Source organism: Perca flavescens, chromosome 16 (genome assembly GCF_004354835.1).
Source record: "Perca flavescens isolate YP-PL-M2 chromosome 16, PFLA_1.0, whole genome shotgun sequence".
In the NCBI taxonomy this organism is placed as follows: Eukaryota; Metazoa; Chordata; class Actinopteri; order Perciformes; family Percidae; genus Perca; species Perca flavescens.
This window is the reverse complement of record NC_041346.1, coordinates 16,332,183-16,404,271: the sequence shown is the minus strand read 5'-3', so window position 1 is coordinate 16,404,271 and position 72,089 is coordinate 16,332,183. Positions and strand designations below refer to the sequence as shown.

The following is a 72,089-nucleotide window of genomic DNA, read 5'->3' as shown; positions in this document are numbered from 1 at the left end:
TCACTGAATAACCCCAACAGTTCTCAGGGTTTCTTCAGGGAAAACCTTGTGTAAAGTTCTATGCAAACGATGCTGATTTTGATTTTATTTGAATGACATGAACCGTGGTTACTGATGGTAGAGTAGAAATCATCTGTGCTTTTCCACATCCAAACAGACAGCCAGGTAATTTTAGAGCCTGGGAGAACAAATTGGCCTGTTTTACCCACTCAAGTCAATCAAGAGACTAAGGGGGAAGGGAGAAAGAGACAGAAAGAGAGAGAGAGAGAGAGAGAGAGAGAGAGAGAGAGAGAGAGAGAGAGAGAGAGAGAGAGAGAGAGAGAGACTGAACAAGACATATGGGAGAGAACTGTGTTAAAGAGAAAAACTGTGGTAAGAAAAATAAAAAAGAGGAGATACAACATATGAAAAAATATATATATCCCCATCCTCCCACTGTTCCCTGTTTTGATTTAATTGCCTGGGTAGGAGTGAGTTCAGAGCAGCAGTTCAGCACTAGGCTTCTATCAGACTTTAGAAACAACAACAAATAAGAAATTAAAGAGATGAGAGAGAAAGAAAGAAAACAGACGAGTGAGTAAAGAACCAGTGAAGTAAGATGAAAAGGCACATAAAAGCTCACATTTAGAACACAAGGAGGAAGACTGAGGGCAAACAACGTGAGAGAAAGAAAGGGACAGAGGGAAAGAGGAAACAAGGAGAGCTGGTGGTCCATTTCCTTCTTTTCAGCTATATTTAATTACCCAAGTAGGAGTAAGTTCAGTAGATCAGCAGATTAGCAGTAGGAGTAGCAGGCCTTCATCAAAGCAGAAGTCACTGCTTATTAGAATATTATTACAGAACAGCAGCAGCCAGCCAGTGGGCTGATTACTGACTGGGTCCAATGGGAGGCCTCATTTGACTGGAATGTATGGAGGCTGAAATGGAGAACAGGGATAAACACAGAAATACCATTTATAGACTAGACGTTTATATATGCTTTTATAAAAACTTTGTGTCCACAGGAGCGAGACTAAAAGACCAGGCATGCTTTTCCATTATACTGCACAGTGCTTTTTCAATGGCTTTCATTGATCTCTTGAACAACATTTTCTCCACCTTTTGCTTTGCAAAGAGCTTGTGAAAAATGTCTTTAATCATATATCAGCATTTGCAAGTAATAACAGCATAAATCTGTAAATTATCTTTCCAGCAATTCAATTATTGAATAGATGAAATTCCTCAGGACAATTATGCCAATAATCAAAAGGAATATTGCGTTGTTTGTGGCATAGCTGATGGGGTCTGTACAACTGTATTCAAACAAATGAAGGTTAAATGCAGGGACAGGGTAAAAACAACAGCAATATGGTACAATTTTATTTATTAATTTACATTTATCCAACGTTTTGGAACACGCACCAAAAAAAAGCATGATTATGATGGGATAGGAGGATCGTTACAGTAGAGGGGGGATATTTCAAAATGCCTTTGCTGTTTTTATTTAAACCATCCTGCTGCCATTTAGCTTTTTTTCTCTATACACATTTAACTGATAAAGTCACGTTTGTTTGGGAAGTCAAATATTTTTAACTTTAGTTAAACATTAGAGCCTTAACACAATACAGACCCGATCTAGGAATACCAATTCTGGGATGAAACACAAGTAGAACAGCATGCTGGGTAATTAGCATTAGCAACAGGAATTCAGATCACATCTCCTCCAATCAGGACAGACACTGAACTCAGGTTGATTGGTTGGTTGACTGAGTGAAATTAGGCAAAGCCTATTATTTATCCTCAGATTTGATATGGCTGGTTGATACAGACTCCACCACACAAGGCACACGTGCACACATACACAAGTAAGCACGCAAGCCGTATCCATCTGCAACACACACAAACACATTACATCCTTCCAAACTCACGCACACACGGAAACATACACACACCTAGTGTGGTCCAACCGACGACCACCGTGACTGAATGAGACACAAACACACAAACCACAAGCATACAGTCATTCCTGACTGAGAAAATATTCATGTTAAAGTTTGATTTGGTAAAATGCATAACACAGGATTTAACACAAAGGGCAGAGTGCAAGTAAATCCACTTCTACATATTAATAATGTACACATGCACTAATGATTTTGTTTTTGTAAAATAAGATATAATGAGCATGTAGCACAAAGGCTATGTCTATTTATAATTATGCTTCAACTTTAAACTGAGATTGTCCTTTAAATCTAAAAAATGCTTCATAATGCTGGGATCAAGCCAAAATATTTATGACAAACTAACAGGAGACAAAAGGATCTATAAAAAAAAAAAAAAAAAAAAAAAAAAAAAAAAAAACTGCGGATTTTTCTTTTTTTGTTCCAGACCTTTTGGAAATTCAAGGTCTCTTCGGGCGGTTGAGTTAAACAACTGCCTTGCCGAGTTGGATATCCACTATTTGGCATGTTTGTACTAATATGACTTGGATCACAAGTTTAAATCCCATCCCTGCCAAAAACCACAATGGTGTCAGCCGGGGTGGTGTGGAGGATTTTATGGAGAATTATGTCTGGGATTTCTGGAGGACTGGCTTCTCTACAAAATAACACAATGAAGCAATATTACAACTGAACTAAATGTAGTGCTTCCAAGGAAATTAATCACGTCTATTTACTTCTCTCCTTCTTTATCCTCCACTTTCTCGTTCTTTATCTGTTTTATACAGCTACACACTGCATCAACAAGAGTACATACACCCAATATGAGGTGGCAGAGTGCGTATTTCCGTGTGTGCGTGTATGTGTACAAAATGCAGGCGTAGAGTGAGTCAAGGTTGGCCTAATTGGAGGTTGTTTGTGTGTCTGGGAGAACGTGTAAATGATGGAGGTAAGAAAATGAAGGAAAGGGAGGGAGCAGGTGGCCTCCTTCATCTGGACCACAGCTGTACGCAGCATGACTCACACACTCCTACCTTGACCAAAAGATACACACACACACGTACAACACACAAAAGTATATGCGCACATGCACGTTCAAACAAACATTTGTGACTGCATAAAAAGCCTCAAGACATATTGAATCAGACCTCAATGTCAACGACTGATGCATGCTTTGATGTTGCAGAAAACACAATAAATGAATAATTTAATTATAAAAATGAATTTTTTTTGGGCCATAATTGCTCATTATGAAGAAATGTCTTACTATGCTCAACAGTTTTATTCAGCCATTTTCTTTTCGAGCATTACCCTATGGAAGTCTTTTACATTTAATATATTCTACATTATTCCCAAAATGTTTTCTTGGGTGGAGCAACAGGTTTATACAAACTGTGTCGGTCTAGATCTGTAAGCTCTGACCATTGTTTTTGTGTACCTTAAATTATTCATGTTTATAGCTATTTATTGTGTATCTTGTTTACTATTTTTAAAGCACCTACAGTTGTGGCACTTGCAATTTCGTTGTATGGGTCTCTGTGCAATGACAATAAAGGTGATCTTATTATCCTAAACAGTGCACTTTTGCTGAGGAAATTAACAGTTTCATCCCCACTACCCTAAAGCAAGTTGAGCCTATAAAATACTTGAATCATGTCTACTCTACTACTAAGTAAAATGGCTTAACTTTTTCTGCATGGGTCATTTTGTGTCATTCACTTCTTCAGTCATGCTTTAGGGGCAGCTGGCAACTCTTTTCTCTGCTCTATCTGGAGTTCACCTATGGGCTACAGGTTAGTTTGCTGCGCGTGTGCGTGCGTCCGTCGGGGTGTGTGTGTGTGCTTACATGTGGAGGGGACAGGGGGCTGCTTGCCCTTCAGGGCGTAGTTAAGGTCCTTTGGAGCTCGAGCTTTTATCCCTTTCATTTCACTTTGATTCCTGGAACACTTAATGTCGCACATGCATGAGAACTCACTCACACAAACACACACACAGTTCACTAGAAATGAGCGCTTTACTGTCAAAAAGTTGGGCAACAGCTCAAATGCTGTGTTCAATTAAACCATCAAGTGACACTTTCCCCCCCCCTGTCTCTACGTGAACTATATGAATGTTGCTCTGATTTTAATCACATTTGGATTATAAACTCAAGAAGGCATATGAAATTCTTAATTTAAATTTAATGGTGAAATAAATGATGTGCCAAAGTTTTCTTTGATGGAAACTTGAGCTGATGATTTGCAAGTCTTGCCAGAAATGTATGTTTGTTTAAAACTGTGAAGACGCAGGCATATTTTTACTCATTTTTAATAAAACATTGGTTGGATGGGACTAAAGCATTATGTATGGGTGTCTAGGTTCACTTCCTAATAAAATAATAATTCATCATCAATCAAATGAATGTCTTTTTGCTATGATGTATGTATTATTGTACAAAAAGTCTTACTAATCTTAGGGGATGGGCTGGGGCAGAGGTGCATGTAGTGTTCTAAAAACAGGAAGTTAATGTTAGTAGTTTGGCTGCTTTAACAACACAGGCAGCAGTTTTAAGAGCAGCACAGGCTGACACACAGCTCATGGAGGCAATTAAAGTACTTTAAAATCCTTACAGTTGGATTGCCGCATTTTGCGCCATTCTCCGAGTCATAACACAAAGACATGATACATATATTTTTAGATTCAGTGCAACTTACACTTCCAGGTAATATTATCTATGTCCATTGCAAATAAATTTCTACAAATCTGCTTAGAAATAATAGAAAAAATAACTCCATACCTTGCCTGAAAATTGTCAGGTTTTTTAATGGTCTTTAATTACAAAGTAATTAGGGCTGTCCTCGATTAAAGAAATTCTTAGTCGACTAACACTTATACAATTTTGTCGACTAATTGATTAGTTGATTTAATTGACAGAGCTGTGCGCTTTGAGAGATGGTTAAGACTAGAAAAGCACAATATAAATGTAGTTAATTAACCATCTGTAAAACTGAGTTTCTCCACAATTAATCCTGCAAAAGCACCACTTTAAATATTGTGTTTACATAAATGTGCTCATAAGTTTCTTGGAACTGAGTAATTAAGCATGAATAAGCATAACAAATGACTAATCGACTAAAGAAATCTTAGTCGACTAAGACCAAAACGACCGATTAGTCGACTAATCGACTAAGAGGTGGCTGCCCTAAAAGTAATCCAGTAATAGTTGTCTGTGCATCCATGGGTACTTTGCAATCAGGAACTGCAAATAATTCTGATTTTATCTACATGGGTGGGTCTCAATCTACCTGCTGCTATCCATATTGTTTTGGGCATTACTGGGGGAAAAGTGCAGCTGTCTCAAGTTTTTCTGAAGGGCAGTGTCAGACAATGAAACCACTGGGTTGGGGTGATCATCAGGGTAATTCTCTATTGTTTTTAAGTAACATGTAAGTTACTGCAATGCTAAACCAAGTTTGGAGTTTTTAGTGTAAAACGACACAGCACCCTCCAGACCGCCTCTGAAGATTGCTTTCCTTTCTCCTTGTAGACTTTTTGTCTGCTTATTTTACAGTCTTACTTTTCGACATTCATCATGGCTTGTTGAGATTCCATGTCGTGGATTGTGGTTTCCCCCTTTTGCCATGACTGTTATTTGACGGAACCTTGGCATATTCTGAATTCTTAACATGCCCTTCTCATGGCCGGAGCATTGGAGAATGGTTGTATTTTCTATTGTTACAGCAAGCTAATGAATGCTTGTTTTGAACTTAGTTTGGCATTAAATTTGATCAAATATATGGTTATTCCCTCCCTGTTTTCCCCTGTTTTAAGAAAGGGCATAATATTAATCAAAATCTGTATTTCAGAACGTATGACTCTTGGTTTATAGCATGTAACCTCAAATAGTTTAAACTTAAAAAGGATGCTACATCTTGTTATTGATTGGCCAAGAGAAGAAAAGAGGCGATATGTCTTCTTGTTTAACCAGGAAAATGACAAAACAAACAACCCAATACAAGGCAGATAGATTAGAGTGTATGTCTAGGTTGCAAGAGAAAACTGTATGGCAACACACAGATATTAACAAGAAAGCATGTGCATAACAGCATAATACAGACTTGGTAGCCAAACACCCAATTCAAGCCTGGATATAGTCAATTATATACAGTGACATTAAGGAACACACACAGGCCAGAACAGAAACAGCACCACAAGGAATGTAAAGAACAGAGAGCCACCATTCTCCAAACGTCATGCATACTAGTCTTGATAAAAGAGAGTGCTGCTTTGCATAGACTGTTGGTATTTTCTTCCCCTTTTTAAGGTAAAAGTTTGTCTCTTCTTTTGCTGCTTACTGTGCCAGTTTGCAAACTACATACTAAATATGCTTCAATGTTTGAGTTTGGAGAAGCCATCCTAAACTTCATGAGCTAAGTTTGTTATGGGATATCATCCACTAGAAGCTGCATGAATCAGCAAACTCTAGGAAATGTTTTTTATTGACAAGGTGACTCTTAAATATGCCTTGAGTATAATTTAGCAAGTGACGAATGTAGAAGTCCCACCAACTTTCTATCTCGATGCGCCCAACCCCCAAAACAGTAGTGAATGGAAACATACATTAATTAGCATTTTCTTTTGTGGATTTTCTGGAAATTCTGTTTAAATGTGTGCTACATTTGGATGGAAACTTGACTGTTGGCAAAGTTTTTAGTTACTTTACCTTTTGAGCTAGAAACCGCTGCTTCACTGAACTCGCTGAACCCTCCCTAAAGAGGAATTGTTTAACTGATGCTTCAGCACCAGAGGTATTTTACTTTCAGTCGAATATCATGGTACTATGATAGGATGTATGGAGTGTGTAAACATGTGTGTGTGCCGAACAGCAACAGAAATAGATAACAAGGCTGTCAGCTGTGCTTTTGAAGAATTCCTCATGTAACCTGACTCCAGTACAAACATCTAAACATTCAAATGCTGGTTCCAGTAAAGTATTGCTGAAACAGTGTGCAAAACCCCCCCCCAAAAAAAACAGACTTAACTTGAAAGTAGTGAAGAAACCATTTGTTTTTGTTTAATTTAATCTCATGGCTAAATTCTACACTGACCTCTCTTTTGTTAATAGAAGTCATTGTAATCATTATAATTTAAAAGTGTAAACATCACTCCATCACCAACACTTTAATCAAGATGACACTTTGTATTGTTGTCCTGGAGATGGACTTGATTCAGGCTTGGTATTAGTTTGTGTATAAGCAGCAGTCACCTTCTTCCTGCCGTTATTCGCTTCTCAGAATAGTAAAAGGTAATCTGCCTGAAATCAGTGTAACAGACAGTTTTATCAATATTGATATAATCTCAAACTAAACACCAGTACTGAAATGGAAAGTTTTCCCCTTTCAGTCTCCTTCTATCCCTTCGCTTCTTCCATTTACTCATCTAAATGAAAACTTTGGTGAACTGCTGGGCATATTTATAAGGCAGGACTTTGAAAAATGAGACAGAATAGACTGAAAAAAATCTATTTTGTTTTAACTTTAATTTAAGGTCATTTTTTATTGGAAGCATTGCAATAAATGAATATCAGATCACACGTCTTTCCTAGGATTGGGTATTGTTTGGGTTATTTCTGATACCGGCGCTAAAACGATACTTTTAAAAACGTGCCTAAACCAAAAAAAAAAAGAAAAAGTGATATTAAAGAAAGGCTCGTTTATTGCTAAGGCCATATGGTCAAATTCATTTTTTTTTTTTTTTTTTTTTAATGTAATAACACAAAAAACAACACAGACGACACAGTGCATGCAGCTGCACCTCTTCAGACACCACGGCCTCTGCCATAGTCGGAGATGACGGAGAAACAACAGAACTAATAAATCCTCCCGCTTTCAGGAATTCACCGGTGTGGCAACATTTTGCCCTCCCCGCAAGTTATGTAAACATGGTGCGTTCAGGTGCTCCTCAAAAACTAATGGTGCATTCAGGTGCACCTCGTAATGATGTTGCAGACATAAAAGAATTATGCCATTCATTTTCACACAATGAGGCTACAGCTGATTAATTTAACACTGGTATCGGATCATTACTCTGTATCGGGACTGAAAACGTTGGATTGGTGCATCCCTCCTTTCCTCTTCTCTCTCCATCTCTATTTCAATATCTCTCCCACCCATCCTTTTCTCCATCACTCCCACAGACCCATCAGTGTTTTTCTGAGTCCAGGCTTGTATATCCATTAGACAGTGTTATCTTCATATCAACAGTTGCTCTCAAATATTTACAATAGTCCCCAGTGGGAAGACATCCAGCTAGGGGTGGGATGATTCACCCTTTGTTAACACAATCACCCCAAAGTAACTCTGTACCACTCAGAAACACATGGAAATGAGTAATAGACCCTAAGTGTCCTAAAACATGTTTGGTACACTGAAGCTTTTGACCTTTGAGAGCAGGTTTTATAATTTAAATTAAAAATGGAAGAGATCAAGCTGGAAAATAGCAGAAAAGTGATGGGCACCCATGTGTTTTTAACATGAGTCAACACACAAAACACATAGAAGAAACAATCGTAGACCCAGAGGCTCAGATTTTCATCACCAGCATGGTAACAATCATTGGTATAAAATCCATATAATACTGATGGCCAAAAAACTGTTTACCTATAGCTATAGATCCTTGTTGACTTTATAGATATGTCCAACCCATTCTCATTCCCAACTTGTAAAATACTGACCTTTGATAGGTGACTCTCAGCATCAGATACTGATGCAAAATTCACCCTTTAGGGCAGAGCAGCAGCTCGGCCACAGGGCTGTTAGATGACGTAGTTTTAACGTAGTTTCTAGACGCGAGACCCGAGAGCAATAGTCCCGACCCAGAGCGTCAAAAAATGACGCCAAGAGTCCTGACCAAGCACGTCTAAATAGGACGCTAAAGGAGACTTTTTTTCTTTCCTTTGGGGCGATATGATATCTGGATCTGGCCGAATCAACAAACTGTATTTATATTGACTAATAACTGCAACAAAACTATCTGATACTAAATGACTATAATCATTTAATTCCTATCTCCCAACTTTAGTGTCTGTTTTATTCCAGGGTTGCCCAGCCTGGAGGTCAGGAACCCCAAAGGGGTCGCGAGATAAACAATCTTATTTTAACCACAAGTCAGGTAGCAGCAGTAGCTGAAGCAAGACAACAAAACTAAACATACACTTCAAAATATATACCAGCTGTGGCAGATAGGCAAGCCCAGATTAACCACAGATATATTGACGCTTCCATTTGGGGACACCCACTGACAACATACACAAAAGGCGGGAAAATAACCAAATATCGTACATACAAATGTACACGTCTCATGCAAGCAAATGGGAGCTAGTGCTTACACACACATAAACAACTAAAAATATATTCAGAGTGAGTCACCAGTAAACTCTAATAGATAAACAAGATGTTGGAGGCAGCAAGTTTATTTGACATCTATCTCACTCCCTCTCCTCTTCGTGGTGTCTTTCTTCACCCATCTTTAAATGCAGTGTTTCCTCTATGTTGATAGCATAGTGGTGGTGCGCCACGGTAAAATATCCAGCGCCACGGTATCAGAAATAGGGCAGACGCACAATTGGGTTTCCGCTATGTACACAATCCACCACCATTCCTTCGGCTGTTTATGATAAGTCATAAAGTCGTAGAGCATTCTGCTCAACTGAACTCAAGCGAACTGTCATTCGCTCTCTCTCCCCCTAGGGTGAGCAGAGCAACTGGAACAGTGACAGGACGTCGTCACTCGCGAAGTCATGGCAACCAAATAAACAACAGGGTGAGTACTACTTCACTCAATAAGTGATAAACAGCGACGAAAGCACAACATGAAATCCGCACTCACGCGGGTCCCGTGAAATTTGACAGCTACAGTTTATTGGAAAATAGTGTTGGGCACGCTGACTTTGATAAATTTACCATTTATCAGACCCCAGATGAGACAAGAAGCTAATGTTAGCCAACGCTGCTGTGACGGTCCCTCTGCCTCTGATTCCCGTTGCAGGAGAACGCTGTATTCCTCCGACACGCTGTATTAACGTTACCGTTTTAAGCATACCGCTCAAAACCAACATGAAAAACGTAGCTAGTAATGTTCACTCAGCGTTTAGTTTTGTTAAACTGTGTGAGTAAAATGAGCGCCGCGGTGACATTAAATCACCCTACGGTACCGTCTATTTGCTGGATGGTTTCAAGGTAACGGTCGCAGCTAACATATAAACTAGCAGATAAGCCCGTACACTGACATCCAATAACAACTCTTGCTTGTAAGAGGAAGTGTAACGTCAACAGCACAGTGACCACTTTCGGCTCGCCATTAATATCATATCGCAGCAAACGCTGTCAGCGTGAAGTTTTGAAAAACTGTAACCACACTTGAAACCAACCGTGACTCAAAGTGACTTCAACAAAACTGCAGACAGTTTACTCCGTGTGCGTGTGCGTGTGTGTGTGTGTGTGTGTGTGTGTGTGTGTGTGTGTGTGTGTGTGTGTGTGTGTGTGTGTGTGTGCTCTGCTCTGTGTCAATATGCAGAGAGGACAGATAAGCTTGCGCTTACACGCTCAGACGCTTTTGGAACCGAAATTTGGCACCAAAAGATAAATATTTTTTTTCCGGTGCCATAAAAGTATCAACGTTCAGTACCCAGCCCTAACAGACATTGCTTAATTGAAGTAGGAAATGTAGTAATGCAGTGACGTTAGTAAAACACTTGAAGTGTTTTTTTCTCATAGTTTTTTTTTTTTCAGCAGTTCTGTCTCTTTATCATAAGATATTAACTCAGCAGTCAGCTGGTGCTTGAACTTGAAGTACTTGTTTTCTCGGAAACAGTAAATTCTGTCAGTCTCGTTAAGCTTTTCTGGATCTGAATCTAAAGAATCGTGGAAACACTTTTAAAGATGATCCTCTTTTGTTGGATTTTTTACAACCAAAATTATTGTTTTTGCCATCACCTAATCTGTTAGAATAATATTGTGTTCACTAAGAGATCTGGGAATATGGAGAAAAAAAGAAAGTGCTCAGATAATCCTAGGAAAGAAAAGTGGAAGGTAAAACAAAGGCTAAACTTTAAATTATTGCCCACTAGGGTTGGGTACCATTCACATTTTCGCCGGTACCTGGAATTCGGTTCCGGTACCAAACGGTACCTTTTATCAGTGGGCCTACTTTCCTTCTGTAATAACAAATAAATTATTTCAGTTGTAAAAATAATTCCAAACCTATTTATCCTATTTACTATGAACATTTTGTTATTTACAAGACTTTACACTCCACACAAAATAAAACGCCTCCCTCTGCCCTCCCAAACCTATCTCTACAACCTATTAAATCAAATAAGTATTAATTTCTTACACTGCACTGTAACTTTTATTATTGTACTTTTATCTTATTATTTTTTAGCCTGTTTTTATTTTAACTGCTCTTCAATGTTTTATGTAAAACATAACATGCAGAGAGGACACATAAGCTCTCAGGTACCGAAATTTGGCACATACATACTGTGCGGATCTATGGCTGAAGTTAGGGGCGCACATAGTTTTAGGACTATTATCAACATTGTGGATGCACTTACTTTTGTTTTTACCCCTGACTTAACTGTTGCCTTGTTGTCTGATTTTCTGACTGCTCGGGATTACCGCCCCATTTCACTTCATTGTAGCAATGTTACAATGGTACAATGTTTTTGTTACCTACTGTATTTATGAAAATAAGCTGCCCTAAAACTACGCTTTTATGTATCCAGCAGCTAGTAGTTAACGGTATTAAACTGGTTGTGATGTAAATAGATTTGTAGCACCTCCAAATTATATATTGATGATGGGTTGATGGAAAGATAGATCAACTGCTACACAATAAAGAAATGTTTTCATTACATCCAGTATAAGACATGGAAGAGAACACAGAAACAGGAGACAGATGAAAGTTAAAAGTCAGTATTTCACGGTACTGTCATCATGCAGTCATCAGTTCAATTTTGATGATGATGATGCACCTTCCTGGGTAGTCTTTCAGCCAATTCTGCACTGGTAGTTAACCTTATACATCAATAGAGTACAGTGTAATCAAGGAACACCCACACATCAGCATGCACCCACCCACCCAAAAATCAAACTTGTTCTGCCGGCCTGGTGATGAGCTGGCATGTGGAGCAATCCATGTGCAGGACAGGGTGTGAGGGGTAACGTTTCAAAAACACACTGCCAATTCTGCTTAGAAACAAAGATGACACACACACACACACACACACACACACACACACACACACACACACACACACACACACACACACACACACACACACACACACACACACACACACACACACACACACACACACACACACACACACACACAGGGGAAAAACAAATCAAATTCCAGGTGTGTGGAAAATTTGGAATAAACATCCTGAACTAATGTGAGCAGATGATGGAAAAAGGATTTGGCATCAATAAACATCTGTCTTGCCTAGTTATTAGACTTTATTGATAGTCCTAATAGTTACACATAGCTGAATATATTTTTGTAAACAAGAACACAAGTTTGGAAATATTGACACATGCATGTGAGTACAGTATGACAAATAACTCATCTTTTATTACATTTAAAGGCTTGGAGTTTGTACAATTTCAATCAGGTGATCAATTCTATGATCAAATGCTGTGTATTATATTATATTTCTGGTTGTTACACGTTCAGGACCTGTCTCTCCAAAATATTAGCAACAGAGTCATGGCTATCTTGTTTCTAGCTTTTGGAGAGACTTGCTCATTTTGACATATCTGGATTCAACTGTCCAAAATCCTAGCAGTAACACGTGTTGATTCTGTTTACAGACTCATAACCTTCTGCTTGAGTTAGTGCTGTGCGGTATGACCAAAAAATTGTATCACAGTATTTTTTAAGATTCTGCTGGTTTCACGGTATTTTCTTTTTGCTAGACTGGGTCTTTATATAGGTTTACAGTGGCTTATTTTACTGTCAGTATTCAGTACTGTCAGAATATAAAACAAAAAAAAACGTTTCAATGTCATCATGTTTACTAAAAGTTTTGATTACTAAAGGGTTTGCTTGGCTCCACAACATCATACAATAATGTTATATGAAGGAGAATGCATGAAACAGTTACAGAATCTAAACTATTTTTTTAATGTTTATTTTTAACAACAGACACGGCTCCTCTTTTTGGCACAAGTTCTTCTGTGTCATCATGTTCTACTAGTTCTGCAGCTTCGATTTTGGAACATTCAATGTCTATCCTATCCATCTTCACTGTAACGTAACACCAGAGCACTACGGTTTACCCTGACCACGCCTTGCAGTCACACCATGCGTGTTTAGAAGCGCAACATTGAAAAGGATCCCGTCGGAAACAGTGTCGCGCAGCGTAGCGTTTCGAACACTGTAATCAAATACACCGTATGGTGGTATATTAAAAATTCATATCATAACAAAAATATACACCGGTATTCAGTGTGAACCGGTATACCGCCCAGCACTAGCTTGAGTCATCAGCAGTGTTGTGACTTTTGGGGTCTGATATGCAATGCATTTACATCGCTATAGCCTACATCCATACTTGACCTCAAAATGGCTATCTGCGTCTTGTGTCAAAATGTTTCTTACTCTACATTCTTTTTTTTTACTCACTTTCCATGTAATTGTATTAACTGCTTTGTGCATTATGGGTGGTTTGCATGCAGACTCTGTTGAATGCAATCTTCACCACTTCCGCATCTGGTTTTGAAGATCCAATAGCTATTTTTTTCTCAATCTGATTTCTGTGCCTGTCAAAACTCATATTGAAAAGACAAGAGTGACTGAAACTCTGGTCTCAAGAATTATATTAAGAGTAAAAAGAATTGATTGTGGTCTCTGGGTTCAGTCTATCTCCAGGAAAGACATTGGAGAGAATTCCATGATTTAGTGCATATTTTATCAGGCACCCAGACAAACCACATTCAAAATCAAAGTCAAATGCATACCCATTGTGAAAGAACAATATTCCAAAACTTGGGAACAACTCCAAACGGCTGGGAAATAATGAATTCACATGCTTCAGTGTCAGGTTCTCTAACAATACACCAAAATACAAATGTTAAGGTTGTAATGGATTACCAAAGTCAGCAGGATTCATCTGTTGGGGACCATGTACATCTGTACAAAATGATGGCAATCCGTACAATGGTTATGTCCGTCTTGACCAAATCAGTTGACCAACCAACTGAACATAGACAGTGCGATATCTAGAGCCAGAACTGAACCAAATGTGATCTTTCTTAACCAAACCAATTTTTTGTGTGTTGTGCAAAGTTTATTAAATTAAACACTCAGATCTCAGAGCTCAGGTATGGTCCATACTAATTAGAGCCCTTAAAAATTAACTGACACACTTAATCAGTTTTTTTAACTGCTGGATTGAATCAAAAGTTATACTTGCTATTAAAGCTGGAGTAGGCAGTTTATTTTTGGCATTCTTGGGCAAAAATTCCATAATAACCTTTCAGCAGAGGAGATGATGTGAAGGGCTAGACAGAGACAAAGTGATAGGAAGAGCTGTAGGAGCAGGTCTCACTCTACTTCAAATTCTTCCCTTCTGCTTACCCCAGCTTTAAAACATTGAACCCAACCCATGGAAAAAAAAACAGTCAACTGAAGAGTATAAAGTCAGGACTATAAGAAGGCAACAACAACTACACACGTAATTAAGCATAATAAAATAAACCAGGGCTGCAAACAACGAATATTTTCATTGTCGATTAATCTGTTGATTATTTTCTCATTAATTGATTAATAATAATGTCAATCAATGTTTTCCAAAGCCCAAGATGACGTCCTCAAATGTCTTGCCCACAACTTTAAGATATTCAGCATGCTGTCATAGAGGAGTAAAGATACTAGAAAAATTGACACACCGATTATTAGATTATCAAAAGAGCTGGCGATTAATTTAATAGTTGACATGTAATCAATTATCGATTCATCTTTGCAACTCTAAAATAAAAAACAGTTTTTCTTTGTACAATTTAACTCTAGCTTTAGCTCATCTTCATCCTGACCTCCATGCTTCCACTACAGGAACATCCCAAACTCATGCGGACACACTGACACACACACTGACACACACACTGACACACACACTGACACACACACACTGACACACACACACACTGACACACACACAGGCCTCTTATTAGTATTTCCTATTCTGGTGTGTTCTCTTGGCAGACGGAGCTGTGCTGCTGCAGTGTGTGGCCTTGCTGCACAAACATATCAGAGTTTCACAAACAAAATCTCTAAATTAAGTTTTATTATCATCCCAAGCGGTGACTCATTGGACTGTCAGGCTAATGAGGGGTTCCCCTACTTCTATCCCATTTCATTTTCTTCCCTCTGTTTATTTCTGTATGCTGGTGAGTAGGCCTTTTTACTTAAAATTATTACTTAATCACAATTATTTGAGCTGACCGCGATCACTGGATTCCACAATCAAGGGAATTTAAAGCCAATGTTATGACTGTGGCAACAAATAGAAAGTGAATTAGGTGTGTATTCATCCACTGGGTAAATAAAGGGTCTACCTGAGTTCAAGGTTCCAATGTCAGGAAAAAACAAGTAAAAAGAGAGCATGGCTGTCTAGACCTTACTGCCAGACAGGTTTTTCTGTTTCAGCTCATTTGAGACCGTATTTCTTGCTTACGAAGCGAGATGGTGTCAGAGAGTTGCCGATAACTGGTCTGTTGATTCAAGGCGAGTCTCCCCGACGGGTGCAGCAGTGTTTGACAGCTCTAGGGAACGTTTTGCTGGACGTGTTGCTTCCATCCAGCTTTGCTAATGAGATAATTTAGATAAAAATGTTTGGATGGAAACATGGAGTTATAAGAGTATTGTTGGTTCCTTTCAGAAATAGCTCAGTGTAAAAAAAACAAAAAACAAGAAATAGCTCAGTGCTAGTGCAAGCGTAGCAAATGTGTGTTCTAGTGAGAATGATAGAGTGATGGTGGACTTACTTAGAGCTGCAGGAATTGGCAATTGGAGCAGAGAAGAAATAAGCAGTATAGTGAATTAAATGCACATCGGCAGGTCATCAGCGTTACTTATTTCTCATGTATGAAATGTCTATCATCACTGCACTGCATTTTTATAAAGGATGATAATCTGAAAAAAAAAGATCAAGCAGGAACGGTTACTAGCTTTGTGTTGTCTTGAACCAGGTTTTCATAAAACAGTTTTAGAACAAGCTATTTAAAATAAATCTGTGCAGCAGAGCGAGACGTGAAACATTGTTTCAGAAAACTATTTGAAGATTAATTGGCACTCCTTTGCCAACGATCACATCATTTCGATGAGCAGCCATTGAAATTAAAAACATGGATTCAGGTCTAGTTGCAAAGCCAAACACAACAGCACCACTGTGTGGCATAAAATTAACAGAAATAGACAATTAGGCCTAAATCGTTAAATCAAAATTATTTCTATGACAATCAACTTTTGAAATTTTTTTCAAACATTTTTTCATTGTCAGTCAGATTGTCAGTGGGTAGAGCAGGCGCACATATACTTGGAGGTTTATGCCTCGACGCAGAGCTCCAGGGTGACGATTTCCTGCATGTCTTCCCCCTCTCTCTTTCTCCCCCCTTTCTCACCTAGCTGTCCGGTCAAATAAAAAAAAGGTAGAAAAGCCCAAAAGATAATCTTAAAGATCTCAGAGCAGACTCCCCAGACTAATGTTCAATCTTAAAAGATTGAGCTTGGTCTGGTGATAGCCAGACTAGTGATTCACTGCAATCTTATAACATATATTATATATTATTATAATATAGCTTCTGAGACCATCTAGATTCTGTTTCACCAACACAGTAAGAACACTTAAAAATGGTTCATGAGGATAGCGGCACGTCATTGTTGTAACCTTGTTGTAACCTCCATTAAGGCAATTTCAGAAAACAAGAGGAGCATGTGTATGTCTCCTTCAGGTGAAGCAGAGAAAGGTGGCCATTAAGTGAATTGTTCAGGAGAGGAACTTGTACCAGCTATTCTAACCAGTGGATGGAATTTTAAAACCATGTTGGGTGGGCTAGGGTTTAAAAAATTATTTTGAAAACATCTGCAAGGCACAGCGTCTCTCCCATACTGTATAAGTGATTGATTTAAAATAAGTTCCTCGTCTGGCACCATGTAACCACTGTTATTTTTCTCTGCCTGTAATCTGTTCATTGTGTTAAAGTCTGTCATACTATTCTGGCAGGGCAGAGTCCTTGGCCAATCCTTGGCTTACCACCATGTAGTGAGATAATTAATGGGGGGGGGGGGAAGACACCTTCTTTAAGCACTGTGTTGTAAGCCTAGTAAGCTGTTGTGCTGTCTATATGAATGAATGAATGAATTTGTTTTGCACTCAAGGGAGCCACATTGAACATTAAGCACAGACAAAATAACAAACAATAAAAACCACACCAAACATCCAACAACATTGAAGACGTTGAAGATACAGAAAACAGAACATAAACAACAACAACAACGCAGCAATGGTGGTGATATGCAATCATCAGTCCAATAGCTAAGATGAATCAATAAATAATTCAATAAATAATCAATAGTGCACATTATAAAATGTCTATGTGCCTGACCTGTTCAGTAACTGACTGCTCCTCGGCACAAATGATGTAATGGCACGTTTGGTTATTGTTAGGGGCATTCAAAATCTACGTCCAGAGGGGAGGGGGGAAAACTCTGAGCAAAGTGGGTGGGATGGATCATCCAGTATCCTCAGGGCCAGATTGAGCGTATACTGTTCTGTGAGGTTGGAGATGCTTTTAACATCGGATCCAGTAATTTTCCTGCCCATTTTAGTCACCTTGTCCAGCATGTTCCTGTTCTGCACTGGATGGCGAAAGTCACCACACTCTGAATGAAATAAAACAATGGCAGAGTTGTTGTGTCTGCATTAAAACTATGCAGTTTCCTTAAAAAATAGAGCCGTTGCTGTTCTTTCGAGTATCTTGCTAGTGTGTTGGCAGACCAGGTGAGTTTGTAATCAATAATAGTTCCCAGATACTTTTACTCCTCCACAGTCTTAATGACTGTCCCTTGAATAGTAACAGGTTGCAGTGGAGGGGGCCTTTTCCTAAAATCAATCACCATTTCTTTTGTTTTTGAAAGGTTTAAAATTAGTGAGTTTTGATTGCACCATTCATGGAAGTGGTCAACCTCAGTCCTGTAGTCCTGTTCATTATCTGTTAAAAAAACGACTAAGTGCAGCCATTAAAACCTCACCTCAATCTTTGTTGCTGCATCAACAGACTATGCACCCCCACCCCCACGTGCAGCATTCACCTACATGCTCGGAGTCTTCTCGGTTTCCAATACAATGTTATAGTTAGCCTCCCTTTGCATTTTGTGTTTGCTGCCTGTAAATAAAACTTGAGATGTTGATGAAGAGATGTTGAACAAAACCGAGCCAAAATAAAATTTCCTCAATCTGTGTGCTCTGAGCTCATAGTAGAATATCTGCTGTCAGCACATTTCAATATTCTCAATTAAACGCAATAAATTCCAGATGGTAATTAGGTTTCTGATGGTTATTAAAGTATGTAAAACATGGATAGAATGGAACCAAAACCACATACCACTGATTTTACCAACATTTTGTTAACAGGATTATTTTCTCCATGTAAGTATTTTACCTGTTAACAGATAAATATGTAAAGTGTGTGTGTACATCAAGCTTAATAGAGTACAGCCCTGATTAATATGATTTTGTGCGGTCCAAATTCCTATTTGTATACCTACAGCATTTGTCTATATTTTAATAAATAACTATTTACTGGTTATCTGGAGTATCAGGAGTGATGCCATTGCTGGACTGGTCGACCTGTGGGTCGATATGTCTATGTAGCAAAACCAGAAGAGAAAGAAAAAGTATGTGTGCTGCTCTGTGCTTGATTCTGCATTACATTGACTGACTAGGCCAATACAAGTGTGTGAATGTTGTGAGGTTATTTTTTTTTTTTCATATTTTACAAGTTTCTTTTTCTTTCACCCCGAGCCAAGTTTACTCTGAAGCATTCCAATCAAATCATCATTATGCTGCATTCAGGGCCCTGATGAAACACCCACATTGCAACTTGTTCCTGCATAAACAATATAAAAAACGGGGTCAAATAAGGGAAGAGTCAGGACTTTCATCACTTAATTCAGCCTTAATTAGTCACTAATAATGTTGTGTTCTACATGTGTCCACACTGTGTAAAGCAGAGGCACAACAAGGGCAGGAAGACCCCTTGGGGACATAAACCTGCTATTGGCCATACACAGGACTTATCATGGGTAATAACTGGGGCTAACTGGCTAACTGGGAGCTCTGGACGTAGCTGCAGCAACTCCAGTTTGCTAGCACCGATTTTGCTCGTTTTTTTCTCTCCTGTCGACAGTACTCTGAGATATGTAGTGATCAAGATTCAGGTAAAAACCGGCTGGAATTCTCTTTTAATACAACCATGGTCACTCTCTCAGAGACAGAGATAGAGACACGCGTCCTACTTCATTGAAGTTTTCTGTAAAAATAGCGTTAAAATCTTGTCTCGTCTTAATCTTGTGAACCCAATCTCGGGTCTTGACACATATCGTGAGCTGGGTGTCTCGTCCCACCCCTAGTGTGCAGTTCAACAAAATAAGAGGCCGTTGCATTTTAGTGGTTTCCCTGTTTCCAATTGTAGGTAAAAAACACCAATATCAGTCCAAAATATCAGCAAGCCAACACTTTAGTCTCTCCCTGGCTAACAAACAGGCTTCATCGGATACCCAGACTGTGTGATCAAACACTTTATGCGAGCCACTGATCACTGAATGGGCCACCATACAGCTGGGGAGCGTTCAAAGGCTCCCAGGTAGGTGGGTAAGTGAGGTATGCTGGCTGCAGCTGAACGTTCTCAACACATTCCTTCTATGACATAGTGCTGCCCAAATAAGGGGCTCAGGTGTTTCTCCCTTTGTAGTTTTACAAACACTAAAAAAAGAGACAGAAAGTGAGTAAGACAGAAAGAAAGGGAGGGGAGAGATGTGATGTTTTCTTTTTCCTGCCTTGCCTGTGAAACCCTATCCCTCTTTCATTGTGTCAGTCGCTCTTTTGTGTATGTTGCTGATGAGGCCCCCTTGACACTGAAGAGGTTATGGAGCTGATACACGACTCCCCCATTGAAGACGCTTTTCCCTCAAACACACACACATACGTGCACACATCCACTACCCTCTTTTCTTTAGTTTTCTTATACACAAGCTTATGTCTCTCAATTTCTTCCTTTCTTCTTTGTTCCCTCAGCCTTTTAAATCACTTCTCTGTCATTCTAACACAGATACAAAGGTCACACCACAAAAAGATACCACAGAAGAAGTGTTGGAAAACACATCACAGCAGAGAGGGGGAAAGGCAGGGAAAGAAGAGGGAGAGTATGGAGGGAGAGGTATCCTTTCTCTTCTCACAACTGCTACCATCTGTATGTCCTTTCCCCTGGTCCCTTCCTCTTGTTTGCATCATTTCTTCTCTTCACCCTTGAGTGATATCGTGGTATTGAAAGATTAGACCATATTTCTATCATTAAAAGACATGAGTTAGCCTAAGTTTCATCACCTTGAAAAGAGAACTTGCCAACAACCCCCTACCAATCAGATACAGGACACCACACTATAGGTCAGATCCCGAGGGATTCAAGCTCCATTCCAGACCTTATTTCTGGTTGTTTCTTTGGTGACTCCAGGGCTCGACAGTAACAGTTGTGGCTGGTTTGGCAACCACCTATTCAATATTTGTTTTTTGTTTTTTAATATATAAAAACAAATCAAAACTGGAAAATGTATTTCAAAAGAAGTCAATATTTAATTATTTTGTCTCCGTAAATTTTAAACACTACGTTCGTGCGCAACACAACATTACAGCTTTTCGCGTTTTGGCGCATGTTAAAATCTGGGCTAATATGGCACTAGGGATGTCACGAGAACCGATACTACACCTTCCGGTTCTAAAATTACAAAACACCGACGATGCCCATTTTTTGAAGCACCGTAGGCACCGTTAGCGACGATGCCAGTGTTACAGTGCTGATCCATTTGTCCGACGCGGTGTAACGACATCATACATCCATGGTTGATGCTCCACGCGGGTGGGTCTGGCTGCTCGAGAATTTCAACTGAGTGTCATGGCGGCTCGTTGAGAATACAATCTAGTATTTTACGAAAATAGTTCACCGAAACGCGTTTCTGAAAACATTTTAAGCGAGAAATAGGCCGTACAGTTACTGAATCTGTCTTCATTTCAGATCGACAAAGGCTAGTTTGAAAGATTTTTGTCTACTTCTACTGGATAGCTGCGTCGCGTTCATAAAGATGGGCATCGGCCAGCTTTTTGGACACGCAGCATTTTTTCAAATGCAGCGCCGCCTTCCCGGGATCCTTTGTGGGCGCGTTGAAGTTGCTTGACGTCACCCATAAAAATAAAGTGGAGCGCAGCATGACAGTAGCGTCGCACAGTCAAATGGATCAGCAGTGTTAGCAGCATCGGTGCTGCGCCTCTTCCAGACCTGATGGGGGCAGTATACAATTCAGAGTGTTCCAGTCGATACATTCAGAAGTAGGAGGTCACGAACAAGTGGCCTATGTCACGCCCTTCTACTTCCGGTACCTATTTTTTGGAAAAGAAATATGAACGAGAGTCAACGGAGATAAATTCTACAAATTCTACCAGACCTAAAAAAACGGCACGTTGACTGCAAACTCACAGTCCTCTCTTCCCGATTTACAGCCCCCCTCTCTTGGCTTCAAATAACTCACCGTTGTCAGCTACGGCCGCTGAACAGGCGTTGTAAACAACCATGGCCCGCTTGCCTGCTTCTCCGGTAACGTTAGCTAGCAGTTAGCATGGTGGCGTTAGCCACGGTTACCCAGGACCAGTCAGGATCACTTTACTGGCTGTGTCTCAATTGTTTTTGCAAGTAACCAACTCAGGTACTACTACTACTACTACTACTACTACTACTACTACTACTACTACCACCCAGAAGCTAATGCTTAGCTACCTGTTCAGGAGGAAATTAGCCAACTCTGCATCCTTTTGGGCTCTAAGCTGTCTCCATCTTTCAAATACATCTCCAATATTTACCCGGGGTTTGTAACGTCTCTGGTCATGCAACGGTTAGAAACACTGTTGTTTTTGCACAGTACCTTTTGAAAAGATGCGTGGAAGTCTGGAATGTGTCTGGGGACACTGTTGTTGCAGTTTATTATGTTGATCTATGCTCTATTGCACATGTTTTGTATGTCTTGTTATGACATTTTGATATTGTTTAAATATTTTAATAAAGAAGTTCATGTTTCAAGTTAAAGTACATGGAATCTTTTTTTTTTTTTTTTTTTACCGTGGTATCGAAATCAGCATCGAGAATCGTGTTATTTTATTGGTATTGGCACCGACTACGGATTTGTTTGATATTGTGACACCCCTATGTGGCACCGGTGCCCGCTAGCCGCAGTAGTAACTGGATTCAACACGTAAAATGCCAAGTTAGCGCAGAGGTACCTGTGCATCCCAGCAACGCGGCGGTTTTCGGGGGCTCGACTGACGGTCACCAGGTAGCGGTCGCTTCTGACCCCAGATCATGTCAACATGCTTATCTTTCTCAACAAAAATCAGTAGACTGGTGCAGAAGTTGTATCTGAGTTAGCCTACTGGTTATTTTTTATTAGGCTACGTGCCTTGGATAGTTTTGAGTTACATTTTGACAAAACCTGTCAGATCTAAGTATTATGTTGTTTTTGGTTATTATTTAACATGATTCTTTTTATTCATTATTTTGGAACAAATGAGGGTCTCTGTTTAAAAACACCGGCTCGCAGCTGCAGGTTCTGCTGCTCCAGAGCACCGCATATATTCAATTACATTTTATTTATAGTATCAAATCATAAGAAATATATTTTTATATATATATATATATATATATATATATATATATATATATATATATATATATATATATATGAGATTGATGTTTCGGAGGTGGAAGAAGGCAGACCGGGTAATTGATGTGGGGTTGAAAGGATAGTGTGCTGTTAAGGATGACACCCAGACTCTTAAACTGGTGGGAGGGTGAAACGGAGGAGTTATCAATAATGAGAGAAGTCGGTTTTGGATAAAGTGGATATGGTGCCAATGAGGAGAACCTCGGTTTTATTACGGTTTAATTTGAGAAAGTTTTGGGTAAAGCAGGTTTTTATTTCAGAGATGCAATCAGTAAGGGAGGTGGCCGGGAGAGTGGACTAGGTTTTGGTGGAGAGGTAGAGCTGGGTGTCATCAGCATAACAGTGGAAGTGAATGTTAAATTTGATACATTAAGTATACATGTCACATGGGAAGCATGGGGAAAATAAGTAAAATGTAAGCTCTCTCAAGACAGACAGACAGACAGACAGACAGACAGACAGACAATCTAGTATGATGACAACTTATGAGCACAACAAATACTTAGGCTAAACGCACCACAGTTGTATAGCAGACACATTTTCAAGGATTTCCAACCCAGTGTTTGTGTCTGACAGCCACAGCGAGGATACATCAGCTTCAAAAGCCCTGTAGTGGGATTCCCCCCTGGTTTGCATATAGGTTGGGTTTCCAAACCATTCAGTCTAAATACAGTTTGTTTCTTTTTGCATTTCTGTTTGCCCCTACAACACTCGCCTTGCCACAAGACAATAACAAACTGATGCTAAGTGGTCTGGGAAGATGTTTCAATAAACATTTTGTTTCTCTGAACTTTGTGAGGCCTCTGCTTTCATGACACATATGCACAAACATACAGATACACGCACAAACACACACACACACACACACAGATTCCTGCCTTACTTCAGAGAAAATCCCATCCCCACTTATTACCACTACATTAACCACCCCCTCACCTCCTTTCACCCCCACCTTATTTCCCTTTTCTCCCATGCTTCCATCCCAACCTCTCAACAATTTACATCCAGAGGTTGAGAAGCAGCTGGACAATAAAAGCAGCTTAAAAGGACACACTCCCACAATGTTTATGTTAGCCAGCACTGAGCAGCAACGAAACTGAACAGTAAAGAGGCCAGTTGTGTTGCTCGCTGGCCAGGTTAGAGCGTCTACATTTATCTCTGGCTGTCACAGTCAAAACGACTTGAGGACAGTCTGGGGCAGATATTGCGTATGTTTGAGTGTGTCCATGGGACGATGTATCCAAGAGGCCTGGGTCTGGGTGCTTTTAAGATGCCGCTCAATAACACAGTTTCTCCAAACAGGACGATCAGATTAGACATTAAGGGACGGAGCATGCTCAAGATGAAAGAGACTCCCCTCGTTGAGGTCCACAATTTGTAACGCAGAGTGATGATACACCATCACTCTACCTGTAGATATAGGCCTATAACAAGACCACTGGTCTGCAGTGATAGATTAGGATAATGGATCTCCTACGTGATTCAGCCTATAACCCTAACTCAACAGACGATAAAGGCAAGACAGTTTTATTTTCAAAGCTAATAAAATGGCAAATATAAATGTATCTTTTTTTTTTATATATAACCGTTTAATAAAAAGGCAAGCTCTATTTGGTTCGGAGACCTCTTCTTAAGGGGACTCTGGCTAAGACAGCTGCATAACAATACAAACAACAGACAAAGATATAACAAATCTATTTGCATGGTAGATCCATTTTTTGGACTTCGTATGAAAGATCAGACTGAACAAGGAATGAAAGGGAGTAAGAAACCAGAGATTTAAAAATAAATAAATAAAAAGGTTCCACTGTGGAGTTTAACAGTGCTTATCTCAAGATTCATATTTAGCCTAAATAACTAGAAATAGTAACTGCCAGTGGGTAACAAGATCAGGTGCATGATACTGTATAGGGATAGGCTAATTCATCTCAGATTTAAAAATGTTTGAACTTGACAAGGGTCTTAAATCTCAGTCTAGGATCAAGATAAACAAGTAAATGGTGGCAAATATTCAAAGGGCAGTAGTTTTGACTCATAACAGTGCCACATTTAAGTCAAAGACATGTGCTTAGCTTTTAATTTCTTCAGCTATGGTAAGTTTGAAGTACGAAACCGCATGATCTGGATCTATGCCTTTTTAAAAAAAATCAAAAATCAGTCATGGGCATATTTCTGTTGAGTATGAATGTAACGAAGCAATAATATAGTTTAATGGGTCTGGGCCGTGGGGGTTATGGGAACAGATTTCTCAGATTTGGGACCCTGGTGAGTTCAGGCTGTTGCAGGTCAGTTGAATAGCAAATACAGTATGTAGTTCATGTTCAGACTGGCAATTGGTAAAAAAGACATGTTAAACAGATGTTGATCCTGGTATAAAAGGCTTGTTGGAGAGGTTTCATCCCCTAGCACAGCCACATCCCCTGGCCTGATTTTCACACACACACACACACACACACACACACACACACAGGGGTTTGGAGCTGCAGATAGTTTTGAGCCTGCGGGGTCTGAGGTTGGTGCTCATCACACGATCAAATACACAGCAGAGACTCAAGCCTGTCTGCCTAGCATTGATTTAAAATGTGTTTCCTGAACTAACAGTGCTGGAACACTGTGGTTCCTGTAGTGGTGAGTGGGAGAGAAGAGGAGATGTTGCTGTAGCATTCAAACACTATTTGCTCATAGTTTCAGGAGATTTAAAAGTAAGTTCTGTTATACTATGTTCAGAGTCGATTTGGGTGTAGGCTATGACTTCATCACTACCAGCAAACACACACACCAAGCTCAGCACAGCATTGGGGACGCTGGATTGCTGTGTCCCAGCATGCAGCCAATTTCCAAACCAGGCACCTCCAGACATTGCAAGAAATATACAGTACTATCAAGTGAAATGAGATGAAAATTAAAATACAACAATCCACCTGTTATGCAGTATCAGGCTTAGACAAATCAGCTACATGGCAAATCATTGGCCCAAAGCTTAAACATTAGCATATAAACAACAGAGTGTCAACAGTGCACTGACACTACAGTATGTGGTTAAAAGGTTGGAGTTGAATGCAGTAGAGTGCAGCAGCAGCAGCATAAACCACAGAACAAGAGGTCAGCATCATATGATGCAAGCAAGCGGACACATTACTTCTGAAGGAAGATTCCACCAATGCTTAGTTGAGTGTTAACTGTGGAAAAGAAATATGAATGTGAAGAAAAGGGAGCGTTGAGTGCAAATGAAGCAAATACAGGAAAATATCATGTGAAAAAAAAAAAAAACATTCTTGAAAACACACTGGTACATCCATAAAGTCAACATGGCATTGTTACCATAATGTCCATAACACTGAGCCAATAACTGCCCACAACAACAGCAACTATCTCTAGGCCAAGGCCAAAACCAATCCAGCCCGATTACATTTATAGTCAAATGTATAAACTCAAACATGAGGAGTATTCGTGACGTCAACTGTTCCAATGCACACACATCAAACAACAACAACAACAACAACAACAACAACAACAACCAAAAGAAAACTTAAACCACTACAACTTAAGTTAATTCACATTAGTAGCATTTGCAGCAAGCAGAAGACAAGTGCACAAAGCAAAACACCATGACAGCACAATTTCCAAGCAGTAGTAACATGGGTACTTAGCTAGTTGATGTGAAGCAAGGTCCTCGGCATCTCAGTCAGTAAAAAGTCCTTTCGGAAGAGTAACTGCAGTCCCAAGCTAGCTAAAACAGCACAGGAAACTCCCTTTGCATTTCAAGCAGCCTTTGAGGCCCACCTGGCACCATACAGTCTCAGTTTGTTGTGGGCGACACATTATTTATCCGATTACTTTGGCGTCCTGAAGCGATACAACTCTTATTGAATGCAACATTGCGCAGTTTCACGGCGGAGTAATTTCCTAGCAATTACTGGCAATTTAGCAGCACCGGAAGGGCTAACGAGTGGGCGGACAAATTACGATTTATTAACCGCCATATTTTGCAACAAGATGTGTGTTCGTTGCATGCTTTTTATAAACTTGGAGCCAGTACAATAGTCATAATAGGTAATTATAATCTTTTAGTTATAATACAGAGGGTGTTTTTGTTTGTTTGTTTTGTCCTTTGGTAGAACCCCACATGGCCTTAAGAGGGAACAATCTAAAATGTGTTTGAAAACATATTTAACAATATGTTAAAGCATGTACTAGGTACATTGCAACAATGTACCTAGTATAGAAATATAGGCTGCCATGCACACATTTGTATAGTATTTTAAGTGGTGGAAGTACATTTACTCAAGTAGCCTACTAAGGTTAGAATTTTGAGGTACTTACTTAGGTATTTACATTTACTTTAAATACTTCTATTCCACTACATTTCAGAGGTCAACATTTGTGAGGTGAGATTATAGCTTACATACAAAATGTGATCAGTTAAAAAAAAATAGAATGCATTGTTATAGATCAAATTACCCAGCAGTAGGCTACATACAGTAAAAAAAAGTTAGCTCCACCAACTACCATATTAAATAATGTATGTTAATGCATTATAAAAATCCAACAGCGGAGTTACCAACTGGGCAAAGCTCCAGGCCTTCTCATCCTCAGGAACCCTAAAAACACCAGGTTCATTGTGTGTTAGTTGGTTTGTGATTATTTTTGTAATTAAAATGTTGTTTGGAAATATAAATTTGCCTACACCCCTAAAGCACAAGCATCTAAAATGATATGGGTCTTAAGGCTGGTTCTGGAGTATTACCTGTTTTGTCTACCAGGGGCCCTGTTTTAAAATGTACATGCTGGTCAAGCAAGGGGTCAATATAGCTCACAGATAATTTTAGCTACCCAACAGATTAATCCAATTCTACTTTTTTATTAATAATCTGAACAATTAATCAACTGCATATTTACTTACACGTTGGCTACATGCATGCTCACCGACCTTATCGAACATGGAATCCACAAAGTGCGTCTCATCATCAAATAGATTCAAAAACATTCACTCGCCAAAACAGTTTCTCGTCGTAAATAATTAAATACCCTCCATGTCAAATTGCATGCAAGGCCAGGCAAAACAAATTGTGTTTGTTTTTTTCGAGGGAGGACAGACTATCCCAGTAGGGGAAGGGATGGAGGCCTATTGTGGCTGGAACATGCTGGCTATCCTTCAGCACTCTGGGTAAATGCTGGCAGTGTGACAATAGACCAGCTTGAGCCGAGGAGGCTGTCACCTCAGCACTTATCAGGATGTAAATCTTCATGATCTCTCTCTCTCTCTCTCGCTCTCTCTTACACACACACACACACACAAGAAGGTAACAATTCAGACAGCTCACAAAATAAGTGATAGCCCATTCTTTCACTATCTCTGCATCTGGCTTCTGCTGTGGGAGTGACAGTTCTCTTTAAATCTCATCCAGCCTGAGAGCAGATAACAGCCTGTCTGAGTGCTACTTGTTAAAGGATGAAGACACCCTCATCACACACACATGCAATCCCCATCTCCATAAATCTATCTATGGTCTAATCTACTCCATCTCTGTAGGCACCACTCCCCTTCTAAGTACCTCCAGTTCACTCTCCGCTGATAAATAGCAATCAAGTGCCACTTGTATGTGAAAATATCACACAAACTGATATTTACATTTCAATCATCATCACAACCCTCATGTCAAACTCAAGCGATCCCAATCTGTTGCACAGGGACACTTTGAGGTTGCAGAGGTGGCTTTCCTAACCAGCGTGTGTACCTTCTTCCCACTATCCCTCATCAAGGCAGAGATATTGTGTTCATCTCATAGCTTCATTTTTGGAATAGAAGACATGCTCATTGCATGACACTGGTGGCAGGACAGCAAAAAGAAACCACTTCCTAGCTGCATTTCAATGGCTTATCGTGACTTCTTTTAAGTAGTTATACTGTTATCTTGAGCTCTTCAGCTGCATTTAATTTCCATCCAATCAAAGTGCCGATTGCCAGATTTTGATATAGCTAAAATTATTTTGCACAAAGTGTTTACATTATTTGGTGTGCCCTCTGTGAAACAGCACTGCACAGATGAAGTATGTGCGCGAGTGTGGATACAACTCCTTCCCCTTATGATCCTTGATCCAGGTAATTGCTGCAAATATTTGAGTTTTCAACCCCGCCGGTCAAAACTGGGCGGGTAGCATTACCATCAAAGCTGTGGTAGACCTCAGGGAAATCCTTGCAGATCCACTTGTTTATTATCAGGAAATTCAATTGCACCTTTAAGAGTGTGTCAGGGAAGGAATGACATACTCAGGCAACATCTAGTGTAAATACAAGTTTATTAGGGATGAAAATGTTCCATGAGAAACAACAGGGAAAAACATTCACAGTACATTTCATCATTTCATGTCCCTAACATGGTGCACTGAAACACTGTCAACTTCAAAAACCACATTGTTGCACTGCACAAATACGGTGCCTCTTTACAAAAATACTTTCCTTAAGAAGGCGAAAAAAGATAAGGGGCACATTAGCAAAACTATTAATATTCTTTATCTCCCTTAATTTGATCAATACCTCAAAAACAGCAACAAGCCACAAATGTTAAGCAAACATCTTAATCTAGTAGTCCCTAATGAATGGTAATTGTGTAAATTGACGTGGAAGAACAATAACCCCTCTTGAGCACCAATGACATCTGCAGCTCTACACTTGAATAACATACAGTCAACTAGCCAATGGCAAACTGAGGTCTAATGGTTAAAAAAAAACAACGTGACACAAAACAGAAGGCAATTGGTCAGGCTTAGGATAAATGAGAGCTGACTGATGGTCTGTTAGACATCCTGTGGTCATTTCAGTCAAGGGTAATTGGTCAGATGAGGGTCCTCTGGAAAGTTATTGGTCGTTTTATGGAGAGGTAGGATAGTTGTCATGGTCAATGTATCAGGTCCCAGGACGAAACTATAACAACTAACTTCTTACAGTACTTATAGATTTTAAAAGTAATGAAAACTGCTGCCCTGTCACCTCATCACTTATTGTTCCTCAAACCTTGTACCCAGAAAACTTCTGACTAATTCCAATGGACTAGGTTTCTGGTGCTATAGATATTTGTTAGTTAGGTGTAGATTGGGAGCTACTGTCATTTTGTCAGTGATCTTTCAATAATTACTTTCAATAATTAAGTGGTTTAACAGCAACAAGTCCATCTATATGTGTGCCCAATCTATCCAGATTGAGTTTAAAAGGGAAAGTTTTGGCACAAGTATAGGTTTATGGCAAAGGAAAAAAAAGGGACAAGATTAATTTAGAAATGGATGATAATAACGTTGAACAATTCATGTATTCTGAACGTCGTGACTAATTGAATGCAATGTTGCTTTAGACTCTTTACAAAACAACCAGGTTAACATCTGGCCCTAGTTTACAAACAGTGATCCTTCATTTCCCTCTAGAAAAATAATGAGGACTCACATATTGGAGTGGATGGAGCCACATTTACTTAAAAAAGAAGAAAAAAAGAACACCCTCCTTTACCGTAAAGACCAAAGGCTAGCCTCAGATCACGTGTACTGTAGCATCAGAACCACACAGGATGATGTGATGCACCTGGTTCAAAAACATCATAAAATCCATCCAGCTATCAGAGTGTCTGTTTGTGGGAGTAGTTACAGTCTTTACTAGCATTACATGACAGCTGTGGTCTCACATTTAAAAAAAAATAAATAAATAAAAATAAAAGGTCAGATCCATTTGGTTGATTGCCTTAAATACTTGATAGACGAGGTTTGAATGGATCTTTAATGTTTTTGGATCCATGTGTGATTTCTGCACTAGAGGCATAGGTGGCGGTCACGGGTGAAAAGAAAAAAAAGAAAATAGCATAACTAGATTTCTATAGTCAGCTATGGCTTCTAAAACGTGATTTTCTAGGTTTATAATAGTAATTAGACCGAATACAAAAATCTCTCAATACCGTAAAAACTGGAGCTGAAAGAACTTTACAAAAACGGTGCACTATCCTGCTTTTTTTCTTTTTACTTGTACAGAAAAATAATGTGCGACATTAGCATTTGAGCAAATAAATCAATCAAAGGGAACAGCAAATTACCTTACAATAATAAAAGGAATCTCTGGAGAAAACGTTGGGGAAAACACCTAACAGTGTGGAAAAACATGAGTGCTTTAGTCTCTTATATCTCTTTCTTCAGGTTTTCACCTTTATATCTCAGCTTTTCTTTCTTTTTAATTCCAATTCATCTCAAATGTTCTTTCAACTATTGACTATTTCCTAAAATATCTTAAAAGCTAATTTTAACATATTTAACAACATAATGCATCTACATTTCATTGTTGTTTTACATTAATATAGGGGTCTATAATGAAGATGACACTGTCAATTGCTGCCCAGATTACACAGACCACATGCATTTGTTGACATACCCTTCATTTATTATCTAGAAATAAAAGACATGCCTGTAAATCTGTATCTACGTACATCCCTACAGTGGGAGCACTAATGGAAGAACTACAATATCTGCATTGCTTGGATCCTACTGCACAAGGGCTTTTTTTATTATTTAATTTGTATTTCTTTTATTTATAGATGATAGGAAGGGTGTGCCAAAAACATTTTTTAAAATCATCTTTACTTAATTGGCTGAGTCACAATCGGATCACTATCATCTGTGTTGATATTTTTGGAAAAAAAAACCATTGTCTTCGACCTTCCTCGCTCCACGTGTGCTCTAAGTGGAGGAGTCCGTCTTACTGGCTCTGGGACTCGCGGACCTTGGCTTGCAGGGCATCACAAGTCTTCTTGGCGTCGCCCAGCAACATCGCAGTGTTGGGCTTGTAGAAGATGGGGTTGTCAACCGCTGCGTATCCCACACCCAGTGAACGTTTCATCACAACCACCTGGAGTGGGAGGAAATACAGTCACATATACGTACGTTCGTTCGCGCACACGCATGCATGCACACACGCGCACACACACACATGCACACACGCGCACACACACACACAGACAGACACACACACAAACACACACACACACACACAATAGACTCTAATTCGACGATTAGATGTGAAAATACTGAATGCCATTCTCTCCTTCTCAATCTGTCTATTGACCATGGATCTAGAAATAACGCTGGGATGTTTGCAATTTAACAGCTGCTGTATTAACACATTTAACAACATTGATAAAATTTAAAAAAGAAATATACTGTGCATCAATCAATTTAATGCTAATATAAACCTAATTAAATTATAACCTGAAACTCCTTCATAGTTTGTTTGGGACAACATGAATTCAATAAAGATGTTTGATTTCAACAAAAGTCCAAAGTTGTGTATGAAAAAGTAGTTCATGTCATGACTCATGTATGCATAATTGGGCACTTAGGAATGACCGTTTAAAGCATTTGTGTGATTTTTTTGTAAAACCCAAATTTTTGTTTTTATCTGTGCAGTTGTAAGTGTGTCTCTGTGTGCATTCACATGAGTGTGTGCGGTTAGGTAAAATGTCGTCTTTGATTTCCCTGGGGGAAAGTGTGTGGAAACAAGTGGGAACGCTGTATAAATCCCAGATCTCGGAGCAGTGCCAGTGGGATGCTCCCAATGTCGTCATTCCACAGCGACACAGCCACCACTAATGGGATCAGGATGGGACTGCACCTGGAACTGGAAAAATCGGTGTCTATGTATGTGAGCCTGAGTGTGTCTGAGTATGTATTTCTTGAGTTTTGTGTGTGTGTGTCATCAAATGGAGGCCCCTCTACGGGCGTGGACTCCAACATTCAGTTGTGGCGATAAAAAGCAGGCCAGTTGTTGTAAAATCTTCCATTCCTCTTTATCTTTTTGGGCTTCAGGACAACCTCATTATCACACATGCATGTACCAGATGTCTCACCTGCTTAGACTTCCAGACCTCCAGAACAGGCATACCAGCAATGATAGAGTTAGGATCTTCCTGGGAGGCTGAGTTCACTGTGTCATTGGCACCGATCACCAAGACCAGGTCGGTTTCTGATTGGACACCCAACACATTTAAAATCAGAAAACAATGCTTTTACCTCATGTTTACGGGATTTATTAGTTTTGGCCTTTGACTCCATGACGTTATATCTTATCCAATCTTTCGCTTATCAAATCAAATTATATCACGTTAGTCTTGTTGTCACTGTTAGGTTACCAGGCAACCAGCGGAGACTCCAGGAAGTCCTAGCCAAGAAATAATTCCACAACCTAATTCCCCATAAAACCACAACTTGTCATTTTGATACTTTGATTTGAGTACAGATTGAACAAACGACATATAATGTATTCATTTGTGAGCTTTAGCGATGCTGGTTAGCACATTCTTTTATTTTTTTTAACTGAGTTGGGCTAGCCGTTGTCCCTACCTGCCAGTCTTCATACTGAGCAGATCACAATCTTCTCATCTGACTCTTGGCAACAAAGCGAATAAGTCAAATTTCCTAAAATGTTAAACTATTCTTTTAAAAAAATATATAATATGTAACATTTCCACATTCAAAGGTTCTAAAAACAACTAGAACTATGTTATTTTTTTAATTATAATATATAACATTGTAATTATGAGATTGTAAGCGGCAGCTCGGCTTCCAGCCAAAAGACAAGCCAAACAGCGTCGGAGAAACAGATTTTTAACGTGAAACTGCTTTATTCAGTTTTTTTTTTTTTTTTTTAACCAGTTTTTAATAACCTGGTCCTTTGGTTTTGGAGAGGAGGGGAAGCAAAAGCTGAAGCAAAATCAAACATGTTGGGTCCCAGTAATTCTGGATGAATCAGTCAAGAAATTCACGGCAGGTACAGTATGTAAAAGACAGAGAGGACTGGCTCTTACCGGCAAAGTCTTCATTAATTTCCTCCATTTCCAGGACAATATCATATGGGACACCCGCTTCAGCCAACAGCACATTGAGCTGACCAGGCATACGGCCAGCCACAGGGTGAATACCAAACCTGTAAAAACAACATTTAATTAGTACATTAACACGGTCCCTCCTCTAATCAGGGAGATCGGATCAAAATGAATGGAGTCGGGCAGAGAAAGAGACAATAAGATGGAGATTTTGGAGTTGAGAGACGTTTGTGATTATAGTCTGGTTACTCACACACTTCCTATTGCATATGTATTATTTGTTGAGTGTGTACGCATGTGTGTGACTGGATATACATAGCTCTCAAACTCAATTAGCCATGTCATGTAATCAGGATAAGGAATTACCACCAGCCACTGAATTCTGGTGGCTGGCTCTCTCTGACCGATTTGGAGATTTATTTTCTATTATGTTGGGTGAGTTTAGGCTGATTCCGAGTAAAAATGGTCTGTTGGTTCTGGGATCTATTAGTGACTGTGGCTGCCGATTGAAAAAGTCATTTTCTGCCCTTCATGTAAATCCATACCGTTTACATGCATTAGAGGACAGTGGGAAGTTGCAAAGGCTTTGATCTTGGAGAGGGCAGCGGAAGTGTGTTGTGCTGCCGAACCTCATACTGTAAATAAAGTGTAGTGTGTAAGGAAGTGGAGTAAAACAGCATATGATTCATTCAGACTAATGGAGAGGTAGATAGATAGATAGATAGATAGATAGATAGATAGATAGATAGATAGATAGATAGATAGATAGATAGATAGATTGTAGAGGGATAACATATGAAGAGTACGAAGACAAGTGATAAATCATGAGAATGCATTAGAATACAGAACCGAGAAAAATTGGAGAGAAAGAGTAAGAAATCAGGGTGAAGAGTTGTTTTTCTGACCACCCACTTTCCTCTAATCAAGGACAAATGCTCTAAGTAGCAGCAGCTGCAATAGCCAGGATCAAACGACTGAGGCAGCACAATTACACAAGCTTCCGCTCTACCTTGTCCTTCCTCTACTCTTTCGCATTTCCCTTTTTTTTTTTTTTTTTTCTCCACACACAGGTCTTTTGCTATCTGTCCCATCTTCTTGTCATCAAGCCCAAAACCACAACTCTCCTTTTCGTTCCTTCATGGCTCAGCTTACATCTTGTAGTGGGTAAAAATGTGACTTTATTTCCTTCCCTTCTTAATCTACATGTACATCCATCTATACTGTATTATCTATCTACATATATAACTATCTAGCTATTCATCTGTAGAAATTACAGTTGACTGTTTATGAACACGCCTTGTACTACCTGTATTTTACAACTTATTTTGTTTGCCGAGATACAGTAGTTCCTGTAGTTTATCCCATGGACCGGGTGAATACTCAATTCTGATTGGCTGCAGGATGTCCATAAAAAGGTGTCATAGGACACTTACTAAAGGAGTTCCGGTGAAACTGACTATTTACCGTTAATGCGCTACATTAAAAGACAAAGAAAATGTTAGGGCTGCCACCTCTTAGTCGATTAGTCGACTAATCGGTCGTTTTGGTCTTATCACATTTATGGTAAACACAAGATTTAAAGTGGTGCTTTTGCAGGATTAAATGTGGAGAAACTCAGTTTTACAGATGGTTAATTAACTACATTTATATTGTGCTTTTCTAGTCTTAACCACCTCTCAAAGCGCACAGCTCTGTCAATTAAATCAACTAATCGATTAGTCGACAAAATCCTATAAGTGTTAGTTGACTAAGAATATCTTTAGTCGAGGACAGCCCTAGAAAATGTAAATCTGATTTCCAACACTGTGTTGTGCTTCAGTGCAGTGTTGCCAACTTAGTGACTTTGTCGCTAGATTTAGCAACTTTTCAGACCCCTAGCAACTTTTTTTCACAAAAGTGACTAGCGACAAATCTGGCGACTTTCTGTAGAAAAGACACCAGTATTGTCCAGCGAGCACGCAAGGTATTTCTTTCTTGTGGCCGCCAAAACAGTCACTTCTCTCTTCTGTTCTGTGACTGAGGAGCAGCCCCTCCCCTCTCTGCTCTCTCCTTGTGTGCAGCAGCACTGCGCAGGCAGTTAGAAGGGGAGGAGGGGACAGGGTGAAGGGGCCTTCCTTGAGAATTCTCCCTCCCTTTGTAGAATAATTTTTTTTACTTCAAAGATAGGCTACCTAAATAATTACTTTAATGTAATATACATTCCTGTATGGAATTTGTGATTATTTGTATTTCTTTCTATCTACCTTGCTGACACAACCACAACCAAGCTTTATGCAAATTATTGCATAATGACGTGGCAAATATGCAAATGAGCGTATGACGTCATCTAGCTACTTTTAGCGACTTTTGGAGCTGGTGCTAGCTCCTTTCATTGGAAAGGAGTTGGCAACACTGCTTCAGTGCCTCGTCCTCTTAACACCACAGCATGGCGCTAACACACAAGCTGCAAGAAGTCATTTTCACTGCCCATGTGAGCTTACTTTGTTTCACAGCGAATAACGTTATCTCACATCGCGTTCGCTGTTTGCTACTTCAGGCTGCGGCCGACAGTACACATCGCAGATAATTGTTCCTGAAAATCGTTATATTGTTTTGGTGACAAAGACATGGCTGGATAGCTAGCTTGTCTTGTTGTTAAACATACTGTCAAATTATATTTACTGATTGCCAACTGTACACAATGTTATTGACTTTGAATCTTGCTAGCATAGCATTAGCTTTCTGGCTCGTAGCTGTCTGAGCTAAAGGGTCTATGAGCTGAGCGGACTATATAAATATCTCCCGTTGCTAAGGGGGGCAAGTCGTATCCACGGTCCGTCCTATTTCCTGGAGCTTTTGGGATGGGAATGATTGTTCCAGGTATTAGTCAAACCATCAGGCGTAACCAGGGATATTATCGGAGTTATTGTTTGGAAAAACTTTCGATTTTTATTGTAAAGCGCATAAAAAAGAAATAAAATTAAATAGTTTAAAAAAAAAATATTTTGCAAGTGACCATGGTATAAGCGGGTTAATGCCCTTCGACGTGTCCATAACCCTTACTTAGTTCAATTAATTTAATGGATGTACATTTAATGTAGATGAGTTAGTTAGTTTTATCACCCTGTTACCTGACTTTCTTGCCAGCATCTTTAAGCATTTTCACCAACTCAGCGATGGGGTACTGGGCCTTTGCAGCACAGAGTCCATAACCTGAAAGATTAAAACAACAGGTAAGAATTAGCACCACGATTTACCTGATATTTGTGATATCTGAGACAAAAACTCATGTTGTTACAGATACATTTCCTGATGTTCCTACTCTTATATGATAGTAAACTATATATCTTCAAAGTCTTTTGAATATGACACTTTCAGCTCTGGGAAATAGTTTTTTTAAAGAATATTTTTTGAGCATTTTTAGGCCTTTATTTGACAGGACAGATGAAGACATGAAATCTAATGACGCAGCAAAGGGCCGCAAGTTGGAGTTGAACCCGGCACCACTGCATCGAGGACTAAACCTCTATATATGGGCACCCACTCTACCAACTGAGCTATCTGGGCACAGCTCTGGGAAATTGTGATGGGCATTTTTTGCTACATTTAACTGACAAAACAATTTATTGATTAATTAAGAAAATAATCTGAAGACTAGCTAATCAATAATGAAAATAATACCTTTAACTTTACCAACCCAGAAATGGTGTAAAATGCACAACAGCACACAGTGAGAAAGCACATAAAATAATGACAAGCATTAACCAAAAGTTACTATGCTAACTTGACAAAAAGCACACACTATGTGATAAGCAGCACTTAAAAAAATAAATAAAGCCATCTGTGGTAGGCAGCAGTCTGATCGACAGGTGATGACGTGGTGTTGATGTTAGCAACCTTTAACTGGACAACCAAGTTTCAAACTGTTTAAGGAAAGATTTACCATACTGAGGTGCCCTTAAGTAAAACATTATACATACTCTGCACTGAGGCTGACCGCCCTACTGCAACTTTTTATTATTTTTATTATGGTTTAATGACTATGTTATCGATGCTGTAAGAGTTACAGTTCCAGATGATGGATTGAACGATAGATAAGACCAAAAAGTACTTCTCAAATATATATCTAGTTCAACTAACCATTTTCTCTCTTCTCTACTGGGATACTTAAAATCATGTATTTAATATTAACATTCAGATTATATGTAATTATGTTACTTGCCTTTTAGAAGGGAACTAGCATTGAATTCTATACACAGTATATGCTTTTTTTCTCCAAGCCTCGGACTTCTTTCATGTTTAATATTGCTGGTGTGTGGGACTTGATTTTTATCAGGGCGTCACACACACAAACACATGTCAAACGGTCCAGTGGTGTTTACTAGCCTTGTCACAACAAACAGTCAGGATCTATCTTGTTACATCACACCAGTCAAAATGACAAGGTTTCAAACTCAGCATAAAGAAACTCTACAAGAAACATTGTTGACTGTCTGCAGTGCAGCTTAAAAATGTAATGGTTTTCACCTTTATTTTCCTCTCCATCAGTTATTTCATTACTCGTGCTTCCAATATTCTCTCTGGAGTTTCTCCTATAAGAAAAACAAGTGGACCTAGGGCATGCGGACATGGGCCAGACGAAGCCAGGAAAACACTTATGTTTATCAGGCAAAGTCTTAACTGTTTCCACAGATGTCAATCAGGCAAAGTGACTGTGACGGCTCCAATTAGGGAGACTGGTCAAAATGGAAACAAGGGGGCTGACTGAAAGCCTGCACTGGGTAACAATACTAGTCTGACTGCTCACTACAAAAGGCGGAGAGAAGAACTATGCCTTTATATGGTACGTGTTCTTAAAGTGATGGTTCGGAGTAATTTCACCCTAGGGTCCTTTGCACCATGACCTCGAGCCAAACACCCCCCCCAGAAGCTTTTTCACCTGGGTCTAACATTGGGAGAGTTAGCGTAGAGTAGCGTTATCAGCTGAATAGCTTATTAGCGGAGGGGCTAATGGACCCACGTTTGTATCTCGTAAATAACCCCACTAATAATGCCCGAAATGATACCAAACTTCTACACTAGTACAAATAGGTTATGTACTCATAAAACGATGGATTGGAAAGTTTGTAAGTACACCAGAAGTTTATGAACACTTGCCTGCTCTCTTCTGCTCTCTGTTGATGCAGCTACTGCTGCTGCTACCTTCAGTTAGACGAGTGCTTAGGGCAGTCTACAAATTACTACACCGAAAAGAGATACAACAAAAATATTTATTAATTTAATGATTAAATAAGGTAATGTCTCCAAACTTATCTCAGTTATTACTTGTCTCCTGCTAGCTACAGCACTTACTTAAATATTTTTGTTGCATCTCTTTTCGGTGTTGTAATTTGTAGACAGCCCTAAGCACTCGTCTTACTGCCAGCAGCAGCAACAACAGCAGAGAGCAGAAGAGAGCAGGCAAGTGTTCATAAACTTCTGGTGTACTTACAAACTTTCCAATCCATCGTTTTATGAGTACATAACCTATATGTACTACTGTAGACGTTTGGTATTATTTTGGGCATTATTAGGGGGGTCATTTACCAGATACAAACGTGGGTCCATTAGCCCCTGCGCTAAGCTATTCAGCTGATAACGCTACGCTACGCTACGCTAACTCTCCCAATGTTAGACCCAGGTGAAAAAATCTTCTCGGGGGGTGTTTGGCTCGAGGTCATGGTGCAAAGGTCCCTAGGGTGAAATTACTCCGAACCATCACTTTAAGTCGATGTCATTAGCAAAAATTACCTGTATACATCTGCTGAGGTGATGTGTTAATTTTTAATACACTGGTTATGTCACTTTATTGATGTCTGTACAAGAGCATATAAACTTTGCACTAATGTTTGATACAAATGTTGCAACTGCAGAAATAATTAACAATGTACTGACAGATGTCTTTCAAATCTCTCAATTCATAAAATTACTGACTGGTTCTATTATGATTTGTTTCTACTTATTCGTAACCTCATATTTCACTGGTTTATGTTTTTCTATAATCCTCCAAAGAAATGTCTGGCATTTTAATATTGGTCTTGGTGTGGTGTTGTTGTTTTTTTTTTTTTTGAAAAAAGGCTAAAAAAAAAAAATCATTTTATTTCCGCTCTATTATTTCTTCCACTCCTTCCAACAAAAAATGTCTTTGGCCTGTTTTTGGTTTCAGCTGTCAGACGTGTTCCTCTTTGTGTTCGGTTGGTCTCAAATAAGGAAAAAAAAAAAAATGTTGTTTTTTGGATGCTGCTACATGGATCACTTATTTTCCACTTGTATTCTCTTCTCAACCATGTGACCACTTTAATCTCTCTAATAATTCGGGATGTGTCTGTCTGTCTGTCTGTCTGTCTGTCTGTCTGTCTGTCTGTCTGTCTGTGTGTGAAATATCTCATGAACCATTTATTCAATCTACTTCCACTTGGTTTCCTGGGTAGCCAATGACCTTGGGGTTTGGAATTTTAAGCAGTTTGGACAGCGTTGGATATTGGATAATAATAAACTGTGAATTAAACTAAAAGGTTGAGGAAAAACGGTTCTGGAAAAAGCTACAAGCAGCAATACCACAGGCCAAGCAATCGGGCCGTTCCAAACAAGCACATTTTGAACGGGCACTGTACTAGTTCTTGTAAATTGCAGAGGCTTCCTCTAAAGAGTTAGTTTTTGTATATAAGCACTCAGCACTGTGACTGGAATCACCAATTTGCAGGCTGGATGCCTTTAGTCTGTGTTTAGATGTACCCACGTGAGTAAAACAAATCTTTGGAACTTGGAACAGTCTGGCGAGAGGACTGACATGTCACCGGGCCACACAATGATGGCTTGAAGACAACAGCACCAAGGACCATCATAATAGTCCAAGTGGCAGGTTCAGACACGTATTTAAAGTAAAATATTGAAAACTTTAAATTGTAAAAAGAAGAAAAGCTTGTCCCTGAAACAAAGTTAGGACCCGCGCTTTAACCCCCGAAAAAAGGAACTAGAAGCCAATTTTGTACGTAGTGTTTGAATTGTCAACATAAACCAAGCATACCCTCATTCCATCTCATTTTCCCTTGACCTTGCACATATACGCTGCACTGTAGAATGTCTATTTACCTGGGAATGACGACCACACAGAAACCTAAGAGCGTGTGTGTGTGTGTGTGTGTGTGTGTGTGTGCGTGTGTGAGCCCACTCTACCATGACTTGTCAATTAGCCTAGCAGAATGGTGATGTAACATGGGTCAAGAAAGGGTTAAATAAACAGAACACACACTTCGCTTATGCTGAGAAAAAAAAGGACTGGCAAAGTCAAAGTACCATGTTTTTCCACTCACATACAAGTCCTCTGAAGTGTGTATAGGAATGTGTGTTCTTGTATTTGTGTGTGCGTCTTACCTGGAGTGATGATTATGCTCTGGGCATCTTTAATCATGTCGACGGTCTGATCCACGTTGACCTCTGTGTGTGTCCCCGTGATCTCCATGGGCTTTCCCGTACCGGTGGAAGACGTGCCGTAACCTCCCAAGATCACGTTAGCCAGTGAACGGTTCATGGCCTGAGAGGGAAGAAACATATTTGGGATTTCTTTTTTTATGATTATATTACCTTTTGTTTTTACGTCATTGACAGCAAAACACAGCAATCAGAGGAAATTCCTAAAAACACAGAGATTTTAATTATAACTGTATTACTGTATAATACTCTACAGTGGTAAAGTTAGAGTCCCTCCTGGTGGACAGGAGAGGAACAACCACATGGAACTGTCCTGATCTACAAAACACATCAATTGACAGCAGTTTTGCAGAGATTCGGGGCAGCGGCAGTACAATGCATGTTTTTTTAAATTGTGCTCCACTTACCACACACATAATATATGACAAAATGGCTCCGGAGGAGCCAATGAGAGCTCCGACGATGGTCAGCAGGTTGTTATTGAGCAGGAAGCCCTCAGCACACAGGGCCCAGCCGGAGTAACTGTTCAGTACGGTGATTACCACCGGCATGTCAGCGCCCCCAATAGCAGCTGTCAAGGTTACACCCTAAAGACGAGAAGAAGAAAACAGGAGAGGCGTTTCATCCACTGCTTTAATCAGATTAGCTGTTTAATACAGTGAACGCCAGAGCAGATGTGAGGACCAGCTATAAAGAAAAAAATGACCTCTCCCTCCATAACAACTGGAACTTGCTAGCTTAGTGATGTACTGATTTTTTTTTAAACACAAAAAATTTTCTTCCACATGAGGAAAAAACAGCCTTTCCAGTTTCACTTACATTTTTCACAATCAAATTCACTTGTTCTCCATCCCTCTATCATCTGTGCAGGTTTTGTTTAACAAGGGCCAACTGTAGTTATCAAAGCAGCAGTGATATCCAGGTGCACATAATAGATTGTTCTAGTTGACATACTGTAGCTTTCTTTTTAGGAACTTGAGCAAGTGAAAGAACAGACTAACACGCACATGAGATGATACATTATACTGTACTTTAAAGACTGATTAGAGATCAACTGAAATGGTATTCATCTAACCTCTCTAGGGATGCACTGATCCCTTTTTCTGGGACTGACTCCAGTCACTGATTTTCCAAGCAACACATGTACATATGCAAAGCAAGCAAAAAAATGAAATTGTAACACGTCACTTTTTTTTCTATTTTCTTTTTTTTTACAGTAACTACATTAGTGTGTGCTCTCTGTTTGCTCTGCCTGGATTCACCTTAGAATCTATTTTCGGAATTGGAGATAATCTACCAAGGTCTATCAAGACTACAGTATATCTAATTAATTAATCTAGATTAAAAAAAATACCACACAACATATCACATTTCTGTTGTTTTTGCTTCTCATCACACAAACTGATGTCTGAATCGCTGATGGCCTGTTCTGCTTGTGAAAGTAAACTTTCATGAAACATTGTTTTATCATTATTTAAGTGGTGATTACGATGACTCTGCAGCGATGGTTGGGGCCCAGCAGTTTGAGGAGGAAAAGGAAAAAGTGATGGATGGAGAAGAGAAAGAGGAGAAAAGTTCCCATCGGAGACATTCCTGTTCATCCCGTTGATTAGCCCAAGGAACAGGGCGACTGTTTAAGTGAGGGTTGGTGAGTGTTGTGTACAACACATTCTCACTCCCATTGCATCAAAAATGACGCCTGGTCAGGTGCCTTTGGCCATTTATTACTAATGCAAAAAGCCTCCTTTAGCTTCATATTTAGACGTGCTTGGTCGGGACTCTTGGCATCACTTTTTGACGCTCTGGGTCGGGTTGACGTTTAACTGCCATGCAGCACAAGAACAGCACAGTTAGGTTTAGGAAAAGATCGTGGGTGGGGTTACAAAATGTACATTTCAGTGACACGGGGGGAAAAACGGGACACAAACTCCGGTCTCCTGGGTAAAAGTCCTGTGTTAGATTAGATGAAAATGTGGGAGGAGATAGGTTTAAGAAGTTTTGCAGTTTTTGCAAAAAGTAGAGCGATGGACTTCAAAATTGCTACTGGTTAAAAGCAGTATAGTAAGAGTATAGTTTCTGCTCTATTGGGGCTACAGTTTGATATAAGTTGCAACGTTGGTTGTAGCATGTAAGGTTGATTTTAGAGGTGTTGAAATTAATCAAATAATCGATGCATCGAACGATGCTGCATCGATAATCGGCAGGCTCATAATCGATTATTTCTGTTTACAATTTAATGTAGGCCTGACAACATAGTAGAAGTAGTTTTATGTATCCAATTTATTTTGTATTAGAGCACTGCAGAATGTTTTCTTTTTGAAGCTTGAAAGGCTAAATACCCTACATGGTTTTAATAGAAAAATGTATTTGACGCATCGAGATATCGAATCGAATTGAATCGCTGACATGATAATCGTAATCTAACCACCATCAGGACCATTAGCACACAAATCGCACTGATTAAGTTTGGCATAGGACTGGATTTACGTGCAAAGTTTGGTGATCATTTTGGTAATAATAATGATAATAATAATAATAATAACAATAATAATAACTTTAATCTTCAATCCGTCAGTGTATTTGAGCATTATTTTGAGTGTGTTCGAGTGCTTGCAGATAAGTTTTATGACATGATTGGGAGCTATTTGACTGCTACTGTACACGCAGAGTTAAGATATTTTGATACAATTTCCTTTTTGAATTTCCTTGACATGAAAGTCAAGGAAATGTGACACTTTTTCAAAAGTTAAGCAAGACTTAACAATGGTGGAGACCAATATAATGAGTCGAACACAAGCAGGAACCTGTCAGTTTTACAAAGTCAAGCCTGTTTGCCACTATGGCTGCCAGACTATTAACAGCTCTCTGCTCAATGCTGACTAAATGTCTGGACAGCTACTATTACCTGTGCAAGAAGCCTGTTATTTTACTTTCTTTTTTTTTGTTGCTTACTTTTTCCTCAGATATTACATCATAGTCTCACTTCGAGCAGCATGTTTTTTTTTTGTTTTTTTGTTTTTTTTAACCCTTTCTGTCAGCATGTCAGAAAATTCCAATCTGCAATACTTAAGTCATACGCGTCATACCATGACAGCGGAGAGAGCAGAGACCGATCCCAGACAGGTGAGGCCTGTAGTGTAACTGGGATCCAGCATGAAGGGAATCATTCCACCAATACTGCCGGCCATAAGAGTGCCGTTCAGAGCGTGACGAGCAGGGAGCATCAGGGGTGCACTGTTCAGAATACCTGCATGGAGAGAAGAGGGAGGGAGAGAACATATTTAATACAAACACCCCTAAAAATTGCCCGTAAACACTTTTGATTTATGCCTTTCTAAAACAATTTCACAGCTGATTGATAAATACATACAACAGCGGAAAACAGCTTGTATAGCATTAGATTTATCCTTCAGCAGCCACCACTTGAGACTTGTCATTAACTGAATGTCATGTTCATGCATAATTTGCCCTCATGAAACACTTGCAGTCAACATGGAAATTACAGTGTGGCTGCTAGGACTGGTGCCAGCACATCAACCCAATGAACTTCTCTTTTCCCTTCACAGCAGGCAGCAGTGGGCATGAAGCATCAGACCTTCTTTTGTTGATAACGGCCAAGCTGACATATAGGGAATATACTATTAATCCTGTTTTGAGTGAAGTTCATTCACATAAATAAATGCAATATGTTCATATTATTACGCCTACATATTAAAGTGCAAAATGAACTACAGCTCACCTTAAGAAAACTGCTGTGGTTTTCAAAAAAACAAATATAATAAAGAGAAGAAGAGAGAAAGACATTTTGGGAGCCAGGGCCAATTCCCAACAAAGGTTTTTTCCAAGGTAAGCCCTATAAAGTGTCAAATACCAAACACATAATTGGCTACATTCAATGTGCAGTTTAGGCCTTCTCCTTGTCTAGCTGCGTCATCAACTGTTTGGTTTTTTGTAATCAACTTTTTTTATTGGCACCTTCAGACATATAAAACAAATTTCACACCATGTTACAGATAATAGCAGATGGTGCACAGAACAGATCAACACAAATTGAACAAGAACAAAACCCCTCTCCCATCTCCCATCCTCTGCGGTCTCGAGTTAAACAAAACAAACAGAAACCACACCTTGCCTAGAGACTCTCCTCTAGTTCTTGTGGGGTTGAGGTCATTAAGTCTGATATTTGTGCTGCTACGCTTTACCATAGGCTGATAGTTGATGATCTGGCTTTGTTAATCCTTGCTGTAGAGAGCTCAAATTTTCCTCGGTCTCCCAAGCAAGTGTAATTTAGAGTCGTCTTTAAGTAACAAAACAATTGGGTCAGTAGGAATTTGACATCCTATCACATCAGATATTATTGATGTTGTTTTATTCCAGAACTCATGCACCGGTTCACACTCCCAGACCATATACAGGAAAGTTACAGTTTGTTCAGGTTGACAGAACGTGCAATACTGACTGACTACTGACTTTAGAGACGTATCTCTTCTGAGGAGTCCAATATCCTATCCTATCCTATGACATATGTTGAAGTGGATATAATGGTGATTTGGGTTCTTGGAACAATGGAAAACGTTGTCCCAAACTGTCTCTCAGTTAATTGCGTTCCCCTCAGGGCTCAACTCTTGTTCCCATTTCTTTACTATTGGGAGTTCTATGGATACTTGCATCAGTTTGGCATAAATCTTGGACACTAATCCTCTCACAGGAAAATCAAAGAACCATTTAATGACTGGGTGTGCCTTCCCCATGGCACTCCATAACATTGTAAGGCCGATCTTAAGCGAAGATAGTCATCAACTGTTTGATGAATGTGCTTTATAACACGATAATAGCATTAATGCAATTAATAGGCATTACCGTATATACCCGAATATAAGACAAGGTTTTTGTCCTAAAAATAGGCTGAAAAATGGGGGGTCGTCTTATATTCGCGATATATACAAAATCACGGGGGGAAAGGTAGAAAGCAGGGGAAACAGTAGAGGGCGCCAACACGATAGGCTATGTAATTACCGGTAGTGACAGTGTTATGAATTAAATAAAAAATAAAGTGCCGCCATGGAGAGGTCAAGAGATTATCTTGAGAAAAGCGCTTCAAAAGTTGGTCAAATAAACCAACACGTCCGAAACAGTTATGACGCCAACTTTAAACTGATGGTTGTGAACGAGGCGGAATCATCTACTTTACTTTTACTTTTTACTTTTAAGTTTATTTGAATAGGGACAAGTATGTTACATAAGCTCATGTTACATACTACAACATTTTAGCCAGAGCTAATTCTCAATGTCCCTAGTGGACGGACATTGATCAATCTAATAATTGCAAAGCTGCCAAAAAATTTGGAGTCACAGAATGCAACGTTCGGAGGTGGCGAGCACAAAAAGAACGACTAAAAAATACCAACAGCCAAAGGAAAGCTTTCTGTGGACCTCAAAGTGGCAAGTTTGCAGAACTTGATGACAGAATCTATGAATATGTGATAGAAAAACGTTGGGATGCGATGCCAATCACAAGAGAAATCATTCGGCTGAGGGCTCTGGAGTTAGCCAAGGAGCTGAACATACCGACAAATTAATTCAAAGCTAGCACTGGTTGGTGTACACGAATGATGCGGCGCAAAGGGCTGACACTGCGTCGTAGCACGAGTCTGGCTCAGCGCCTGCCTTCAGACTTCGAGGAGAAGTTGCTGTCTTTTCAGCGACATGTGCTTAAACTGAGGAAAACTCACTCATACCCCTGGATCAGATAGGGAATGCTGACCAAACACCAGTGTTTTTTGACATGCCAACATCTGTCACTGTTGCCAAGAAAGGGGACAAATCAGTTATTGTGCAATCTACTGGAAATGAAAAAAAACGAATCACTGTAATGTTGGCGTGTCTCGCTGATGGGACCAAACTTCCCCCGTATGTGATTTTGAAACGCAAGACTATGCCGAAGGAGACGATGCCAGCTGGCATTATCGTACATGCCCAGGAAAAGGGCTGGATGGACACTGACCTGGTAGTGGACTGGCTCAAGGTAGTGTGGGTCAGGCGCCGCGGTGCACTTTATAAGAAGAGAAATATGCTAGTTTTGGATGCATTCCGCGGACACTTGACGGAGCCCGTCAAAACTCAGTTGCTGAAAATGAACGGCAATCTAGTGATCATACCGGGGGGGATGACAAGCCAGCTACAGGTATTGGATGTAGTCGTCAACAAGCCATTCAAGGATAATCTGCGCAAGAGGTACACTGAGTGGCTCCTGTCAGGCGATCACTCACTGACGCCTACTGGAAAACTTCAGAAGCCAGCAGTGCATCTGCTCTGTACTTGGATCCTCCAAGCATGGGATGCCATAAGCCAGGAGAGCATCATTCATGGATTTAAGAAATGCTGCATATCAAATGCCATTGATGGGAGCGAGGATGACATTCTGTGGGAGGGGCTCGTGGAGCATCATGATAGTGATGACAATGAGAGCGAGCATAGCGAGGCAGGGGATCTCTGTGAGGTATAGGCCTAGTTTAATGTGCAGCATAAAGGCCTATTTGCACTGCTGTTCTTATTGCAACCCCACAGTTTGGTTTGTTTCAAGACTTTAATGTCAGATATGTTTGATTAAAATCAGATGGTTATTTTCTATATCTTCACAGTACCACAATTACATACATACATAGGCCTTCATAATTATTGCATTTTTGTGAAAAGGTTATTCATTTTTGTCACTCATTCATTCATTTCTGAACTCATTGACATGAGTGCACTTTATTTTGTGACAAATTAATCAAAATATTTAATGAATGGTGTTAAAATGTTTTTTCCAATGAATTATCACTAGAATTTCCCAATAAAATTACTTTCTGTTGAAAACTAGATTTTTTTTCCCACAAAAATCTCTTTTTTCCCAAAAAATAAGTCTGGAAAATGGGGGGTCGTCTTATATTCAGGTATATACGGTATGTTTTGTCTGTGCATCAGCATACTGGAAGTGTACATGTTTGCTCTGCAGGGAATAATAAGTATATACACGCTTCTCTCACCTTGCAGTTTGCCATATGCCACCAAAGAGCCACTGAAAGTGACTCCACCGATGAAGGTGCCGAGGTACGCGACTATCTTAGTGAGGTTGGCCGCAGGGTCTGTGGCGAAGTGTGGGTACTCGATCATGTATTCGGCCACACAGGTAAGCACGGCAGCCAGCCCCACCAAGCTGTGGAAGGCAGCCACCAGCTGGGGCAGGTCGGTGATCTGGATCTTCTTAGCAATGGCCAGGCCTAAAGGGAGGGAGGGAGAGGGAGGTAGGGGAGAGAGAGAGAGAGAGAGAGAGAGAGAGAGAGAGCGAGAGAGAACAAATAAATAAAGTGCATCGGCCCTGAAAGACCCACACACTAATAACATGCAAATCACAAGCACGTGCACAGACACTCAGAGGATTGCTGGGAAGTGGGTCCATCTGAGGAGCCAGGTGTTGCTGATGAGGCCTGTTCGGGGAAATTCCATGTTTGTGTGTGTGCGTGTCCTGCAGGAAGCCTTGCAATATGTTGCTGTATCTGGCAACAAGCATTACTGTCTGTGTGGATAGTTTTCATTTAAGGTTCTGCATTGTTACTGGAACATTTAGCATTTAAATGATCAAACTGTCCTGAATGAGCGAGATAAAGTGAGTAATACATGCTGCTGACCATTTCGACAGACCTCTTGAGTCTGGAGGGGAGTTAGTCATGTTGTGTTTGGTGTAAACATCACTGAGCTCTGCACACCTGCGGCTTCATCTAGCCAAGCTTGGAATACATGCATGCACGCACACACACACACGCAATCTGCTGCAACACAATTCTGCAAGTATTAGAGCCCAGTATCTGCAAGTCTGCCCTCTCCTTTTTTTGACATAAATGCCCACAGACTCACCAGCAGTACCACCTACAGCCATGGCTGCACTCATCTGTGCCAGGAGCTCAGGACTTGGTTTGAGGGCACCCAGAGTGGCAACAATCCCCCCCGCGACTCCCATCATACCCAAAGCGTTACCCAGACGAGCGGTGGACTGGTTGGAAAGGCCAGCCAGGGCACCAACACAGCACAGACCTGAGCCCAAATACATCATCTGGTGAGAGGAAGAGACAGAGAAAAGAAAAAGGGGGTCATAGATGAGAAATGGGGACAAATGATTTACTTGGAATGTCCTGTACTACATCTGGGAAAACACAGGAGGCATGGCATAAACATCCTCTCACACCTGTTCAATGTTGTATCCAGACTGCAGAGCAGCAGCGTAGCCACCGACAAAGACACCACCAGGAAGCAGATAAAGGTAGTTATGCTCTGGAGGATCAGTGGGACGCTTAAACATGTCCAACATCTTCTTAGTCACCAGGAAACCACCTGGGTGAGACACAGAGAAAATAAATACTCCTGTACTTACAGTGGCACAAAATCAGATTTAAAGGCTGCTTTACAAAAAGGAGTAGTAATATTTAAGAAAAACCTTTAAATGATAAAAAAGGTGCAAAAACAAAAAGAGTACGAGGTGTTGATGCAGGGATGTAAAAGGCAGGAAGTGGAGGCTCCTGAAGTACATGAAAAAAATACTTATTTTTAGACAGCAGGTGTTTTAAAGCCAATAGCTAAAAATGGTTGCCAAGCCCAATAACCAATGTTAGGAATTTAATGAGTCTACTTTATGTCAGTGTAAATATTTCAAGTAGAAAACCTCAAAAGTGTCAAACTGGGACCAGACGGTGTCTCACTGCTTTACAGCAGGAGATCACATTTCCATGTGTATGTCTGCCTTTTTTCCCTGTGGCATGATTGTAGTAACGCGCACACACACGCGCACGTCCATACGTACAAGGGTGAATCAGAGGCTAGCACCTGTTTCTTACCAGTAATTTTAGTCGTAGACTGTCCTAGTTAAAACATGCAACAGAATCGGACTAATATTATTGCTGACCAATCTGAGTCAATATATTAACATGGAGGAATGTTCATGTATTTCAACAATGCAAAGCCATTATCCACTCATTTCTTTTGATTATTTGGGGGGTTTTATACACAGAATGGAAATGTCATAGCATCGGCCAAAGTGATTAAAATTCTGCCTTAGGGGTCCATGAATGTAACAATTTTAAATGGCAATTAATTTTGTTGTTGAGACATCTACCTCAAAACCACTAATGTCGACCTCATGGTGGCACTAGAGTTTAAATCAGGGGATCATCAAAGTAATTAGGACTCATCCACTGGGAGCCACGAATGACCTTTCAAGGCAATCCATCCAATTATTGAGATATTTCAGTCCGGAAAACTAACATTGCCAAAAACTTAAAGGAGCTGTACTTGAAATACCGAAAAGAAAAGTGGGCGGGGTATGCCTCCACACACTCTCACAGACTGTTCCCCAATTTGTGAAATACAAAAGTTTTGTCACGGCACTCTGCGTTTGATACCGATGCACAAGGCACTCACGCCCGGCTGGACCGGCTTCCAAACCAAAGAACAGAGAAACTCGGATTACAACACATACAGTAGCTTGACTTCATTCTCTGCTTAGGACGCCATTACTCGACTATATCTTTACTGTATATAGCAAATATTTGTTTGCTGCTATATTAGTCTTCTGTATGTTGAGTACAGATCCTATCATGTGCCCCTGAAATCCCTAGTCATCCATTATTGCAGTCAAAACCTTTCAAGAAAAGACTTACAGCTTGTCCTTTTCTAGCATGGATGTTATTTTATTTGAAGCCACTTATAAAATCAGTTTAAATCAGAGTTTTATTGATAACGCTGACGGCCTAGGCAATAACAGGACAATATGGAATCTGATAGCGCAGATTAAAATTTGGATTGTGAGAAAGTGAACATAATAAGCTCAAGATATACAACAGACCCGGGTGTTTTCCATGCATTCCCACATCTTACGGTTGCGGAGACACAAAGGGAACAAGAAGCTACGGTCAGGGACCTGTTCCTAAAAAACAGACACACAGACTCAAAAATGTCAGGGTCTGTTTTATTGGAGCTAAATTTCACCATTGTGTTTCGTCCCTTTCCATGGAATGTTTTTTTCTGTTCCCGGGGGTTTATGGGCAATGTGGTAAACCGCTTAGAAATGTGCGTGTGGAAAGGAACCCATGTAGAAGATCAAAAATTAAATTAAACTAGGTATGTCTATAAAGGTTGTGGTATTTTAGCATGCTTTGGTTAAGGGAAATCTAAAAGACTAATAAGTGGTTTGAACAGTAATGCCACAGAGCCTAGAGGGCCCTACATTTGTGGCAGGATTCACAGCCTTGCCTTGAACTTAAGAGACCTTGTGGTGCCCACACATAGAACTTAAAGAAGCATCTATGGATTTTAACAAAGAGGCTGAACTGATCCATTATGCAAGTTAACTATTCATTGAGTTGCATCAAAGTCTCCCCTGGTGTCTAGCTGTGAGCTAACAGGAGAAATTAAAGTCCATGCCTCAGCCCTGGAGGAACACTCTGTTTCCCAGGCCTATTAGAGAATGATGAGTAGTATAATGACTTCAGGAACACTGTCATTATAATGGGAATTATTAAGGGTAATAGCAAGAATGAATGTGTGTGGTCCAAACCAGAGCCACCGACTCTGGACTGAGCAGGTGGGTACAGAGGGCAGCTGCAAAACTTGGTTCGAAAGCATGTTATTGTACAATCAATATAAAACACTTTAATCTTCAGCCTAAGTTGGTACTTTATTGGCTAAATATTGCTGTAACTGGCAGGGATCACTGTGAGGTGTCTATGTGCGGGTGACTCACCAGCAATGTTGACCGAGGAGATGAAGGCAGCCAGCACAGCCAGTGTCTCAGCAGTAGTTGTTGGGGTGTAGCCACCTCCCATCAGGGACAGACCACCCACAGCCGTCAGACCTGCAGAACAAGGATATTTTAGTATTCATGAACCTCCACTTTGATTATACAGGACATTGCAACATTTGGTGAAGATGTTAAAAAAAACATTAACATTAATTCAGTCATAAAAAAAAAGTCCATCTTAACATTATTGTTTAACATCTATAGACATTTGTTTTTATAGTTGTCTTCTTAAACTCAGTCTACTTCCCACATTGGAAAAAGACAGAAATAGGGAAGATTTGGAGATAAAAGGAGAAGGAGCGAGAAAGAGAGGGAGTGTGTGTGTTTACCAAAAGAGGCTCAGGAAACCTTGATAACATCAGCCCTGTAATGACTTACAGGCAGTAAGATGCAACACACAGCACCCCGGGAGCCTGCATTCACACGGAATTGTGTTTGAGTACAATTTAGGCTGACTAGCAGGTAGAGAGTGTGTATGCGTGCATGTTTGTGCTTGAAGTTAGTAGTGTTAGTTTGAATTTTAAATGAGGCAAATGAGAAGTTTAACCTTCTCGCTAGTCTCCTTTTTTACTCTAACAAAGTCGCAAAGAAACCTGAAACCTGAAAGTGTGTCATGATGCCACTGATCATCAATTTTCTCCACAGGCTAATAATAATTATGTTTTTCTCTTATTACCAAGTTGGCACAGATGCTAGTGTCGGTAAGGTTAACTCACATGTACAAATGTACTCTTACACAGCTCCCATCCCATTTGCAATCTTGTTCTGTATGCTCAAATACACGCATTTTGCAGTATTCACTAGCTGTGTTGCTCCGCTTCTCACCTCCTATTGTCATTTATGCCGTTTTTAGTAATGAACAACCTGTGTGTAAGTGCATTTAAAACATTTTGAAACATCTACAAATGCCCTCCATGTCCTGACATCTCTTCCTTGAATGGCCACTTGGGGCTGGCTCTAAAAGGGAGTCAATTCCCGTAGAGCCCCACATTAAAATGTCCAAACTTTACAGCAGAATTAAACAGGTTTACAGTCTGGTACAAAAAAACGGTTTTGGTGTCTATAGCTAATTTCCCCGTTCATGACAATAGTACGGGGTAAATTTTTTTATAACTCACCGTTTAAATTATATCAAGGCTTGAAGTTATGTATAATTAAGGGCGTGTCACTCTGAGTGACAGGTGGCTTCCGTCAACAGGATACTGTAGGCTTAATTCGTTCTTAATCCACGCTATACCTCTTCGCCCATTTTTGGATTACTCTGAGTCTTTAATATTGGGTGTATCTGATACAGAGTCTGATACCTATATTTCCCTACTGTAAATGTAGAATAAATATGTATCTGACACAATGAAATAACAGCTATAGCCATCTCAATTCGGCACACCTTATTTTTCTTGAGCTACTTGATCAAAAAAAAGAAAAGAAAAAAGAAAAAGGTACAGTTACACCATTTAGGCGGAGATCAAAGGCAAGCCTGGCCACCACAACTAACAGATTAGCCAGAAAGAAAGCCAATAGGCATCAGTGGACAGACGCACACGACAACTATGACACATACACACATAGTGATGCTGGGTGGGCCAACGTCCTGTAGGTGTAGGTGTGTGACAAACATCAGCTACCAGGCTACAGGCAGAGTGGGACAGTGAATCAGTGCTCTAAAGTAGATTAAAGCATTTCTACAGACACCAGATATAAAGATCTGCCTCAATGAGCCACTGGATATGAGACCAGTGTCTGAAGAATTTTAGATGACCCACCAGTCAGAGTCACTACTGGTTGTAACACTATAATCTCCCTATGAAGAATAGAATATAACCTCACTAAATACCATTATGATTCCCTAATGTCTGCAAGAGTGTGTGCGTGTGTGCGTCTCTGTCTTTACGATGCCTGGCACAACAACAGTGTTCCATTGGTGTCACTGTTTCCATAACCACAGTTAGTCAGTGACAGAAAAAAAAAGTATTTAAGTAATGCTAAATATGAAGATAAATTACCTCAAATGGGAGAAAAGGAAGAAAGGAAAACCTTCAAATTAACTTTAACATGTATTCATTTCTTTCATTCGTGATCTCATATTCTACTGATAATCAGTGATGATCTCATGAACACCATTAAAGAAATCACAAATTTTTGATGGAATTTGACAGAAAATGAACTTTAAGAAGATATAACAGGGCAGATTGTAAAAGGGCACAGACCCAGAGGAACAAGTTAGATTGTGTGAAGATGGTAATGTGAAAACAGGGTATAGGTGTGTGTGCATGAGTTAAGGACTGCCCTGACCCTCAAAGATCACCGACTGTGTGTTACTTCCTACCCCAGTGTGGGTCTTAAGAGTGATCAAAGCCACAAGAACACACACATGCACTTAGCTCTCTAACCTCTTAACCCCACTGTGTTAAGCAGCAGCCAACAATAAGGACACAGTCTTTGTGTCCTTATGTGAGTGTTTTTTTTGGACTCAGCGTGGCTGCAGAGACTTGCTGGACCGATATGTGACATTCATCTAGCTAGGTCTTTATTTTATGTTTAAATGTTTTATGCTTTGTTTGACATATTTTATTCATATATTTTTTACTAGTGTACTACGTGTTAGATTTAATGGTGTTGTTACCAAATTTATTCTGCATGTTTCATGTTGCGCTGTTTTTAAAGACATTTTTCTACTCTGGTAGTAAATTATAATAACAATAAAGTTACATTTTCCTCTATTACCTCCAGCTTACTGAATTTAATAAAAGTGTTAGTGTCTATGAGGAAATTGATGCTCTAATATGTTGTTATTAATCTAAATTTACTCATATCAAAGTTTGCAATTAAAAATAGTCCAAATCTATCTAAAGTCCGGAAAGTTAAACTGGTCATATTGTAATTAATCCAGATGAATATATATAAATGTAAGCAAACATGACAAAGGCATCTCCAAGTACTGATGTATTGAAAAATATTCCACATCCCATGTATTGCTATGAAGTTTGGACACCTGATCTATAGATCACAGATCATATTGTTTAGCCCTACCTTGTGTCTGGCAAGCAGTGGCTGTGTACGGGATTGCATTTTACAGAAAGTTGATTGTAAAAGAAACACAACTAACCTGATATAGCGTTGGTGACAGACATGAGTGGGGAGTGCAGAGCAGGAGTGACTCCCCACACTGTGTGGTATCCCACAATGCCAGCCAGACCGAAGGTGGTGACGATCTGAGTGAAGGCAGCGTTGGGAGCTGACAGACCCAGACCCAGCAGGGTGGCAGCGCCTGTTAAAGAAAAAGACCTACTGTAAAAACTTGAGTGCTTGTATATATGGGGGAAGATTTATTTATTTTTTATATAATTTAAAAGCAATTGAGATACTTAGTGTACAGTATATTTTGAACTAGAAATAGTTATTCCAGTACAGTGGTCCCCAAACTTTTTAGCTTATTACCCCATAACACAAAGGTAATTTCCACTTTCAAGCCTGTGTCCCAGGTTGTATATATATCCATGCAGCGTAAGCCCAAAGAGAAGATAGAAAACTATCCAATACTTCACAAAAAAAGAGCCCAAACTAGAAAGTCAGATTTAAAAAAAAAAAAAAAAAAAAAAAAGTCTTATTTTTATGTAGCAGAAATGTGTTTTTTTCTCCCTTTCCTTCCCTGTTAGCATCTTTCAACCCCTTTGGTCTAACAGTAGCAGTTTAATTGGATATAGATTATTTCCCCAACTATAACCACATTTTCTTTGACTGCAAGATGTGGTAGGCACTTGACCACCCATGATGTCCTTATTTCCTGTTACTTCAACAGAAAGATATAATTATCAGTCAAAGAGCAATTAGTCTGTTACATGTCACCAGTGTCTGGTGTAACAAAATAAGTTATCAATATCCACGAGAGCAAAACTAAAAAAAAAAAACATTACATGCCACGCTAATAAAAAATGTAAGCAGCACGAAGCAAGTTCTCACTCTGACAGCTAACACCAGCAGCTGTGTGGTGGTGGTGTCGAGGACCTAAACAATGTGTGAACCGCATTAACTGCATGTGGTGCACTTACATAGAGCGCTGTGTGGCACCATGGGAACAACTTGCTATAGCACTACTTCAAACACACACTCAGCGTGACACTATTTTTTACAATGCACACTTCCTGACACTAACAGGGTGTCTGTGTGTGTCACTTCTCACCTCCTGTGCACATTCCAGCAGTAACCTTAAAAGTCAATTATTAGCCTGTGCGTCACCTTCTGGTGGACCGCAACCTCCCTTAAGACCCATTGTAGACAATAAACAAGAATACAACTTGTAGATGAGCAAAGGTCTCAGATATAGCAGCTTCCTGATTTCTCCACTTCTTAGAAAATCTAAATGTAATGGCACATTCAACTAACCTCCAGTGTACATGCCAGCAGTAGTAAGTGTAGCCCTGAAGGGGGAGATTTGTGAAGCCTTCTCTTTCTGCAATTCCTGGACAGACTTGGGTTTAGGAGGAGCTGCAGTGGGCACATTGTTAGGCTGGGGAGCAGGGAACAGGTTCTGTCCATTCTGGAGGTGACAATAATTAGACAGAGAATAGTATGATGTTAAAGGGAGAAAGAGGGGGGAAAAGAACAAACAGAAAGCTCAATCAATCTTTCCTAACCACTATATTAATGGCTCGCCTTGTCTGCACTTTATTCCCTGATCTCATCACCTGATGGTGTACAATGTCCTCTGTTGCATTCGTAAATCTGTGAAACATTAGACAATGCTGTCAAGATCAAAGCAAGCAAACTAATGATCAGTAAGCACAGTAAGTAATATCTGCATTTCAGCATCATTTATAAGATGTGGGACCATTATAGCGATCAGATATGGGTCAAATTATGGAAATATATTAGTTTGCACCAAAATAATAAACACAGCTGGCCTTAGATTTATTACAGCAAAGACAGTCTTGCATTGCCAGACCTTCCTCCACTCGCTGCGGAGGATAGTGTGGCTAGTCCACGGTGTACACAGCATTCCGGGATGGGAGAAAAACCTGCTCTGGTTTATTGGCATTTCTTTAAACCCCAATCATCATGGGTGGCGCTAAGCTCCGCATGGAGACGCTGCAAAATAGCCTCGGGAAGGAACTTGTTTTGGTGGGACGTGTGTACGTTCAAAAGTTGTTTTAGTCGTGCAACAGAAAACTCAAATTGGACAGACAGTCTAGCTAGCTTTCTCAATTTACCCTGCAGAGATCTGAGTAGCAGTTAACCCTAGTCCTCATAAAACCACCGGAGTTTAAAATCCCCACACAAAGGAAGGAAACGGACATCGGCGAAAAGACATGCATCCGGCGGAATTTCCTGCAGCACAGGAGCAATCCCGGAAGTGGAATGTCATGGATATAGACTACAGTAAAGATAATCTCTCCAAAATATAACAATGATCTATGATATAGACATATACTGTAAATGATGTGGGTCCACCTTTATTGAAGAAAGGTTGGTACTGATATCCACTTTTTTTTTTTACATTAACACATAAAACAAAAACAAACATTTTGATACAAATCCCTTAAATTTGCAGAACTGTTGACCGGGACATTTTACATTTGAAAAATGTTTTTAATTGGTGACACATAGCAAGCTTTTAATTGTAATAAACTGACAAATACTTGTTTGGAGATATTTTTGTTTTGGAGTAACAAGACTCACAGTTGGACAGATGAACTCATAATTAAGTCATTAAAAACAAATCAAAGATTTATTATAAGCGATAATTAAATTATATATGTTATGCTATATGTTAGAGCAGTACTGAAGAGTAGTAGTAGTATTTACTAGTTTAACTTATTAGTAGTAATTTACTGCTAAATTTAAATTGTTACAATATTAGGAACATTTGAGTCAAATTATCAAGAACCCATTTCTAATTGACTAACTAAATAATTGCAACAATAAATCTAAAGTAAGGAGTATGTAAGAAGCACAATGAAATTTTATATTAGAGGTATCAAAGGTATATTTGCTATGGCTTCTGGTATATTTGTTATCATCATTATTATTGATGCCATATTCTTCACTGTTAATACTCAAACATGGATTAAAAGGTTTATGTTTATTGGGAGAACACTCTGTTGGCAACTCTAAAGGTGCTCTGAATAGAAAGTGTAAGAAGAAAAGATTGTGTGTTCTTAGGGTGACATCTAGTGACAGTGAAAAGGACCTGCGGGACATTTTGAATGATTTTCTTAATGACTGCAAGGATCCTCAGATTTTTGTCTGTGCTGTGTATCACCTGAGAAATATGTGCGATATCTCAGTTTTAGACATACATGCATGTTTGTTCGGCTGCTGGCCACACTGGATGTCATACCTGCATGACAACAGATCCCCTTACGACATGATCCATGGTCCCGTAGTCAAACACTTCCTTCACATTGAAGTAAAAGTTGTCCTTGTCTGGGCTGATTGCCCGCATCAACTTAGTAATGTTGTTGGAGTACAGAGTGCTGGACTGTGTCGGCAAACGGCTTGGCAGGTCTGTGTAGCCGATATGGGTCACTCCCTAAAGAAAAAAATTATATTATATTAGATTATTTATTATATATATATATATATATATATAAATAAATAAAAGACAATCAACATAAACTAAAAAACCTTGGCAGTGTTTCCCATAGGTGGACTGCTTTAGCCTGGAGGGTGGGTTTTGCTAGCCTCGTGAGACCGTCCTGATCTTGCGAGCTCCAGTTTTCCACTCGCAGATCAGTCTGGCATCTTGAGGCAGAGAAAATTTGGAACCGTTAGCCAAACGACCGGGCCAATCAGCGTTGGTTTTGAGGTGGGTTAGGTGGTGATAGACCAATGGTATATCCAATCAGCTAACCAGTATTATCAGCCAGCGGTAGCCCTAATTCTGTTAGCCGCTCGCTAATGCTTTTTTTCTCTTGGATCCTTCTTTTGGAATATGGTCCGGGAACCTGAAATGGTGCCTTTTATTCCTAAATTCTCGTTACACAAACGGCAAATATCCTTTACCGACATGTTGCTTGCATGCTGAATTTACGAGCTATGCTTTGCCTGCAGCAGCAGGGGCGGGCTTGTGGTTGTATTTTCATAGGCTTCGTGGATCTGATTGGTTGATTTGGCCCGTCTATCACCAACATAGGTGATAGACAGATGGTTCATCCAATCAAATAACCAGTATTCCGCCCCTTCCCAAAAGTTCTCCAACGGAAAGTTCCCAGATGGATATGCCGAGCAAATGCGAAGCAATCCATCTGGCGGAGTCAGGTTAGGGTTTTGCTATCACCACAGCAAATTTAAGACTTTAAAGTTTCTTTAAATATGTATCAGTTACTTTTCGAAATCCGCATGAACCACTTTTCCCATCGGCATGAATTGAATCCACCGCAGAGCACTTATTTAAAAAGACACTATGTCACTTTTAAAGCGGGTTCAAATGTTATTCACATTATTTCCTTACAAGCAATGTAGCATTTAAAAGGCTTTTTTTTTTTTTTTTTTTTTTTTTTTTTTTTTAAATGCAGTGCAGTGCTCACGCTACATAACATCGCTTCCAGCAAACATCACAGAGACCAATTAGGGCCCAACATCATCACTGATCAGTTTAAACCAAATATTGAGTCTGTCAGGACTTTAGCGTGTCATTCACTAACGTTGCCTCGCCTGTTTGTAACCGGTAGGCTACCAGCAACTGATTTAGCAGTTTAGACAGAAATAAATAGATAACACACTCGACTATCCTGCTGTTACAGACGGAAACTAACCACAAACAGTTGTCTCGTTCATGGACTCACGGCAGTGCAACGCTGCAGTACGAATATAGGGGTAACACAATGATTTGGCGTTATTTTTGTACAAACCCGCCAGGCTTGTACAATTCTAGTGGAAACACTGCTTGGTCTTTTTGGTATGGGTGTATGTGCGCACCTTGTGTACTGACAGCTCTCCAGGTACTGTGGTCTCAATGTTTCCTCCAGCTTCAGCAGCCAAGTCCACCACCACTGACCCATCTTTCATGCTCTCTACCATTGGTTTGGTGATCAGGATGGGTGCACGCTTACCTGCAATGTTACAATGGAAACACAGACATCAAGGCATTATACATACTTTCCCCAATAGGTGAAACTTATTCACTACAGCTCCTGTGGATACATGGCCGTACAATCTACAAAAACGACCGAAAACACCAGAGTAATGGAACAAATGTGAAACTGTTGTAAAATATTTTTCTGGTAAAGTTATTTTTAATGGTCAATATTCCGTGACTGATGCTTTTTATTTCTAAATTCTCTGACTACATGCCCAGAATACATGTCTCACATTCTGTAATATTCCAGATATTCCCCCGTCCTTCCGTTTGTTTTCCTCTGTATTGTGTCCTTCACTTTTTACATTTGCAGTCAGCTTTACGCTGTGTACGAGTCTGTGCTTCAGTGCATACCTGGGATAAGAGCAGTGGTGATGACAATGTCCACCTCCTGACACTGTTTGGCAAACAGCTTCATCTCTGCCTCTATGAATTCCTTTGACATTTCCTTGGCATAGCCTCCCTGACCCTCTCCTGACTCCTTAAAGTCCACCTCCAGCGGCTCTGCGCCCAGAGATTTAAACTGCTCCAAAGCTGCAGCTCTGGGAGAGGGGGGGGGATAGGTTATTTCTTAGTCAGGCATAAGGAAAATATCTCTGCATGACTGGTAATGCAGGAGTAACATTGTTTGTCCTTAAAACCGCACAAATAGACATACAAAGACCACGGTTGCTGATCGAAAAATTGACAGACTTCTTTATTAAAACAACGTAAGTCTGCTGCCCCAGGACTGGAATTTTAAGTAATATAATCTATAGCAATCAAATCATGTGGAAATTATGCAATATTGTTGTCACTCTTTCATTACAAACATTGTACCAAAACACTTTAACGTGATTGTCTTGATTAGTTTCTTTAAAGGCTTTTAATTAAGAGGGTTTGCTATGATTACATGCACATGCACATGCTGCCATTGCAGATGTCAATCCAATCTGATTTAACAAATCTGATCAGATTAGCAGGTGAACAAGACAATCATATAATTTACTTCAAGCACTTGTGCTCAAATAAAATCTTTGAAAGCCTTTTGCAATTCAGACACACAGTACAATATTAAAAACACACCTGGTATCAAATCCTCTGACAATGGCTCCCATGGCCCTGGCCGAACCAGCTGCTGCCAACCCAGCCACACCACCTCCAATGATCAGAACCTATTCACATTCATGACATAGTTTGGGATGGCCGGTAAAGTGATTTAGCATGTTAAAAATGGCAGACACATTCACCCTTACAGTACAATAACACTTCTATTATTTGCCAATAAAAGAAATGCTAACTAAAGAAACACACACTCATATTACACACCTTTGCAGGTGGCACTTTCCCAGCTGCTGTGATTTGTCCAGTGAAAAAGCGACCAAAGTTGTTTGCTGCCAGCACAACTGCCTTGTATCTAAAATGACGGAGAGGAACACAGAAAATGCAAGTAAAACATCAAGCAATATGAATCTAAATGTATGAACTGTACATGTTTAAACATGTCTAATTAAAGCTTTAGCGCGCAGTTTCTGTCTCCCCCATGAGGAATTCTAAGTAATGACAACAACACTGTCGGCGCGTGCGCGATCACGTAAGGCTTGTATCATGTGGACGCGCCGACAGTGTTGTTGTCGTTGTTGTTGTTGTTGTTAGTAGCAACGGGGGACACGGAGGATTAAAAAAACATGATGGACATTATCTTCACTCGAGTTTCTGCGAGGGAAAGTCACCGGATGACACAATGTTCTTAACATAGCCATACTGAGAAATACAGAGAGAGTTGTCTGGAGCTGATAGTCTTGATTAGCTTTGTAGCAACTCATTTGGCAATGGCCTGAATGTAATGGACGTTCATTAATATCAAAAAGTTATGCCCTAAAGCTTTAAGATATGATTGTTAATATTTGAACACAAATAAAAGTGCAGTATCTATCTTAGGTAGAAAATCAAATCAGTGAGTCATTCAAGTAGACACGATCCCTCTTGAAGGCACTGTGTACATACCCTGCGATGTTTGCCATGGAACTCAGTGCATCGAAACCCTGGGCGATGGTGACTCGGGGCACCTGGTCCATAGCCAGGACGGTGGCCTTCTTCTGGGACAACATGTCCATCAGCTCGGGGTTCTGAGCTGGGTAGATGAAGCTGATTAAAGTGGCGGCGTCCTTCATCATCTCCACCTCATGGACACCCAAGTCAGGGTTGAAAACGGGAGCACGAACCTGGAGAGCAGAGATATTGTTTAAAAAATTAAAACACATTAAAAGCTGTAAATGTAAAGCAGAGAGTGTGAAAGGACATCCAATGCAGATTATGCATGAATCTATCTGCAGTAAATCCACTAACCCTTACCTCTCTCTCTCTCTCTCTCTCTCTCTCTCTCTCTCTCTCTCTCTCTCTCTCTCTCTCTCTCTCTCTCTCTCTCTCTCTCTCTCTCTCTCTCTCTCTCTCTCTCTCTCTCTCTCTCTCCTCTCTCCCTCTCTCTCCCCTCTCTCCCTCTCTCCTCTCTCTCTCTCTCTCTCTCTCTCTCTAACACACTTAAATCCTACCTTAACCAGCACATCAGATGCCAAGACATCTTTAATGTCTTTAATTGTTGCTCCGGCCTGAGTGTACTGTTCATCAGGAAACTTGGAAGGCTCTCCGGCTCCAGACTCCACGACGACGTTGAAGCCCTGTTTGATGAGCGCCTGGACACCAGTTGGAGAAAGCGCCACACGACGTTCATTCTGGAAGATTTCTTTGGGTACACCGACTGTGAGTTGTTTGTAGGCAATACCTGCAGAGGTAAAGAGAAACAGTACAGGAGCATATGATTTAAGTGACAGCTGTTATCGCCATTCATTTCTTCAAAACCTTCCAAAACAGATACACAAACAATAAACAGGATACTTTATAGTTATTTTGATGATTTAATAGATCATTGCAACTATTGCAGCTTTTCTCTTTCACAAGACGGAGTTCATAATTTAAGAAATAGGAGATCATTTGAGAAAATAGCTAATTATGAACATCTCAACAGCACAAAATACTCTCAGGCAGATACCTCTGCAGCTTCAAGGACTGGGTACTGTATGTGCAATGGCCTTTGTAGGCAGACAGACAAGGTAATTGTCCAGCAACAACAGTAAGAGTCTACAGTTGTATTAGTTAGGGGCATTTATCATTTGGGGGCCATAAATGTCTCTGTACAAAATGTAATGGCAATCCATCCTATAGGCCTGTTTTTAAGATAACACAGTCTTGACAAATGTTTGACTGGCATTGCGATCTCTAGAGCCCCACGGCCAGCTTGTCACGTGTAAGCCAGTACCAGCTGGTTGCAGGTGCTTCATGTCTGTGTGAGCTGGGTTCATGTATGTGTAGGTGGGTGTTTAAGGGTGCTTGTAACCTGGTTCATGCCCACATTCCTGCAGTTTAGCTAGTGCCAGAAACAGCTGGCAGTGTCTATTCTGGGCACACAAGTATTAGCTTACATGCTCTGAGAGGAGGGGAACACACCACACTTAGAAATAGACATGCTTATGCTCTGACCTCTAGGGAGCCTATAGACATACAGTACTATAGACTGAGGCAGTGTGTCCATGTGAGACTGCTTTATGAACAAACTGTTACTGCCATTCTCAATCTTGCGAGCACTGCCAGCTTAGATGTGCTGGAGATGTTTGTTTGAGGGACTAGTGTTATGACATAAATACAGTAATTATACTTCTTGGTTAGCAGATGCTACCTACCTAGATCTGTGTGTTTTTCCAGGCATTTGAACCGAAAACAGGGCACCAACTGTGCATTAGTGGGGGTGTGCATAGTGAGAATCAGTTTGAGAATCACATTGTGTCCATGGCCCTTAAGGTACATTGTGGATTTCATTTTAGGTATTTGTTTTACCATTACAATGTGTGTATATCTTCAACTGATTGCTACCTGAGTGCTGAGTTTGTTTGCAAAAACAAATGGGACAAACTTGGTGACTCTTGGTTTATAGAAATGTAATAATCAAATAGCTGGCAACCAGTGTTTTGGCTGTCTTGTGTTTAACCTTTTTGCTAAACAAAGGTTACTAGAGGACGGGTCACCACAGCAGGGTGAGAGGAGAGGCAGCCTCCAGTGTTTATGTATAGACAAGGAGACTGACGGAAAGAGCTGCAGTGGAATTTTCCATAGGAGCTGAAACAACATGTGACCTGCCTGTCGCTTGGACACTACTGTAGACCTGAATACTAAAAACGACACACATTGTACTGGCTGAAAATAATAATAGTTCAGTGTCTTTGTCATAATCATTGTATCTTTTTTTTATAGAAGACATGCTTTACTAATCCCAGAGGGGAAATTCAATGTTTGCACACGGTTATTATTCACACACACACACACACACACACACACACACACACACACACACACACACACACACACACACACACACACACACACACACACACACACACACACACACACACACACACACACAGGGTTGCAGCATCATTAATGTGACATTGAGGCTGAAAGTGAATGCAGATGTCCTCTGTTTGGTTTGTTTTACTGTACCTCTACTGGGCCTAAACAGGGGCTTACCTTCTTCAACACAATTACAATGAAGAAGGAATTAAAAAGCAATAAGCATGCAAAAATGACAGTGACAGATTTGTGTCCCCAGTTGCCAAGGCCAACGAAGCACAATGGTATGAATGAGCATACGTGTCTGTCCACTCTAATGCTGAATTTCTAAGCTCTGTCATTGTTCATGTAATGAGAATGTTGCCACCTGCCACCATGTTGCACCTGATACACAAGTACATGAGAATGCACACAGAAGCTACAGGTGACATTGCTTTAATGTGGCTCAGTAGTAATAGTAGTAGTAGTAGTAGTAAACCATGGATCTAAACCTTCAACAGCTGGGTTAAAGTGTGTTAAATTTAGAGTCCAATGTGCCTGGTGTCCATGAAATAAACCATCCCTTTATGATCTCATTTACTTTTATATAAACACTACCTTGAATAGACAAGGCTATAGCATTGACCTCTGCTGGTGTGACATATCAGCCATGCATATAAAAAAGGAGCTAAGTCATGGGATATGTGGTTATGTAACTACTCACACATACCCAATTTTGTACCTGAGCATTTTCTCTCGAAAGTTAGAAAGAAGTACACTACATTTTTATACTTTTTATACTTATTGGTGCCATCATCCCCTTTTAGTTACTATGGAAAATATATCATGTTAGCCAATAAGCCACTAGTAATTGCTGAAACTACTCCCAGAGCCCAAGGTGACATAATCAAATTGCTTGCTTTCTCCGATCAACAGTCAAAAACCCCAAAAGAGATTAATTGTACAATGAAACAAAACTGAGAAAATTTGTGAATCTTCACAATTGAGAAGCTGGAAACAGAGAATATTTTGCATTTTTGATGATTAAGGATTACTTTCTTATCAAAACTGTTGCCAATCACATGTAGCACATACAGTACAGTATTAAGTAAAAACTTAAACAATGAAAGTAGTCACTTAAGAGCTACTAACTTAACAGCCAGGTGAGCAATCAAAAAAGGAAAATTTTAACTAATTTCCAGTCTACAGTATCATACTGATCACTTATATAGGGCAGCTTTTCATCTAGAGTTGATGCTAATCTTATTAGGTTATAGTTTGCCAACCAAGGCATGCATGTTGCCAATAAATCAAAAGTCCAAAACTTGGCAGACTATCAGAATATTTAAGTTTCAAACTGTTTTATTTGCTCAACGACAGCTGGAAAAGATTGAAATGCTCCATCAGAACCTCTATCCTTTCTACGTATGTTGTACATATAACATCTATGTTGTTATTGACCATTTGTCACACTGTAGAGATTGCAAGATCATGTAACATCAGTGGAGATCTTTGCAACAATACTGTGTTGCTTTCTATTGAAAGAAATCTCAGTTTTCAGGAATTGTCTTAATTGTAATGATGTTACTCTACCATTGGTAAACAAAATGTAAAATTATTTGCAGATGTAGCATTAGATGGTTTCTGTAAATGGTTCTATTACGTCGTCCATGTCAAATCACAGTGTGTGTGCATCGTGCGTTACCTGGACTGGCACATCGTCCGAGAGCTTGGTGGGTCCTGAAAAAGCGAAGGCCTGATGATTTGACAGCACCGCCGCTCTGCAGCTTCACACAGGAAACACCGCTGAACAAAGGGGCCGAGCAGGTGGCTGCCACAACACGTAGGAGGCTTGCCATGGTGCACACACACCCGACACTCACACACCAGGAGGAGCTCAACAGGGCAGACAGCACCCCTCCTGGGAAAGAGACAGGTGAAAGATAAGGGCACCGGCAGACAGAAAGGGGAGGAGATTATAGGTAAAGAGGAATAACAGGAGGATGAAATTGTGTGAAAGAGAGGGAAAATATCTCTATCCATCATTGTCAGTTTGCAGTTCAATTGCAAATACTCTCACATTTGAAAAAGTATGTACTATAAGCTGTGCACACAAGTTCCACAGAAATATGTCCTACAGTGTCCCCTTGTGCCCTTGTGTAAACACACATTTATGACCTATGTTCATGCAACAGGTCACATACTTTGCTACATGCATTTACCAAAATCCACACATTTCTGGCTGTTGGAAACACATTATGAATCCGGCCATGGCATTTGCTCCAATGCAGGAATATGTGCAATTTTGTCCCATTTTCAAGGATAAAAAATGTGTAATTTACACACCTGTACATTAACATAATGACGAACAGCCTTCTTTCAATTGCAGCCTACTGAATGACTCTGAGGCAGTTAACAGCATGAGGGACAGCGTGTTTACTTTAAAGGCAAGCAATGGAACTGGGATAGACTGGTTAGGGTTTAAATTAGAACAGTGCAGAGTAAAGAGGCCATGTTAGTTAAAAGGTCAAAAACAGAGGAAACCCAACTTAAAACTGAAAATAATAAACACCACTCCTCATTAGTGCTGAAACTAGAGCTGAAATGGTGATTAAATTAATTGATCTAATCAATTGGTGTTAAAAGATAATTGTCAATTGCAGCCCTGGAAGGCACAATAAAATCTTATAAAAAGTATGTGAATCAACTGTGTCCGACTAACGCCGCTAATGGAGCCTTAGTGGCAGAACTGACCTACTTGGTAGAATGTTAATAGATGAGTCAAAGGATCAATAAATCACTGCATCGAATCAGTATTACACTTTCTAAGTGCAAAGTATAGGCCGCTATCATTTCAAAGCAATGAACCTAGCAATGAATCTAATCCTCTGTAAGCATTTTGAAAGTTTCAAAGTAGGTTGTCAATTATGTCATCTCTGTCAGAAAATAGTGAAAGTGGGTCCAAGTTGATGTCTTAAAATAACTTGTATTGCCAAACAGAGAAACCCAAACCCAAATATATTTAATTTAAAATCATAAAAAATTAAGCAGCAAATCAAAACAAACATTTTTTTTTTTTGCTTGATAAATTATAGGAACGATTTACCAATTATTAAGACTATAATAAACTATTTTAAAGAGACTAAAAGAAAAACAAGCAGCTGTGAGTGTTGTGTTCAGGGCTCTTATTTCATGTCAGAAAAAAACTGAAACTGCCACATCACCAAAAAGGTATCGCGGTCTAAAAATATGAATTACACAGATTTTGCCAACACTATCAAGTTAGCTCATGAAAATGGATGAACACGGCATCATATTGCAAACGCTTGTTGATTTGTCCTAAATGGATTGAACCTGGGTCAGGACTGAACTGCTTTCATAAACATCTGGCTAACGCATCTTTAACGTCTATGACCCAATAGGTGCTCGGTGACGTTTATAAACAGACTATTACCCAGACAGTTTTTGTCTGGGAAATGTAGCAGGGCTCGAAAGCTAACATTTAAGCTAACTTTAGCTGGCAGCTAATACACATCTGTCTCGTGCATGAAGGCGAAGTATGACTCAAAAAGCCCCCTACACAAGCACAGAAATGCAAACGGAAACAAATGCACGCTGAAAAGTGAGAGTGGGAAGGTTAGCGGCAGACAACTCGACTGACCTTTGCAAAATAGTCCTGGCTCTGCTCAGCACCTAGGCGAACTCTCTGTCGACCCGGAAGATGTCTGGTGAAAGCAGCCGACATGAGAGTATTATGGGATCATATGAGAAGATCCATCAGAGGATATCCGATGACTTTGTACGTGCTGTCACTGATAACAAAAACATAGGCCTACACATTGAAGCCTACACAACAGTTTACTCATTTATTTAATTAATTGACAGTAATATTAATGTTCAAATTTTGTATTATCACAAACATGATCAGTTACAGTAAGGCTTCATTTATTGCACACGTTTAGTTTTAAAAACTTTGTTGGAAGCATTATCCACGGCGAGTAGATCTCTAAATAGACAAACCATGCAAATACATATTCGATGATGAAGAAAATGATTAATAAGCACATTCATACGTGTATTCTACTATATCAGGAATGGCGTCCCAAAACGTACTGAAGATGCAACTCTATATACTGCCACTGAGGAGCGCTCTTTTACCATTTTATATTCAGCATTGCACTGTGATACAATTTGGTCTTTCAATCTTTTTCAGGATCCATTTTCCTTCAACACTAAAGCTTAAAAATATGACTTGCACATGGATTTACATCTGAATATGCCTTCAAAAAAATCTGTTAAGAGGGCATATGGGCAATGCGACATCCATCCACCCATCCATTATCTATACCATTTTATCCTTTGCACAGGGGATTGGATATATCTGTTCACACTGGGTGAGACATTAACAGGTCACACCATAGGCAAACAGCAATAAAAAAAGCAGAAACAGACGGCGAAAAGAAACAAAGAAACAAATACACACACAGACACAAACACGCACATACACACACACACACACACACACACACACACCAGAGTATCAGAGTACAAGATCGAAGCTTGCTCAGATTAAGGGCGAAGCATAGCAGCAAACACGTACATTTTTTTTTCGGTCATTTAGGTCTCATCAAGCAATATCAGAAAAGGTCTGCACACCAAGTAGTGTTTTTGTGAATTTCTTTTGTTAAACCGAATCTGTTACATCTTAGCCATAGAAAGCATTTCATTAAGCCACCTCCTGAAACAATTCTCATTAAAAAAATGACTGCAAACCAGCAGTGACACAGTGAAGGTGGAGCTTTAGAGGCACCCAAGAGCTAAATAAATTTTTCCCTTTTCAATAATATGTTTTGATATTCCAAAGGAACTGATAGGCCTACAAACAAAATACAATGGGCATTTTTCTGGGAACATTTTTGAATGAGGTGTATGTGCCTAAAAGTTTGTTTGATGGAAATGTCTTTGTAATTTTTTTAATATAAGTACATTTAGATTTATATCCTTTTAACTAAATGTATTTTATATATATATATATATATATATATATATATATATATATATATACAAATAGATCTTCACTTTGCACAGCATCCCCACCCTAATTCCCTTTTTGAACACCTGGCCCTCATTTTGGGAAGTGTGACTGATGCAGATAATCATACACACACTGTGTGAGATCCAGTGTTTTCAGTCATTTGGACGGTGGTGTGAGGTCACTGGAAAGGGTGCTTTAGACGTTGTTGCACAGTATGTGTATTCTAAAGCAGTGGTTCTCAAACTTTTTTCAATAATGTACCCCCTTTGAATTGTGTTTTTAAGCCAAGGACCCACTGACCAACGCAAAACATTTTTGGTAGAAAAGAAAGTCTATATAAAGAGGAACAATACAGTGTTGGCAGTGATAGATTTACTAAACAACACCAACCTAACTGAAAAACATTTAAATGCTACATTTCAAATGTTCAGAATCCATCACGTAATCCATTCATTATTATAGCATAATTATTTTAGGAATTATGCATGACATATATTTTAAATGAGCATTTTGCAAAAATCTCACATACCCTCTGCAGTACTCCAAAGTAAACAAACATTTTAGAAACACTTTTCCAAAGAATCACTTCATTATAAACAGATGTGGGCTAGTAGGATATCTGAACTGTTACTTTCACGTTTCTGGATGCTTTATAACTTCCATGATACATAATTAAATAGAATATAAGGTCACTGTGGTGGAGCCCATTCTCTCCTGTCCAGCACCATTACACAATGTGTTTGCTGAATTGTCACATGCATGTTGCCTCGTTCCTCCAGTTCTGACGTGCTGTACATGTTTTACTTTTGAAGGACAGATTGCATTTGTGTTTCTGTGCTTGTAGAGACACATAGAAGGTGGTTGGCTTCCTTTTGAACATGAGGAACAGGAGCAATATGTTATTTCTTTATCTTATTATCAACATATTTATTCATTCTGCACCAGCACATCCCTACACTTACTATACAGTACGATATATATGAACTGTGTATACATGATATACTCTCTTTCTCACACACATACTGATCATCTGGTTCTCTTTATCAGGCTCAGAGAGTGGAATGCATTGTTGTTACGCCTGGTTCTCATTTCAGCGTTTCACCCTAAAGATGGCTCTTCTAATTGCCTTGGCTTTGCTTGATTTTTCTTTGGTTTTCTTTTTCTCCTATTGTTCTCTCTTCATTTCTTTTTCATCCTCAGTGATTAAAACTATAAATGTAACCAACACATGTTGTGAAGTCAGGGAGCAGGTAGACATTTCTGATAATAATGCCCCTTAACAGTCATAGTTTTCAGTTATTTCAAAGTGTGTAACACTACCTGTCCGTGTACCTCGCTCTGTTAAGTATATGCATGTGTTTATATCATATCATTCATTGCATACATCTTTTATTCTAAAAAAATCCTCTCCTCTTTTCCTTAAGGCCATGTGTGCTTTCCATGTTATTTTGAAAAGCAAGGATAGAATTTACAATTGTCAAATAATGTTGATTGACTGTTGAATGTTGGATTATTGTACATCAGAGGCCATCAAAATTTAGATTTTTGGTGACTGACCCTGGCCTTACATAAAAAGGAGTAAACAATAGGATCATGGATCAATCCTATTCCCATTCCCATATGGATTTTATCAGAACTCACTCATCTCACTGCTGCTGTCAACTTCATTTTAGTTTTTGCTTTATGTTTGTGCTCTGAGCTTAGATTGTTCCCTTAGTTGCAGCCCTATAAAGCTCCACATTTTGGAAATAAGTGATTTCTTACTTTAAAAAAAAAGAAAAAGGCTATAAATAAAAGAGTCAAGTTTATGGTTATAAGTTTGTGGAGCCATGTGGTCTCATGCTAATATCAGCTGTTTAAAGGGAAATTTCTAGGTCTGATTCCTGGTGGGAATTGATAGTAGACATGGTTGTGCATTAAGTGATAGATTCAGACTTTGGTTAAGATTTTAGTTGGTGGAGCATTTATGGGGCAGTAGTGGGAGGGATGATTACCTTTTTCCTTGCAGAAAGTCTTCAGGGTTAACTCGCCTGTGGGCACATTTGCCTCGTAATCCCAACTTTGAACTGGGGTGAACTTTCCTAGACTTGCGGCATCCATTAGCCTGTCTGGGTTATTTATGGTTGAGGAGGCCATTTCCATTCATTAAAAAGCTTGAACTCCTGTTGAACAAATGGCTTTAAGGTGAACTGCTTCACTCTAATCTCTCACTTTAACCCCTTTATTCTGTCAATGCTCAGTTTTTCTTATTTTGTACCCCTCTTCCATGTGCGAGGCAGCCTACAATATTCAGTGCCAGTCTCTGATGGATGGTGACAAATGTTAAAATAAAAAACACTGTCAAATCTTCACCACGTGTAATGATGCAAGAAATTTGATCCTTGCAGGGATATTGTCTCTTCACTTGCCCCACTCTAGAGGGACGTCAGAGGTCAGAGCAGCAAGCAAGTCTCTTCATCAAAAAAAAAAAGGGCAGATGCCATCACATTTCTGTGAGTGACTGTTTTTTAAATGGACATTAAAGTCACCCCCAGTTAGCTGT

General features: G+C 39.7%; 1 protein-coding gene across 1 annotated transcript; it reads right to left on the bottom strand.

Moving 5' to 3' along the window:
* Window positions 1–29,224: 29,224 nt before the first annotated feature.
* nnt (nicotinamide nucleotide transhydrogenase) lies at window positions 29,225–68,279 on the bottom strand. Its single transcript, XM_028601960.1, has 22 exons — window positions 68,174–68,279; window positions 66,218–66,433; window positions 62,685–62,914; window positions 62,140–62,357; window positions 61,462–61,549; window positions 61,219–61,307; window positions 60,508–60,695; window positions 59,994–60,127; window positions 58,414–58,605; window positions 56,460–56,613; window positions 55,183–55,344; window positions 52,020–52,130; window positions 49,470–49,615; window positions 49,142–49,337; window positions 48,274–48,507; window positions 44,332–44,492; window positions 41,653–41,832; window positions 41,189–41,348; window positions 36,907–36,988; window positions 33,779–33,897; window positions 32,822–32,937; window positions 29,225–31,824 (listed from the first exon to the last, which is right to left on the bottom strand). The coding sequence occupies exons 2-22, from the start codon at window positions 66,369–66,371 to the stop codon at window positions 31,675–31,677; spliced, it is 3,264 nt and encodes a 1,087-aa protein (XP_028457761.1). The 5' UTR covers window positions 66,372–66,433; window positions 68,174–68,279; the 3' UTR covers window positions 29,225–31,674.
* Window positions 68,280–72,089: the final 3,810 nt, after the last annotated feature.

Coding starts and splice junctions, on each gene's coding strand:
- nnt (XM_028601960.1), bottom strand. CDS start 66,371: ATGGCAAGCCTCCTACGTGTTGTGGCAGCCACCTGCTCGGCCCCTTTG. Junction 52,131..55,182: donor TGTCACCAACGCTATATCAG/GTTAGTTGTGTT, acceptor CTTGTTCTGCAG/GTCTGACGGCTGTGGGTGGT. Junction 41,349..41,652: donor TGTCATATATTATGTGTGTG/GTAAGTGGAGCA, acceptor CTTCCCTCTCAG/GCCATGAACCGTTCACTGGC.